Genomic DNA, 72,089 nt, shown 5'->3' on the forward strand with positions numbered 1-72,089 from the left:
TTTAATCAAACTGACATTAAATTATAAATGCTTCAGACAAATTATTCTGAAGATGTGAAAATTCAGGAAATAATATTTCAAAAATCTTTCCTTGGGAATCTCTTAAAGAAGAATTTCCAGACAACAAAATGACTGGAGAGACATTGACATAAAGACTATTGGTGAGCATTAAGTGTCTATTAGTCTATAGAACAAAATCTAAGTGAAGATTGTAAAGGTATGTGTGTAAGTATGGTGCATGATGGCTGTGTGTTCTGGCAGTATAATGCAACTATCAAAAACTGGGGGAAGAATAGAGTGAGTATATGAACAGCAAATTAAATTCACTGATTACCTAATAGATATTAACTGGGAATAAAACATTACTTCAAATGGGTTGCTAGGGAATGCTCATGGTAGAAACCAATAGACAACAGTAAAAAATCAGAGCTCTAAACGTATTAAGTAAAGAATAATGGTTAGAATAAAGGTAATGGTTAGAACACAAATAGAAACCTTTCTAAATACCAAAAGATATACCCATAAACATATTTGCTTATATTAATCATACAACATAGCAATGCAGGAATAAACAATTACACTTAAAAAATGTTTATGCTTGGAAGAGGAGGAAATGGGTAAAGGGAGTAGGGATAGTAGTTACAATTATTTGAATATACCTTGTTTTATAGATTTGACTTTGGAACTATGTATATATTTTATCCATTTATGAAACAAAAGTAGGGCTGGGCGCAGTGGCTCACACCTGTAATCCCAGCACTTTGGGAGGCTGAGGTGGGTGGATTACTTGAGACTAGGAGTTTGAGATGAGCCTAGCCAACATGGCAAAACCCCATCTCTACTTAAAAATACAAAAATTAGCCAGGTGTGGTGGCAGGTGCCTGTAGTCCTAGGTGCTTGGGAGGCTAAGGCAGGAGAATCACTTGAACCCAGGAGGCGGGAGGCTATGGTGTGCCGAGATCGCACCACTGCACTTCAGCCTGGGCTGCAGAGCAAGACAAACAAAACACCAAAATTAAATTTTAAAAATCAATTCCTAAAAAACAAAAGTGAAATTAAACAAACCTCACTGCCTATCAACATAGAGGCAAACCCACGTAGAGAAAGATTTTTTTTCTTTTCTTTTTTTAGTTTCATTGTTTTTTTTTTTTAATTAACTTTTAGGTTTGGGGGTATATGTGAAGGTTTGTTACATTGGTAAACATATGTCATAGGGGTTTGTTGTACATATTACTGCATCACCCGGGTATTAAGCCCAGTGCCCAAGTTATCTTTTCTGCTCCTCTCCCTCCCCCCACCTCCCCCATCAAGCAGACCCCAGTGTCTGTTGTTTCCTTCTTTGTGTTCGTAAGTTCTTATTTACTCCCACTTATAAGTGAGAACATGTGGTATTTGGTTTTCTGTTCCTGCATTAGTTTGCTAAGAGTTAATAGCCTCTAGCCTCATCCACATTCCTGCAAAAGACATAATCTTGTTCTTTTTTATGGTTGCATAGTATTCAATGGTGTGTATGTACCACATTTTCTTCTTCCAATTTGTCATTGATGGGCATTTAGGTTGATTCCATGTCTTTGCTATTGTGAATAGTGCTGTGATGGACATTCACGTACATGTGTCTTTATGGTAGGATGATTTCTATTCCTCTGGGTATATACCCAGTTAATGGGATTGCTGTGTTGAATGGTAGTTTTCCTTGTAGCTCTTTGAGGAATTACCATACTGCTTCCCACAATGGTCGAATTAATTTACATTCCCACCAACAGTGTGTAAGTGTTCCCTTTTCTCCACAACCTCACCAGCATCTGTTGTTTTTTTGACTTTTTAACAATATCCATTTTGACTGGTGTGAGATGGTATCTAATTGTGGTTTTGATTTGCATTTCTCTAATGATAAGTGATATTAAGCTTATGCCTGTGTATGTCTTCTTTTGAGAAGTGTCTGTTCATGTCCTTTGCCCACTTTTTAATGGAGTTGTTTTTCTCTTGTAAATTTAAGTTCCTTATGGATGCGGGATATTAGACCTTTGTCAGATGCATAGTTTGCAAATATTTTCTCCCATTCTGTAGGTTGTCTATTTACTCTTGATAATTTATTTTGCTGTGCAGAAACTTGTACGTTTAATTAGATCTCACTTGTCAATTTTTGCTTTTGCTGTGATTGCTTTTGGTGTCTTTATCATGAAATCTTTGCCCATTTCAATGTCCAGGATGTTATTGCCAAGTCGTCTTCCAGGGCTTTTATAGTTTTAGGTTTGACATTTAAGTCTTGAATCTATCTTGGTTGATTTTTGTGTGTGATATAAGGAAGGGGTCCAGCTTCAATCTTCTGTATATGGTTAGCCAGTTATCCTAGCACCATTTATTGAATAGGGAGTCTTTTCCCCATTGCTTATTTTTGTCAGCTTTGTCAAAGGTCAGATGGTTGTAGATGCGTGGCCTTATTTCTGGGCTCTCTGTTCTGTTTCATTGGTGTCTGTGCCTGTTTTTGTACCAGTATCATGCTGTTTTGGTTACTGTTGTCTTCTAGTATAGTTTGAAGTCAGGTAATGTGATGCCTCCAACTTCGTTCTTTTTGGTTAGGATTGCCTTGGCTATTTGGGCTCTTTTTTGATTGCATATGAATTTTAAAATAGTTTTTTCTATTAATAGTTCTGTAAAGAATGTTGTTGGTGGTTTGATAGGAACATCACTGAATCTGTAAATTGCTTTGGGCAATATAGCCATTTTAATGATTTTGATTCATCCTATCCATGAGCGTGGGATGTTTTTCCATTTGTTTGTGTCTTCTCTGGTTTCTTGGAGCAGTGTTTTGTAATTCTCATAGTAGAAATCTTTCATCTCCCTGGTTAGCTGTATTCCTAGGTATTTTACACTTTTTGTGGCAATTATGAATGGGATTGCCTTTCTGATTTGGCTCTCGGTTTGGCTGTTGTTGGTGTATAGAAATGCTAGCGAGTTTTGTACATTGATTTTGTATCCTGCAACTTTGCTGAAGTTGTTTATCAGCTAGAGGAGCTTTTGGGCCAAGACTATGGGGTTTTCTTTTCTCTTTTTTGAGACAGAGCCTTGCTCTGTTCCCCAGGCTACAGTGCAGTGGTGCAGTCTCAGCCCACTGCAATCCCCGCTTCTTGGGTTCAAGTGATTCTCCTGCCTCAGCCTCCCAAGTAGTTGGGATTACAGGTGCCCACCACCATGCCAGGCTAATTTTTTTGGCATTTTTAGTAGAGATAGGGTTTCCCCATGTTGGCCAGGCTGGTCTCAAACTTCTGACCTCAGGTGATCCACTCACCTCAGCCTCCCAAAGTGCTGGGATTACAGGTGTGAGCCACTGCACCCAGCCTGGGGTTTTCTCATATAGAATCATGTCATCTGCAAACAGAGATAGTTTGACTTACTGTCTTCCTATTTGGATGCCCTTTCTTTCTTCTCCCTGTTTGTTCTGGCTAGGACTTCCAATACTATGTTGAATAAAAGTGATGAGAGAGGGCATCCTTGTCTTGTGCAGGTTTTCAAGGGGAATGCTTCCAGCTTTTGCCCATTCAGTATAATGTTGGCTGTGGGTTTGTCATAGATGGTTTCTTATTATTTTGAGGTATGTTCCTTCGATACCTAGTTTATAATATAAAGGGGTTTTGAATTTTTAATATAAAGCGGTGTTGAATTTTATCGAAAGCTTTTTCTGTGTCTATTGAGATAATTGTTTTTTGTCTTTAGTTCTGTTTATCTCGTGAATCACATTTATTCACAATTCACATTTATTGATTTGTGTATGTTGAACGAAACTTACATCCTGGGGCCTACTTGATCATGGTGTGTTAGCTTTTAGATGTGCTGCTGGATTCAGTTTGCAAGTATTTTGTTGAGAATTTCAAAATTGATATTCAAGGATACTGGCCTGAAGTTTTCTTTTTTTGTAGTATCTCTGCCAGGTTTTGGTGTAAAGATGACACTGGCTTCATAGAATGAGTTGGGGAGGAGTCCCTCCTCCTCAATTTTTGGGGATAGTTTCTGTAGGAAAGGTACTAGCTCTTCTTTGTACACCTGGTATAATTCAGCTGTGAATCCATCAGGTCCTGGGCTTTGTTTTGGTTAGTAGGCTGTTACTGATTCAATTTCAGAGCTCTGTTGGTCTGTTTAGGGAATCAATCTCTTCCTGGCTCAGTCTTAGGAGGGTGTATGTGTTTAGGAATTTATCCATCTCTTCTGCGTAGAGTTGTTCATAGTAGTTTCTGATGGTTGTTTTATTTCTGTGGGCTCAGTAATAACATTCCCATCCTCATTTCTAATTGTGTTTATTTGGATTTTCTCTCTTTTCTTCTTTGTTAGTTTAGCTAGTGGCCTACCTATCTTATTAATTTTTTTAAAAAAACAACTCCTGGATTCATTGGCCTTTTGAATGGTTTTTCATGTCTCAATTTTGAGAAAGACTTTTCAAACTGACTCTAAACCACAGTACTTTGACTGTATATTCCCAGTGAGATAAACTCTAAGGATAAAAGGAAGTGTAAAATATTGTATTTTCAATGATTATATTATTGGCAGCAATATTGGTATTATTATTCTAAGTCTGCTTTGTATGTATGGAAGGATAAAACAAAATTTATATATGTGTGTGTGTGTGTGTGTGTGTGTATATATATATATACACTTTTTTTTTTTGAGACAGGGTCTCGCTCTGTTGCCCAGATTGGAGTGCAGTGGCACCATCTTTGCTCATTACAGCCTCTGCCTCCCAGGCTCAAGTGACCCACCTGAGCCTCCCAAGTACCTGGGACTACAGGCACACACTACCACACTGGGCTAATTTTTGTACTTTTTTATAGAGAGGGGATCTCACCATGTTGCTCAGGCTGGTCTTAAACTCCTGGGCTTAAGCAATCCTCCCGCCTCGGCCTACCAAATTGCTGGGATTACAGGCATGAGCCACTGTGCCTGGTCGCAAAATAATAATTTTGATGGTATTACTGAGAACAGGATTTTTGAAAAGGGAGAAAGGAGATTTAATGGAATCAATGAGGTAGTTATCAATGAGCTTAAGTAAAAAATCTAACATTTTAGGTATTAATTTGATATATTTTTTCATTTAAAAAATGTTCAGAATCCCAATTTCTGGAATGGTGAAGTAGGGCCCTTCAAGATTCTTCACCTCTACAAAAGCAGTGAGAACAATGGCAAAAACCGCCAAAAATAAATGTTTTCAGAATTCTGGAAATTGAAAGCGTGCAACAATTTGAGGGGTTTCATTCAAGAAATATGGCTGAACAGCAAGCTTTGTTTTATTTATTTTTTTTTTGAGACAGGGTCTCACTCTGTCCCCCAGGCTGGACAGAGTTGTGTTCACAGCTTACTGCAGCTTCAATCTCCCAGGCTCAAGTGGTCCTCCCACCTCAGCCTCCAGAGTAGCTGGGACTTACAGGCACGTGCCACCATGCCTAGTTAAGTTATTTTTAATTTTAATTTTATTTTTAGTAGAGATGAGGTCTTGCTATGTTGCTCAGGCTGGTCTTGAACTCCTGAGCTCGAGTGATTCTCCCACCTTAGCCTCCCAAATTGTTGGAATTACAGGCATGAACCACTGTGCCTGGCCCTAAGCTTTATGTTTTGATTTGCCATAATCTCACTCCTCTAACACCTACCCCACAGTTACCATGTAACAGCCTCACAACTATAATAGCTATGAAAACTAGCAGCTTGGTGGGCACTGGAGGAGGCAGAACATGTTTGGGGCTCTCAAAAAACTCATTCCTGGAGAATTGCCACTATTTGACCCGTCTGAAAACTCTCTGGACAGATTCACTCTCGGAGCATTCCTTATGTGACCTGACACAGAGCTCATGCTGTGTGAACAACCCTGCCCTCAGGAAATTTGTTAAAAAATGACCAACAACAATTGTTGAACAATGCAGCTGCCCAAGGCAGCATTATCGGTTGGAACTAAGAAGAGGTTGACTAAAAAAAGGAAAAACCAGGGAATGCGGCTTTGAAAACGGAATAGAGCTTTGAAAAACTTCAACATATTCCATGGAATCTAGAAGGCCACATGCTTGTGCAGGGCTGTGCATAAGCCCAGGAAAGAAAGAGAAGGCTCTGGGTGACCCTGAGGCTTTGCACGGGCAGGAATGAAGGCAAATGCAATGTTGCAAAATGTCCGCTGGAGCACTGAAGGTGTGCTTAAACACACAGAGTTCTCAGCAGAGGCTAAGGGGTTAATTGGCTCAGGCATGAATAAATCTCTGTCCAGTCATTAGTTGACCACTAAGTGAAACAAGCAGAGACTTCAGGGGCCACACATGTCAAAGAATACAGATTTTACAGAATTAGTCCAGAAAAGTCACTAAATAAGCACACAGCAGCAGCAGTAACAATAAACAGCAATAAAAGAAAAATGCTTGGGCTGGGCTTGTGGGCTTGGTGGCTCACGCCTGTAATTCCAGCACTTTGGGAGGCTGAGGCAGGCAGATCATGAGGTCAGGAGACTGAGACCATCCTGGCCAATATAGTGAAACCCCATCTCTACTAAAAATACAAAAAAAAAAAAAAATTAGCTGGGTGTGGTGGCACACTCCTGCAGTCCCAGATACTTGGGAGGCTGAGGCAGGAGAATCACTTGAACCCCGGAGGCGGAGGTTGCAGTGATCCCAGATCGCACCACTGTACTCCAGTCTAGTGACAGAATGAGACTCCGTCTCAAAAAAGAAAAAAAAAAAAAGGAAAAGGAAAAGAAAAATGGTTGATACGGGGAATCTGCTTTTCAGATTTGCCACATTACATTTTTTACAATGCCTATTTTTTCAACAAAAAGTTATAAGACATGCAAAGAAACAAGAAAGTTTTCTTAATTTGTCTACTGAAAAGACATAGAAACAATGATCAATCCAGTAGCAATAAGCATCCCTACTGCCAAGATTGTGGTCTCTAAATACTATTTCCTACATCAAGAAATAAAAACAGTCCGGGTGTGGTGGCTCACGCCTGTAATCCCAGCACTTTGGGAGGCTGAGGCAGGGCGGATCATGAGGTCAGGAGTTCGAGACCAGCCTGGCCAATATGGTGAAACCCTGTCTCTACTAAAAATACAAAAATTAGCCAGGCGTGGTGGTGTGTGCCTGTAGTCCCAGCTACTTACAAGGCTGAGGCAGGACAATCACTTGAACCTGGGAGGTGGAGATTGCAGTGAGCTGAGATTGTGCCAGTGCACTCCAGTCTGGGCTACAGAGTGAGACTCTGTCTCAAAACAGAAATAAAAACAAAGGGTTTTCTGGAGAAATAGTTGATTGCAGGTCTGAGGAAGGAAATATACAAAATGAGAGCAAAACTTCTTGTAATACCAGAAAAAAGAAAATTATCAAAACCAAGCAGTGTCATGTCAAAAGGACTCAGAAGCCAGTTGAATACACTCCAACTGACAAAAGATGGGATGATTTGAGTCAATAAGGGTAATAATTGCAATAGATCAAAAGTCGTCAAACATAGTTAAATTTATCTTAATTTGGGTGCATCCCAAAAGAAGACCAGGAGACAATGAATTGAATGCCAGTGGTTTACTTGAAAGGTGATCCCAAGAAACAACACAAGTTAGCGAGGAAACTGAGACAGGGAAGGAAGAACAGCAAAATGTGCATGTGACTTGAGAGCCCTCTCCTAGATGATGTAGCATGTCTCTAAAAATTGTCCTGCCAAGGGAAGGTGAAGCCACCCCTCATGGTTAAAGGTTGTCTTTTGAGGCATTGAATCTCTGTCATTTCTGGGCTGCCCACAGGTGGGCTCAGCAAGTTCCTATAGCTTTGGAGAAAGCTCTCAAAGAAGCAAAAGGAGGGTGATATGAGAAGCTGTCAGTATGCATTGTTACTATCCAGCACAAATGCAGGTGAAATCTGAGGTGAACCCAGGGGATATGGGGTTGGACATCAACAGCATCTGCTAAAAATCCTTGAGTTCATTATGATGATACTAAAACGAAGAAGGAAAGAAGAAGAAACACACCAGCTTATTGTTCTGAAAACCAGTAAATGCAAAGAGTCAGATATTTATTGTGTTTTTCCTGTATGATATGTACCTAGAGGAAATCACATCATTGGCGAAAGAATGATTCTTTTATGGATGTATCCCAGATAATAAATGATAGAGGAATAATGGAATTCAAATACCACCATTTTAAAATCCCAACAGAATTAATGATCTAGGCAAAGATCATAAATGTCTGCTACTATTACAAAAATAGCCAGACATCATGCACCTCTTTATGGAAGTACACAAATACTCCAACAAAAAAGCAGCACCAAAAATATTAAAACTGAATTTGACCAAGCCCCTAAATTTAACTACCACTTACAGAAAATATAAGCGGTCCAAGGAACATATTAAAAAACAGGGAGACAATCAACACACTCTACATTGCAGGAAGGTCTCCAGGACAAAAGAAACAGTTTACTCAGCAAAACAGATGCAATGAAAGGGGAAAAAATTTTCCCTCATCTTGTTAGGGGTGGCAAATATCTGAGTCTCACAGTACCAAATGTTGCCAGTGGAAGATATCTGAGTTACTGGCAGCAATTCTGTATGGGTCTGCAGCAACCCCAATTGTTGCCTCCTCAGAAGAAAGAATTAAACTGAGGGGTATAAGGCAGAAAAAGAGACCAAGGCAAGTTTCAGAGCAGGAGTGGAAGTTTATTTAAAAAGGCTTTAGAACAGGAAAGAGAGGAAGAAATGCAAGTGGGCACGTGAAGGTCAAGTGCAGTATTTAACCTTGAACCTTTATAGGCTGGCCCCTTTCCCATAATTCTTCCCTTAGGGTAGGCTTCCTGCATGCGCAGTGCCCTCCTTACCCTTGGGAGGTGAGCATGTGCAGTGTGTTTAGGAAGTTGTAGGCATGTCCATCTGAGACTTTCTTCCCTTGTCAGATGGAGTGTACCCAGAAGGTCATACTCTGCCATTTTGTCTCTTAAGGCACACGCCCAGGAAGTTGCGTCTCCCTGGCATCTGCATTCAATTAATATTTTAGTGCAACAGATGTGAACCATCAGGAAATGGCCTTTCTCTGGTCTGGCTGCCAATTTAGCACTTCTAGAGAGACAATGTGATAACTTCCGAATCATCACCCAAAATTCCTAGTGGGTGGGGAAGAGCCCTCTCCTGCCCCACTCTTGACCGTCTAACTACCTGCAACAATATTACTCTAAAAAGCAGAGAAAGCCAGAGAAACTAGTTCCTTTTAGTCTTCTTAAATTGAGACAAAATATTGTTTGTTTGAAAACTCACGATTTGTTCTTTTTGGCTAGAGTTGCTTTAAGCAAAGCTGTGAATTCCTACAAACAGAGGAACTGAAAGAAAATTTTCTCTACTGTGAGTCTCTCAGAGGGAAACTGTCAAGTAATCTCTCCATACATTTCTCTAGATACTCCACATATCCATATATATTCCATTTATCTCTACATAACTACAATTTTTCTATATATCCTTAAGTTAATCAATACAAGAAAATCTTTAAAAGTTAGATAGGGTCAGGATAAATGCTGAATTGGCACCTGGGCAGTTATGACTTAGAGTCTTCCAACACTTTCCAGCTAAAGGAGTTTCTCTTATGTCTATCAGGCTGCCTCCTTTCCCAGGCTGTGAGTATTGGATACTTCTAGTGCATGGCCTAAGCATGTTCCTCCCAGTTTCCCATGGTACTATGTACGTACACCAGAAAACCTTTGAGCAAAATTGAAATAGGAGGGTCAAGGAGGGGAGGCAGTCTCTGGTTCTTTTTGTGCCTTATAAGTGGTTTTGCTCTTACGAGTTGGCTGTAGACTTGTCCAGGTGCCCCCTACCTCCCTCTTTATGTTCTCTGCTCTCTTCTCTCCCACAGCCTCCGATGACCAAGGTGGCAAGCTCCATTGCTGGTGGGGGTAGCCATCTGCTCTTTATTTCCCCATCTGGAAAGCTCTGCCTACATGATTTCTAATGTTCAGCCCTTGCCTCAAAGCTGCAGGCAGTCAGCTGCCTGAGAAGCAGTGTGGATGAGGCTGATACAGATCTTCCTTCCCAGTTCCTTCTGCCTCCTCAGCGAACAGTCTAGGTCAGTGACTGAGGGAACTAAAAATAGCTGATCATGCTCTAGCTAGTCATTCTCTAGTGGCTGGGTCAGATGGGGCACTGGAAAAGGGAATCATGGAGCCTGATGTACAGCCCCAAGAACTGCAGCCTCCACCTCCTGGGTTCCAGTGATTCTCCTGCCTCAGCCTCCCAAGTAGCTGGGATTACAGGCACGTGCCACCATGCCGGGCTAATTTTTGTATTTTTAACAGAGATGGTGTTTCACCCTGTTGGCCAGGCTGGTCTCAAACTCCTGACCTCAGGTGATCGACTCGCCTTGTTCTCCCAATGTGCTAGGATTACAGGCATGAGCCACCGCACCCATGTCTGGCCCACTGCCGGTGTGTGATTTTGGCAGCAGAAAAGCAATAGAATAGACATTCACACACATGCTTACGTGCACTTGATACTGTGCACATGCTGCATACACAATGACCATGGAGAAAATACAGTGCTACCTGCAAGTCTAGAGGTTGACAAACATGGCTTGGAGGGACCTTCCTGGAGGAAGTGACTAGAAAACCAGATCTGGAGTGAAATGCTGAATGTGGACAGACACAAGGAGAGTAAAGAGGAAAGCACTCTTTTCCACGTAGCTGTTGCAACAGTCAGGATGATGAGAGTGGTGGGCTCTATGCAGTTGGACAGCCCTGCTGGAAATCTACTTTGTTCCTTACCAGCTGGGTGGCCTTAGGCATGCTCCTTTACATCTGCACTCATCCATTTTTTCATCTGTAGAGTGGGGATGATGCTTACCATAGGTAGTTGTTGAGGGGATTAAGGAGGCCATTCATATACAGACCTTGCATGCCCACCTAGCACAAGGTTGGCACGTATCAATTAACTTCTTCTCCTTCTAATCTTTCTTTATATAGGAAATAGCACAGAGTGCAAGTCAGTTTATTCACTGCATTCTGAAGCTCATCTGGTTGTAGCTGGAGCCCCTAAGTTTGGCTTAGGCACCAGCTTGACTTGGGGCTTCTTGAAGAACTATGATCTTGTGACTATATCAAGGTGGGTGATGCTATACTAGGTCAGTTTAGGTCAGGGTTTTTGGACTGCAGGTCATAACCGTTAGTGGTTCAAGAAATCAATTTTATGAGCTGAAACCAGCATTAAGAAAAAAATAGGTAGAACAGAACTGCACAGAAGAGATCCAGCAATATCAGACTACATGGCACAAAGAGTTTCACTAATACACGTGTGTGTATGTGTGTGTGTGTCCTGGGTTGCAATGTGAACCATGTTTCTTACTGAGGCTTGTGGTCAAAAAAGTAAAAACAAACAAAGTTGTTGTATAAAGGATGAAAGCTTTTGTTGAGGGAGTTCTAAATGCATGATATCCAGGCCTTCTAAATGGTAAATTCCTGAAGACAGTTTCATGCTGCTTGTAGCCGTTTTGAAGGCCTGTCGGGGAATTATCTATTTGGACCTTTTCTGGGTAAAGCAGATGGAAATGTTGGTCCAGAATTCCTCACAAGGTGCAAATGACTGAGAGCTGCTTGATTCATTGAGGAGTTCCCACTGATCACTTTTGGCTGTAAAAAGCACCAGTATTTGGCTCGATGTAATAAGGAGGTGGAGGTATGGAGTGGAAGCGGGTGGAGAATGACATGTAGCTTGACGGGGGGGGGTGGCGAAAGGTAGAAGTGAGACTTGTAGGTTTATGAAACTTCCTTTGCTCAACACATAACTGCTGAGTGTCTACCATGGGCCAGGCCTGTGCTCAGGCTCTAGCAATACACATTTAAATAGGTCAGGCGTTCTTCCTGCCTTCATAGTATTTAGTGGTAGAAACCAACAAGGGCCTGCCATAGAAATAGTTTTATCCAGTGAGTTAAAATTTTTGCTTATCAAGATTTTAGGCTGGGCGTGGTGGCTCATGCCTGTAATCCTAGCACATTGGGAGACCAAGGCGAGTCGATCACCTGAGGTCAGCAGTTTGAGACCAGCCTGGCCAACATGGTGAAACACCATCTCTGTTAAAAATACAAAAATTAGCCAGGCATGGTGGCACGTGCCTGTAATCCCAGCTACTCGGGAGGCTGAGGCAGGAGAATCACTGGAACCCATGAGGTGGAGGCTACAGTGAGCTGAGATGGCACCACTGCACTCCAGTCTGGGTGACAGAGCGAAAAAAAGATTTTAAGTGTCCCTGGGCATAATATGGGACTGCAGTATGCTTTTAAACTATTTGTGCTATATATCATTTTATTCTCTGCCTCTAGTTTAAAAACTAGTTGAGAAAGAATGAGGTATTTCTCTCTTCTACATACACACCTATGAATACACCCATACATACACAATCATGCATATAGAAACACATATTCTCACACAAAATGCTAAATTCAATTGCTTTTTGGTTCTGTGGCCCTGTTTTTTCAATGGGCCAGTGGTCCTCAACAGCAGAAAGCTCTCCTTGCCCACTCCAGGATTGAGAAAACCCCCTCATTCTCAGGAGTCGTGGACATCCCACTCTCTGACTTACAAGACCGGAATTTGTGATTTTGTTTATAGAAAATGCTTGTTGTGATTACTTGATAATAAAATACATGCACACTATAAAGTGTTTGGACAGGTTAATAAATTTCCAGAGCCTGGAAATGATATACAACTGTCTCCTTTTCCCACAGCTAAATCATTCTCCTTTTTGCTCCTGTAGGAAAAATACAGAGACCTTTCCTTCCCCAGGCAGGCTAGGGTGATGACAAGTTGTATAAACTTCACAGAACCATTGTTTGCCATCCGTTGTGCCTTGCTAAGCAGAAGGGAGAACACTACTAATGAAGTTTAGAATGGAGGTCATATGGTTTAGAAGGCACTTAGGGATGAAGTCTTGCATCCGTATTTGGGTAGTGGTTTACATAGAGCAGCGGTTCTCTACTGGAGATGATACGTGTTTAAAAATTCTCTGGTGGTTTATCTGAACTACACAGGCCCTTTCCACGGTCATATATCCTGGCATCTATCAAATGTTCAGGAGTATGTGTATGTGGTTCAGAAAAGCCCCACAGGTAATTCTGATCCTCTCCCTCCCTCCTCTACCTACTGATATAAAAGATAAAGCACCTAAACCCTGATAAAAGATACAGAGAATGGGTATGAAAAATATAAAAACTGGAACACTCCACAGCAGGTACTATTTCTCAGAATGCATCTTTCCCTGCACTGAACAGTCCTCTGACAGTTCTAAATATGGCATCCTGTGCAGCATTGTGATCTGAGGGCAGACAGAGCTCTTTGCCCGAGGCACATATTATCCCAAAAGCTTGGTAAATAAAGCCACAGCATTGTGCTGGAATGCTCTGTCCTTTTAGAGTGCCACACGTTGTTGGCACACTGTTCTGGAGCCCAGTGATACAATGTGTTGTTTCAGCCAGCCCCGGTCAGAAACCCTGAGCAAACAAGTCGTCTGACTGAAAGGAAAATGGCAGCAATTATTTCCAGTAAATTGCAAATTTAAAAATATTTCCAATGTTTTTGCATCTTGTTTTAGATGTGTCTCTTGTAAGTAGCAAATAGATTTTAAAATTTCTTTTAACTGATTTTTTTTTTTTTTTTGAGACAGAGTTTCGCTCTTGTCGCCCAGACTGGAGTGCAGTGGCATGATCTCAGCTCACCACAACCTCTGCCTCCCAGGTTCAAGCAATTTTCTTGCCTCAGCCTCCTGAGTAGCGAGGATTACAGGCATGCACCACCAGGTCTGGCTAATTTTGTATTTTTAGTAGAAATGGGGTTTCTCCATGTTGGTCAGGCTAGTCTCGAACTCCCGACCTCAGGTGATCCACCAGCCTCAGCCACCCAAAGTGCTGGGGTTACAGGTGTGAGCCACCGTGCCTGGCCTTAACTGATTTTATGTGTGTGTGGGGGATATGTGGATCATTCACATTAGGTATACAGAATTTATGTATCATTATCTTTATTGTTTTGGTATTTGTCCCACCTGTTGTTTTTTTGCCTGTCATTTTATTTTGAAATATTTTAACCATTCCACCACCTTTTCCTGTTAGTTTGAAAGTAACATACTTCATTTCTATGTCTACTAGCACAATAGAGTAAAATTAATCACTTTAACTTCCTCCTGACAATTGATATGTCTCAGAACACTTTTAATTCAATTTACCCTGCTTCTAATATATGCTATTCTTGTATATTTTAAATATTGTTTAACTTGAATCCATAAGACATTGGTTCACAATGTTTTAGTTTGCCCATACATACTTACTACTTTGACTGCTCTTTATTCTTTCATCCTTTAGAATTCCCTTTAGTGACAGCATGCTAGTGTTGAACTTTCAGGTTGTGGTGGTCTGAAAGTGTCTTTATTTCATCCTCTTTCTGAGTTTTAGGGGAACAGGGTTCTCTGTTGGCAGTTATTTCCTTTCGGGACATTGCGCTGTCTTCTGGCTCCCAGTGTTGCTGTTGAGAGTTGAGCAGTCAGTCTCCTTCCTTAGATTACAATCTTTTTTCCCTCTGGCTGCTTTTAGGATACTTTCTTTGTTACTTGTGATTTGCAGTTTCACCATAATGTGTCTGGATTTAAATCATTTTGCTTGGGATTCATTGAGCTTTAATCTTTAGATTGTTGCTTCTCATCAGTTCAGGTAAATCCTGAACCCTTCTCTCTTAAAATATAGCCTCCACTCCATGTTCTCTTTCCTCTTCTTCCATTGCTCTGATTAGACATATGTGAGGCCTTGTGTTTCATGCTGCTTAACTTTCATTCCATTTGCTTTGTGTTGCATTCTGAATTTCTTCTGACTTGCCTTCCAAGTCATTGGTGCCTTTATAGCTGTCTAATCTGATTGTTAATTTTAATTACTGAACTTTTTATTTTCACAAGTTCTATTAATCCCTGTAGCAAATTTGTAAGGCCTTTCAAAAATTTTCCTATTAGCTGCAGATGGATATTTAAGTGTACGCTTCATTTCTTTTTTTTTTTTGAAGCAGAGTGCACTCTGTTGCCCAGGCTGGAGTGTAGTGGGGCAATCTTGGCTCACCGCAACCTCTGCCTCACGGGTTCAAGTGATTCTCCTGCCTCAGCCTTTCCAGTAGCTGGGATTACAGGTATGCGTTACCACATCCAGCTAATTTTTGTATTTTTAGTAGAGATAGGGTCTCACCATGTTGGCCTCAAACTCCTGACTGCAAGTGAGCATCCCGCCTCAGCCTCCCAGAATGCTGGGATTACAGACGTGAGCCACGGCAGCTGGCCTCATTTTAAAAAAATAAGCATAATGATTTTATGTTTCATAATTTCAGTATCTGAACCCTTTGTGAATCACTTTTCTGCTGCTCTCATTCATGGTGTCTTGTTGCCTATGTGATTATTTTGTGAGCCGTTCATTTTCCTTAGAAAATTATTTTGAGAATTCTTTAAGGTGTAGGATGAAAGTATCCCTTCAGGGAGAATTTGCATTTACTTCTGTCAGGCATTTAGGGAACTCTGGACTCTGCCAGTCCTGTTTAAGTTTATAGTTTTAAGGTGTCTGTAATATGTAGGGGAGGTGAATTTGGACTGCAAGGGCCAGCTTGCAATGTCAGTTGCTTAGATTTTTCTTGATTTGCTCAAGTTAAGCAACTTTTCTTGCAGTTCCTTAGAGGTATGGGGATTGAGTACCACTGGATCATCCTCATCCTGTAGTGGAGGCTTTTGGGAGACCTGCTTTATGGCAGGAGGGTCTTTGATTTCTGTTCATCATGTCCTTTCAGGCCCTAAAAAGTGAAGCTCAAAGTCCCCAGGTTTGGTAAATACTCTAGGGCAAAAGCACCTTCAATGCTTTGTTACCTCTTGGGGTCCCATTTTCACTTGGATTTGACCTAGCCTGTTTATATTTCTGGAAACAGAATTTTCTAGTTATAAGAAAGAGAACCTCCTAGTTATAAAAATACAGAGAAAGTTTTTGTCAAAAGCTTGGCGTTGCTGGTTTGTACAGAAGATTCCTGGGTTTTATTCTTAATCTTCTTTCATCATATGGCCAGATTTCTTAATTTCACTTCCTAAGCTTGTTTCTCCACCTATAAAAAAGGGCATTTAAAATAGCCACTAATTTTGAAATCTGCATTAGTGAAGTCTGTAGAATCTTTGAGTGGAATTAAAATTATATTTATGTTGACTTGTTGCAAAAACAATTTAAGGTAATTAAAACCTTAACATTACTAAGAATACTACTAGAAGTTCAAACAGAGGAACATTTGCTAGAAACAGCCCTGAAATCTAATCTCTGCTCTGTAATTAGAGTTCTCAATGTGGCGCCTGTGAAATGAACCTCCTCAAATTTTAGGCAAACTTGTTGTTTATTCACAAGTGAGAATTTTTCTGAGAGGAGAGTCCATAGCTCTCATCAAATGCTCAGAAGTCTAAGACCCAAGAAAAGTTACGAACTACTGAACTACATACAAGGTAACCTTAGGCAAATAATTTAATTTCTTTATACCATAGCTTTCTAATCTGTTTTGATGAAACACCTATACTTCATGAATTTAAGAATTAAAAAAGACAGTAATATGTGAATATACTTTAAAAAAATTATCCACCTTTTCACAAAAGTACTTTAAAAATGTCGTTTCACTTTTTAAAAACACTAACATGTTCAGGGTACTAGTATTACAGAGAAGTTATCAAAACACCTTAGAAGTGTTTATTTTAATGACATTCATTTACTCAGCAGACATTTCAATGTCTACTATGTGCTGATGAAATATAGATGAATGTCCCATATAGGACACAGACCTTTGGATTGTAAATGCTAATTCTGAGATACATTCAACACCTACAGAGGCCAGAGGAAGGGCATGTGAGGTGGGGATGGCAGGTGAGTTGTTGAAGGCCTCTTGGAGGTGTTATCACTAAATTGAGTCCACCTTAAGGCACTGTCACCTAAAATAAGTACCACCTACAGGGAAGGCATTCCTGGCCAAGGACTTAGAATACACAAAGGCAGATAAATGGAGAAAATGGTGTACAGCATGTGTGCATGTGTGCGTCTAAGGTAGAGCAAATCAGTGATGCTGGACAGGAAATGAGGAGTGGACATGAGGCTATACACGCAGCACAGGCCAGATCGGGGAGGGTCAGGCTGGATTCCGAGCAGCATCCTGCAGGCTAAAGGAACACTGAGGTGCTTTCAGCAGGGGACTGACACTCTGATTTTGTTAGAATACTCTGGTAGCAGAGTGGAGGGAGGCTGGATTGGAGTTAGGAAAACTAATTAGATAATTTCTGTATTACAAGTTGAGTAATACAGAAATTACTTTCTGAAATGCTTGGGACCAGAAGTGTTTTAGATTTCAGATTTTGGAATATTTGCATTTACTTACTGGCTGAGCATCCCTAATTTGAAAATCTGAAATCCAAAATGCTTCTAAGGACATTTACTTTGAGTGTCATGTAGGCATACAAGACTTTATTCCATGTTTTGGAGCATTTCAGATTTTGGATCTGGGATGCTCAGCCTGTACTTCAGGAAGAAATTTGAGATCCTGAAATAAGAGTTGGAGAGAAGACACAGATTATAACGTTATTTAGTAGGTAAATCAATAGGATTATGTGGCCGATTAAATGTATAGGGTAATGGAGAGGGAAGTTTCATGTTGGGGGCTGGTTGAGCTGCCAAATGAGAGAATCAAAATAAATATAGTAAGTTCTGGGGGAATATGGTAAGCTTGGATTTGTTGCATCTGAGTGGAAATGTATCAGTGACAGGTAGAATGATTTAGAAGTCTGGGCTGGAGACATAAATGTATGGAGGCTGTAGTAGATAGCTCATAGCTGACACCACGTGAATGGCTGACATCAGCCAAGATGAACATGGAGATAAATGGGATGTGTCAACATTTAAAAATGTGTGAAAAACAGACCGAGAGAGAAGGGACAGTCCACAGGGATTAGAAGACCCCAAAACATCATAGAACAAAGTAGTAAAGAAATGAATTCTTAGTAGTGGCAAATGCAGGAGAGCCCTCAGATAATGTAATAACGAAATTTATTCATTTGGCGATTAGAAGGTCACTGCTTTGTCCAATAAGAGGTGAGAACCAGATGGAAGATAACTGAATGGGAGGTGAGGCAGTAAATGGAGAGAAGTCTGATGTAAATGGGAGAAGGGAGGCTAGAGCTGGTGTTATCAAGGGAGTTCTTTAAAAAAGATGTGAGAAAAAGGAACATGTTTGTTAGCTGAATAGGAAGGGCTGGAAAGTGAGAGGCTCAGAGATCTGGTAGAACAACTCTGGCGAGTCAGGAAGACCTAATCAGAATTAAACGTGTAGCCAATTCAAGAGAGTTTGTAAGCGAGATCGTTAATCCATCTCTATAAAAATTACAAAGTGCATTGCCTAGTTTATGTCAAAGAAATAACAGCTCAGTAGCCAATTACGGAATTTAAAAAATATATAAAGCAGGTCAGGATAACTGTGTTTCTAACTGAATTTTGCTGCTAACCATGAAAAATGGCGCTTCTCTGGGGTGAACATAAATGAATGAGTAATAAACCACGTACAAGTGGGATCTGGCCTCTTTGTAGAAAACCAAAGTACACACCTGCTTCCATCTTCTCCTTTCTTCTAGAAGGACCCCTATCATTCAAGGCCAATACCCCACCAAGTGCTTTGGATCTTACCTTTCTCCACCTTCTCTGGAACCCCAAATCATCACTGATGTCTTTTTGCTTTTATTTTCAACTCCTCCCTCTTTCCTGGACCTTTTTCAGATGTAAGGCTACAGCTAGAAGGACAAAGATACTATTGCCTCATTCTCTCCTCCCTTTTCGCAACCCACATTCAAAGAGGTATATAAGGGAGCTTCTTTCAGAAATAAGCCTCTTCTACTACCTGGAAAGGAACGTGTCTAAGGCACCAATTATTTCCAGGTGGCTAAATCCAGTAGCTGTTTTAAATTCTTCATCCTATTTGATCTCTCAGCAGCATTCAACACCTGGGCTGAAAAATGTTTCCTCTGGCTTTTGTGACTTCACTCCTTCTGGTTGGAACTTTCATCTCTTTAGCTATGCTTGTCATTTGGTCTGCTCATGTTCTGCCACTTAACCTTCAAGAGTTACTCATGGTTTAGCCCTAGATTCTCTTTATACTCTAGCAGAGATCAGCACACTTTTCCTGTGAAGGGCCTCACAGTAAACTATTTTAGTTTTTACAGCCATAATTTCTCTGTTGCAACTAATCAAGTGTTGTCACTGTGGCAAGAAAACAGCCAAAGGCAATAACTAAATAAATGGGTGTGGCTATGTTCCAATACAATTATTTACAAAAACAGATGGTGGGCTGGATTTGGCTCATGGCCTGGGGTTTGCCAACTCCTGCTCTATACTATCCCTAGAAGAGTATCCTTTACTGTGTGCTTCCAAAGATGTATACCTTCCAAGGTATGTATCAGTCATACCTTGAGGCCCTTCTGTCCACAAACCTGTATCATCAACTGCCTACTTAATACCTACATTTAGATATGTCAAAGGCGTCTCAAGCCTTAACACGGGAATCATGCTCTTTCCTCTCAAATCTGATGTCCCTCCAGTGTTCTTCCTTAGTAAAAGGCACTGTCATCTATACAGTTGCACAAAGCAGAAAAGGAGTCAACTCTGACTTGCCCTTCTCTCATCTTCTAATTCTTTGAACCGGAGGAATACTTAAAACAGGTAGGCCTGAAAATGGCATTACTTGAAGCACACAAATTTAACACTTCACTAATAGAGCTAAACTTTATTTCCATGTTTATTACATGTTTATAACTTGATGTTGAGTACATATTAGAATAGACAACATACAACTTGGGAGAAAAGCTGACATTCTCCACTGAATGGGTTAAAAAGGAATGTAAAACTACAAAATAGTTAAGTGTGAGTTCTAAATTATGGCAAACAGAACAATAAATACCTTGCCATTTTTCTAATTTTCCAAGATAGATTTCATTATAAAAATTGTTTGATAACAATTTAAGAAGGGAAAACAAGGGATACTCATAAAAAACATTTTACTTTAATTATAGGGTACAAATAAGAGTCTTAACACAGAAATCCTACCTCCTATTTAAGATATAAATACTTGATGATATAATCAATCAAGAGGGATTAATGTCAATTGAAAATCTAATGACTTAAATCCATAAATGCCATTTGCTTTTGTCTGGAAGAGTTAGACTGATTTAAGGGTGACACACAGCAGAGTTCTAGTGGACATTCGTGTTAACCGTTTGGTGCTCAGAATGGAGATGGCCAAATACCAAGTGCTTAGTGACAGAAAGTCAGAATTAATCAGTTCCAAGTGACTAAGAGCCAATAGAATTAATCTCCATCTCCTCTGATTTATGGTTGTGAACAAATAGATAGCTTTTTTCACTGCAAGTTTCTAAATTTAAACTCTATTCTGAAGCTGCTGAAATTCACAGAACACAGAGAATACTGTCTGTAGTATAATTTCAATGTTTAAACACAAAATTATGGGTGATTATCAAAACTATTATTGGTAATAGTTTCTTTTGATTCTTTACACGCCCCTTAGCACATTTTGTGAAGAAATGTGTGTTTTTCTTAATACTACTCTTCTTTACTCAAATACATTAAAAAATCATTTTAAAATTATTTTATATCATGGATTACAGAAGACTCTTACTAAAAGTGAATAATGCTTATTGTTCTCACTACATGTTTAAAGAACCATCTGAAAAACATATTCTTTCTAATACCACTTACAAAAAACATTTAATGAAGATAACTCACTTCTAATTAGGTTATTCTAGTGATCATTTTCTCATGTAACTATTTAAAACAGATGATTTATGGCTTTTCAATTTTTAAAATTTCACATTTAATGTCATGTTAAAAACTTTTCTAAATCAGTCTTCCAGTATCGGATTCTTAAGTGAGAAAAGAGAAGACAAAAGAGGAAAATTCCGTTATCAATTATTTAGCCTCCTCCCTTCCCTAGAAACCAACATTTCCTTTTAAATGCAAGGCACACTCCTCTTCTTAGAACAGAGATCAGGAAACTTTTTGTGTGATTTTGTGTAAAGGGCAGGTTAATAAACATTTTGGGCTTTGCGATTGTCATTTGGCTTCTATTGCAGCTGTTTACCTTAGGCTGGAGTAGTGGGAAAGCAGCCATAGACAATCTGCATTTATAAAAAGAAGTCCAAATTTGGCCTTTGGGCTATAGTTGGCCAACCGCTGCCTCAGAAGAACAGATCTACATATATAAAAGAATCATTCGAAAGAAACTGGTCTCTAGTCAGATGTGATGTCTGATTCAGAATCTAGTAGCTAATCACTCTAGAACATTTTGATGTCAAGCACTTTGAATTTAGCCAACTTAAGATTCTTCTATTGAAACACATGTCATGCTTTTCATTGGAGATAATTTACCTTCATTTAAGAATGTGCTTCAGTATTACCTATTGAGGGCATTCAGTTTAAAATTAATAAATGATGTCCATACAATTTAATATCCAATTTAATTTTTAAAAAACTTAATAAAAAATATAACAGAATTGAAACATTTAAGATAAGTACACTCACTACCCACTCCAGTAATTCATTTAAGTCATACCAACTATAGAATATGAAAAATAAATTCAGAAGTGTAATTACTTTAAAATACACTACTTCCACTTTTGTAAGTATTTTACATTTATGTATATATTCTATAGTGGAAGCAGAAATTCTCTCTAAAAACATTATCTCCTTAAAATCTTGAGGTGCATATTAGAGCCACAGGCAATCTGACATATAAAATTGCAGTACAGGCCTTTCAAATTTGGCATTTCACTGGTACAATACAACAACCAAGATATATAATAACTGTACAGTGCCTAGACATTCCAGTAAGAACCATTATTTTCTTTAATGTAGAATGATTAATACATATTCTACAAGGGGCAGTAAGGTTAGTAATTCTATAGGGTATGTCCCGACATAATTTTCAAATTGTACAATAACACAAACAACTTTGTTAAGGCCATGTTTTATTTGCTGATTAATGGACAAAAGGCAATGTAATTTATTTTCAAGTATTTTCTTGAAAGTCTGTGCTCATAAAAATCATGAAAAGTTGGAAAGACTGTTAAATCACTGAAACTTCAAATATATCTTACACAATCTTGTTTGTACAAAAATACAAGTTAAATATAAACATAAAGCAATCATGGTAATTTTATGCAAATCTGTTTTATGTGATCATCAGTTATATATAAAAGTTTCTCAGTTCTGTTATTTGTGAAAAGATCAATACCAGATTGAATGACTACCTATTGGCAAAGGGCCCTAAAAAGCTTACTTTAGCACTAATCTTTTACATGGTTAAATGCATTTCCTAATTTGAGATCACCTAAACACTGGAAAAGAAAAAAAATGAAAGGGCAGTATGTCCATAAACCAACAAATAATTTGGCTGTAATGTATCATAAAACACAAACCCCACACATCTGTACAATAAACATTATGTATTACATACACACAGGTGTGTGTCTGTGTGCATGCACACACACACACACCCAGTCATAAAGCCTAATGATGTGCTGCTTCCAGTTCAATATTCAGCTGTGCATTTTTTCTTATTTCATCAAATGAATAGCTTTTTGTCACCTTGCCATTCTTGAAGACAGTATGGAGAAGATCCTGCATAAATGGAAATTTCATGATTATATTACATTATTAAGCAAAATACCTGAATCCTGGTTTGATGAATTAGACTAACCAACCAGTCAAATACAGAGATGCCAATGGTGTTCAAATTGTGAGATGATTTGATGCATAAAAAATGCTAGTCGAACAAGGTACTATCTAAAATGGCCAATCACTGAGTTGCCTGGTATGTGGAAATATTTAACTTCTATGAAAAGGAATGACCTTAATACTATATTCTTAAACCAGTTTTCTTAAAGGAAAACCAAGAAACCTAGCTGACCAATCTTTTTTTTCCTCAGGCTGAAGGAAGATGCCTGGGTGCCTAGGGAGAACTGTAGCTGTCACTGACAATCATTGTGAGTGTGCAGCAAAAAAGCCTGGTAAACCCTGCCTTGTTCCTGGTCAACAAACTCAACAGTGATTAAACTTATCAAATGGAAGTTTAAGAAATTTGCTAGTGCTAAATTTGGGTCTAGAAAACCCACAAAAAGCCAAAAACCAATCCCAAAACAGAAACAAAGAAAAACAAGCATTGCATTCTTGACTAACGCACAGTGACTGGGTTAAAGATTCTGTTTATACTCCAAAAGTCAATGACAAAGGTAATCCACTTCATCCATACAAGAGTAGCAAAGACAGACTGAAGAAATTAAATTCCCTTTGGGTCTGGTAAAGCCACTCCTGTCTCACTAAGGAGTTACCTGCTTCTGGTTTCTCTCTGAAAAATCCACAGAAGTAATCTCAATTTTCCACCTAGTCTGAAGATTGAGGTGCATATGACATTATCTAATATTTTTGTCATTGTGTTGCTTCAAACCACAGTGCTTTAGCTGTAGCATTTTCTTTCATAAATTTAAATTTAAGGGAATACTAGTTCCTACTCTTAAATCAAATTGCCTAGATGATTATGAATTATTTTCTAGTTTATTCTAGTATCATTCACATACTCTTAAATCAGTGTCTTTTAAAAATCACACTTAGATTTTTACTTTTAGTTTGAAGTGACTTTAGCTCATCTAGGTTAAACTAAATCTGCCAAAATCTTAGTAGGTACAAGAGTTACACAAAGCTTACTCAAATAATTGCCTAACAGGCTATATAAAGGGATCTAATTCTAAAAGTTTGATTTACAAACATATTTTTTCATTAATGGTAACAAAGTTATTTCAATTCTGGCTCAAAACCTTAAAAAAAATAAAAGTAACATGTTATAAGCAGTAATTGTGATGTAGTATAAAGAATCAAAATAGGAAGTAATAGTGCACTCATTTTTAGTATAATTTTTTCTAATAATATGAATATTCATGAATAGTTCTGTCTAAAGTTTTTTTTTGATCAAGTGGCTTAAAAACCAAAAATTTTTTAACTTGAGTTCACAAATATAAATGTACTTTTGTATGCTAAAGACCATTAGATCATATGAACTACTTTAGTATTCTGTAAATTTTTCTAGTTTGGTTGGATTTGAATCAGAAAACTTGGTTAAGTCAAGGTTTCACCATTTATTATGTAATCCAAATCAAGCCACCTTGTTTTCACATTTTATATTAAAGTAACATAGTTTGCTTTTGGATAAAGTGTACACAAACTTGCTGTCAATCACTATACTTACGTAATATTTCTCCCTATGTATACACAGGCCCCGTGTTTATGACGTAGAAACTTGTTTTGTATCTTATTTTGGTAGGCCAGGTCAGCAACTGGACATTTTATAATAAAATATAATACTTTGTCTTCCACAAAAACAATAACATAAAAACCTCCTTTCTTATTAATTTGGTGAGCCAACCTACTATTGCTTAAAAAAACCAATCAGCATAGATACATACCTGACCATATTCCTCAAGGTCTCCTTTTCCTTCCTCCAGTGTAACAAAATTCCCTGCTGGCGTCCTATGTAAAGATAATCGGCCCTTTTTGGACCTTTTGTTGGGATCAGCAACTGGGTCCTTGAAGACGTTAATCTGAAATCCAAATTAAGAAAGTTAGACAAATAGAAGACTAATCATCAGAAATGTCTAAACACTCCCTTACAAAAAAGCATATACATAATTTACATTTAAGTTTTAAGCACTTAATAGGTATAACTGAACCAATCCACATCTGGCTTTCAGAAACATAACACTTTAGCCTGTTTTGAAGGATAGTCATTTGTAATAAAGAAAAAGTATGACATCTTGGATATCCTTTTTGCCACTGAAGAACACCTAACACTCCATTTGTAGGAAGTCTGTGAGCATTCTAACATGTGACCCTTAAGGTATCTCTTTATATTACAAACTGCCTTTAAACTGACAGTAAGCACAGCATGTACGTGCTGTTGAAGAAAAGCCCAACTATACCAACTACGCCAAAACCACACACACAATCTTTGGAGAGGGAACAAGAATATTACTAAGGTAAAGGCTTTCCTATTTCATAACGTATCCCTCTTTTGGTACTTTTTACTTTTGCCTTGTTATTGTCAGAAGCAAAAGTCTTAGAGAACCTGAAGACAGCAGAGTGTTTCTGCATCAGAAAGGTAGGCAGCAAAGAAACAGAAACAAGTGGCAGTGGAACAAGCAGCAACAAATGAGTCAATCCCAGAACTTTCCAAAGAAAGATCAAAGAGTAAAGCAGGGAATCAACTCAGGTGTTCTTAATTCTTAGCATCCTCCTGCCTCTGTCCCTTGCTCTATAGAATCTCCAGCTCTCAAGACATTACAAAGAAGCAAGGGGGGTTGTTGTTCACTTGCCTAGCTGTTCTATGGCTACTAGAACATGACTGTGGTATAACAATCCAAACCTCATATTCTACCTTCCTGTAACAGTTTGGTCAGTGATTATACACTTGCTTGTCTTTAATATATAATGGCTAGGTAAGCTGACATTCCTACTCAAATATTACTTTTTGATCTAAAGGTAAAAACGGCAGTGGGAAATGACTGACCTGTATTATCTCTCTTAAATAATCTTTTTCCTTATTGTTCTTCCTTTTTCCAAATCTCTGTCTCCTTAGGTCTGTTATTACCTAATATCTCCCTTCTTTCCTTGTTTCTGAGTTAAGGTCAGTAGTACCCAACAACATATTAACAGTCCACGGCCACATCAATCTTTGACAAATACACTCAATAACCACATTCTACCTAGATACATAAGGAAGGTACTAACACAGAAGTAATTAAAAGGTAACATACCCCAAGGCCATTAGTTACAACATAGCTACACTTGAAGGAACAATTCAAGAGATCTCTTGTTAACTTCTGTAGCAAACCTCCACCAGAACCGAAGGCAATATTTTCAATACTCCACATTTTTTGTTTCATGCCTTCTACAATCTAGAAGATTAAAACAAAACAAAACAAAACCTTAATTTGGAAGAGAATGGAGATTATTTTCAAGGGACAATATTGATGAAGCATCCAAGAGCTGTTTTATAACACAGTCAATAAATAATTATAGCCCACATTTTGTTTTTAAAGACCCACCCACCCCCAAAAGACGGATATGTGTGGAAGGAGAGGATTTCATGCATAGTTCCTGAATCTGCATTGCTGTCACTGTGGTTCTGGTAGGATTCGGGGAGTGAAGGAAACGAGAGAAAGTGAGAAAAAACTAGCTATAAATATCTAAGATTACTTGAGTCAACTTCTCTCATTCACCTCTTTAAGTTATTGTCCAGATCTCAGCAACACAAGCAATGGGAGCCAATTTACTAGACTCTAGGAATGACTGTAATCATCACCAATAAGTCACAATACACCGTATAATTACATGTCATATATAACGGAACATGTAAGAATCAAAGATATTGGTGGCAAAAGAGTATAAAATACTTCTCCTATAAACAGCTGGTATACTGGTAGAGTCATTTTATTCTGGCTGATACACCAGTGCCAGAAACAAAATTATGCACAGATGCTGTGGGTGTTAAGATTACTGTATCATTTTTGGGAGAATGATTAGTTATAAACCAGCTAGAGAGACCTGTATGAACAGTTCTAAAAGAGTTCTTTCAAGGGACATACAACTTTAAAGATGTGTTTATAACCAATGTCATTTGTATTTCTTTCACCAAAGTCAAGTTTATTTACCTAGCATCTGCCTTAATATATTCAATCACTTTGATGATAGAATGTGGCAAGTGAAGTTTGGTAACCATTTATTTCATGAGAATAGTCAAACAGAAAGCAATTGGAAAGGCTGACTCTGTTTTAAACAGAACTTTCAGAAGTTATTAGAAAATCATAAGTGTAACAGCCTTATGTGTATCAAAGTTACCACATTCTCACCAAATAGTCTCAAATTGACTTTTTTAATAGTCTCAAATTGACTTTTTTAATAGTCTCAAATTGACTTTTTTTCTTTGTTTTCAACACTGCAAAGGAAAAAACCCAACAAATCCCAAGCAACTTCATTTTTAAACAAATCTACATTTAGAAATGCAACTTTCTTTTTAAATGCCGACCATCTAATTTGAATCAAGATGAATCTAGAAGAATCAAGATGAAAACATATAAAACTTATTTAAAAGTGATTATTTTAGGATGCACGCAAATCCAGTCTCATGTCTTTATTGTACCTGAACCTAAAGGTACCCAAGGCCCCTGAGTTCAGGTTTTCCTTTAAATAATTGTGAACAAAGTGAATTTCAATACAGAAGAAATACAAAGAGTAGAACAGAAAAGGGGAAGAAAAGGGAAACAGGTAGATGGAGGGTAAGGTAAAATATAGAGAAAATAGTTTCTGACCTGTCACCTCATTTTAGATATGCTTCAGAGGCAAAAACAAAATGAGGAAATAACAAAGAACAGTATCATCTAATATATCACTGTATTTCAGGCCAAGTTTCTTTACCAAAAGTTTTAAAATTTAGACAATTTGGAGTTAAAGTGAATTTTGAGTCTGGGAAGAAAAACATTTAATACATGTGAGACTTCAAAGAAAGCTTCCTCTTGCCAACTCTGATCATGCAATACTATGTTAATATTTTAATAAATCACTCCAATAGAAGTTTCAATGATACCCAAGAAGATTGAATCCATAACTGAAACACAATAGAAAAAGAACATAGACACTCTGTATTTTGTCCAACACAAAAGATATTTTTATTTTCCTAAATAAGCAGTTTCATTTTGGTACACAGCGCAAAGTGAAAACTTAAGAGCAGGGTTACACTGTAAACCTCATGGGAATTCACAGGGGTGACAGGCTGAGTAGCAAAGTCCAAGAGTGAGGCTGACGTCAAGGAAGAAAACAATTGTTGCAAATAAAGCAGATTTTTCAGTTTATCAAAATTACAGCATCTAATTTAGTATACAAAGCAAAACTGAATTCTTTTTCCTGCTTCTAAGAACATATTTTTCATACCAATGAATGTAAAGAAATTACAAGTACAGATGGTCACAAACATACAATGGTTCAACTTAACAACGGTGCAAAAGTGATTCGCATTCAGTGGAACATCAATAAATTACTTGAGATATTCAACACTTTACTATAGAATAGGTTTTGTGTTAGATGACTGCTCAACTGTAGGCTACTAAGTGTTCTGAGCACCTGTAGGGTAAGGGAGGCTAAACTACGAGGTCTAGTAGGTTAAGTATAATAAATGCATTTTCCACTTAACGTTTTCAACTTAAAAATGGGTTTATTGAGACACAACCCCATGCTAAGTTGAGAGGAACATCTGTATTATCCTTTAGGTACACCAACAGGCCCAGTTTTTTAAAGGTATTTTTCTGGCCAGGCGCAATGGCTCACGCCTGTAATCCCAGCACTTTGGGAGGCCGAGGCAGGCAGATCACCTGAGGTCAGCAGTTCGAGACCAGCCTGGCTAACATGGTGAAACCCTATTTCTACTAAAAATACAAAAAATTAGCCGGGTGTGGTGGCACACACCCGTAATCCCAGCTACCCGAGAAGCGGAGGTTGCAGTGAGCTGAGATTGTGCCACTGCACTCCAGCTTGGGCAACAAGAGCAAAACTCCATCTCAAAAAAAAAAAAAGAGAAAAAGATATTTTTCCTTCCAGAGTACATCTGCATTAACACAAAACGATTTAATCCTCTAATTGTTCTGTTTAAGTTTCACTAATGCCAAAGAGTATTTATCTCAATATTCTTGTTTATGTAGTTTATTCATGTACAGTTTTGGGCTGATTCTCAACTATACAGATGCACATACAGGCTGGGAATGGTGGCTCACACCTGTAATCTCAGCAATTTAGGAGGCCTGAGTCAAGGAGTTTGAGGCCAAACAGTTGAGACTGTTTCCCAGACTGGGAAACAGTGAGACCCCCATCTCTACAAAACATTAAAAAAAACAAAAGAGTCAGGTGTGGTGCACACACTTGCAGTCCCAGCTCCTCAGGAGGCTGAGGTGGAAGGACCACCTGACCCTCGGAGGTTGAGGTTGCAGTGAGCTGTGACTGCACCACTGCACTAAGCCTGGGTGACAGACTGAGACCCTGTCAAAAAAAAAAAATCGCACATACATTCCTAAAGTTTATATAAACAAGGAAAGAAAAGAAGGAAAAGAAAGCCGAAGAGCTTTGATTTTTGAAAGGAAAGTTTTGAGTACCTGACTGAACACCCAACCTGAACTCCGTTCAACTTGCCTGAACAATCCAACAGCTGACTGCTGGAACAAGGAAAGGTAGGCACAGCAACAGGCAGGCTAATGGGATTTCTGAAACAGATACAGTACCCTGCCATGTTCTTTCACCTGCAAGGGGGAGGGGTGTGTGTGTGTGTCTGTGTATACACGTAAGTGCTAAAGTGCCTGAAAGGCACCTGGGAACAGTACTTAACTGACACCAAGGTAAGAGACTGTCAGTTCAGCTGAACTAAGGGGAAAACGGCAATTAGGTGTGCCAGCTGAGATTGCTATGTGTAAGGTCCTCCCCCTTCTCCCTGCAGACTTTTCTTCTATTTCTCTTTTCCTTTCCACATGAAAGCCCCTATGTCCCAACACCAAATGTCTTAGCTGAAGGAATTCCCACTTCTCTTAAGCAAGGCAGTTTGGAAGAGGTTATTACATCTCTGTTATTACAAGAGATCTATTCCGGACACCTCATATTGGAACTCTAAATACACCATCACAGCAGAAATACTGTTTGATTTGGAAGTGAGAAGTATTATGTACAACAATCTTTGGAAAACTACTATAATTTGGGTACTGACCTTACTCTATCTCCACCAAACTCTTTCGAACAGAAAAAAACTTGTGTTTCATAGCTGTAGATACCATCTGAGATTGGTATACATCAAAATGCCAGTGGTTTCTGAATGCAAATGGCCTACATTATGTTAGTGATATTCTACAGAGTATTTTAGGTGTTATGATGAAATTATGGCCCTTAAGAACCTTATTTAGTAAACGAGGCAAAAATTTTAAGACAATACAAGCATACTTTGAAAATACTGTGGGCTTGCTTCCAGACCACTGCAATAAAGCAAGTCACGGGAATTTTTTGGTTTCCCATTGCATATAAAAGTTATGTTTATACTACATTGTAGTCTATTAAGTGTGCAATAGCATTATGTCTTAAAAATACATACCTTAATTAAAAATACTTCATTGCTAAATAATGCTAATGGTCACTTAAGCCTTCAGTGAGTCATCTTTTTGTTGGTGGAGGGTCTTGCCCTGTTGTTGATGGCTGCTGACTGATCAGGGTTGCTGAAGGTTTTGGGGTGACTGTGGCAATGCCTTAAAATGACAACAATGAAGTTTGTCACATCAATTGACTCTTCCTATCATGAAAGATTTATCTGTAGCATGCGATGCTGTTTGGTATGATAGCGTTCACCCCCACAAGGACTTCTTTCAAAATTGGGAGTGCATCCTCTCAAACCCTGCTTTGGTTTTATCAACTGATTTTACTGATATTCGAAGTCCTTTGTTGTCATTTCAACGATGTTCACAGCATCTTTGCCAGCAGTAGATTTCATCTCAAGAAACCACTTTCTGTATCTACCCATATGAAGCAAATCCTCATCTGTTCAAGTTTAATCATGAGACTGCAGCAATTCAGTCAGATCTTCAGGCTCCACCACTTCTAGTTATCTAGCTATTTCTACCACATTTGTAGTTACTTCCTCCACTGAAGTCTTGAAGTCAAATCAAGACTCAGTTATCTGTGAAGGTTGGAATCAATTTCTTCCAAACTCCTGTTAATGCTGACATTTTAACATCCTCCCATGAAGCATGATGTTCTTAAATGGCATCTAGAATGGTGAACCCTTTCAGCTACAGACTTAAGAATATATTTCTTCTTTTTTTTGAGACGGAGTTTCACTCTGTTGCCCAGGCTGGAGTGCAGTGGCGTGATCTTGGCGCACTGCAGCCTCTGCCTCCCTTCAAGCAATTCTCCTGCCTCAGCCTCCTGAGTAGCTGGGACTACAGGCATGCATTGCCCCACCCAGCTAATTTTTGTATTTTTAGTAGAGACGGGGTTTCACCACGTTGGCCAGGATGGTCTTGACCTCCTGATTGCGTGATCTGCCTGTCTCGGTCTCCCAAAGCGCTGGGATTACAGGCGTGAGCCACCACACCCAGCCAAGAATATATTTCCTAAATAATAGCATCTGAAATTACTTTTTGATCGATAGGCTGTCAAATGGACGTTGTGTTAGCAGGCATGAAAAACAACATTAACCTCTTTGTACATCTCCATCAGATCTCAGATGCCATCTGCAATAATATTTCGAAACAATCTTTTTTTTTTTTTTTCCTGAGCAGTCGGTCCCAACAGTGGGCTTAAAATACTCAGTACACTATGATGTAAACAGACACGCTGTCATCCAGGCTTTGTTGTTCCATTTATAAAGCACAGGCAGAGTAGATTCAGCAAATTCTAAGGGTCCTAGGATTTTCAGAATGATAAATGAGCACTGGCTTCCACTTAAAAGTGACCAGCTGCATTATCCACTAATGAGAGTTAGCATGTCCTTTCAAAGCAGCTGTTGTCTTCTCTCTAGTTATGAAAGTCCTAGACGGCACCTTCTTCCAATGGAAGGCTGTTTCCTCTACACTGACAATCTGTTTAGTCACCTGCATCAATGATCTTAGCTAGATCTTCTGGGTAACTTGCAGCAGCTTCTACATCAGCACTTGCTGCTTCATTCTGCACTCATGGAGATGGCTTCTTTCCCTAAACCACAGGAACCAACCTCTGCTAGCTTCCAATTTTTCTTCTGCAGCTTCATCACCTCTCTTAGGCTTCACAGAATTGAAACGAGGGCCTTGCTCTGGATTAGGCTTTAGCCTAAGGAAATGTTGTGGTTGCTTTGATCTTCTATTCAGACCATTCAAACTTTCTCGCTAGCAGCAATAAAGCTGTTTCACTTTCTTATTCATATGCTTAGTGGAGTAGCACTTTTATTTTTCTTCAAGAACTTTTCCTTTCCATTCACAACTTGGCCTACTGTTTGCCTTAAGAGGCCTATTTTAGCTTTCAGCATGCCTTCCTCACTAAACTTAATCATGTCTAGGTTTTGATTTAAAATGAGAGGGATGTGACTTTTCCATTCACTTGAATACTCAGAGGCCACTGTGGGGTTATTAATTGACCTAATTTAAATACTGTTGTGTCTCAGGGCATAGGGAAACTTGAAGTGAGCAGAGAAAGGGAATGGGTAACTGGTGAAGGAGTCACAACACACACAGTATTTATCAATTAAGTTCACTGTCTTATCTGGGTGTGCTCTGTGGTGCCCTAAAACAATCACAGTAGTAACATCGAAGATCACTAATCACAGATCACCATAACAGATATAATGACAAAGTCTGAAATACTGTGAGAATTTACCAGTATGTGTCACACAGACATGAAGTGAATACATATTGGAAAAATAGCACCAACAGACTTGCTCAACACAGGGTGGCCACAACCTTCAATTTGTAAAAAAAATGCAATGTTTGCAAAGCACAATAAAATGAGGTACGCCTGCATAACACTTACACTATTTGGCTACATCTAATACTGATGACAGTCAATGCTTAATTTAGAAGAGGTGGCAGCTATTCTATAATTTCTGAAAAAGCACCCATTAATATTATGAGTTTTACAGATTTGTGAAGCTCCAGCCTATGAAAACTCAGACCTATGCCAGCAGAGTCAAGGCTTTGTTTTATATTCCAAGGAATATTTCTTGACTGACATTTTCTTGTTTCACAATGATACTTCTTTAGATTCATCATTCAGGGTGGCCAATGACAACTGGAAGAGTAAGTATGGCTTGGCTGGCACCTCTGTATTTTAAACTACTATTATTTCTAAACTTTAAGCAACGCACAGAGATTTATACCAACATAAACACTTACAAAGACTTAAAATTGTATTTATATTGTGTTCTTTATCAAACATAAACTTAATTATAAGAAATGCCTTATTGAAACTTTTAATATAAAACACATACCTCTTGTAAGGTATTAATATCTACTCCATCCCCTTGAATAACTCTAAGATAAGGTGGCAGCAACTTGTAACCCTTTGAGTTCTCAGTAACAGGAAACTTCTTACCTAAAATCTCCAAAACCTATATGGAAAAATACACATGCAACACAAATAACTAAAGCTGAAAACAAGTATAAGAGCTTTTCAAAGTTAAATGATTTTGCTTTGATAATCGAGAATATAAAAATTAACTACTTTAAAAATTTTATAACACTATGTATATGCCTTCTAAAATTTGGTCCAATGTACTTTAAAGGGTTGAAGTACATTAAAAACAAGCATGTTATTTCCTATGAAGTGAATTCACATCATAAAGTGGCTCAAAACAAGTTTTTCCCCTTAGACCTTTCAAATTATATGGATTCAAGGAAAAAAAAATCCTTAATATTAAATAAGTATATTTTAAAGAAGTATATAAAGCATTATTTAACAAACTCATGATTATACTTTTAATTTGGACTTATTCTGCTTGTGCCCAATGACTTTGGTTTTTGTCTGATATAACTCCAACATGAATCCAGTTCAATCACAAAGTTCAGAGAAACTGTGATAGGCAGACACAGCATCTAGAACCCATAGTCCCTAAGTTCTCCTTTGCTCTTAAAGCCAAATTGCACAATACACAAATCATCTTACTCATTCACTAACTACTAAAAGTTTTGTACACCAATTTAAAATTTCTCAGAAAGCTTGGTCATATAAACAAAAGAAATACTGACATTCTCTTCCCACAACAATCATTTCTTTTTCCTAAATAAACTGATTAAAGATTCTAACAAAGAGAAAATTCCCCATTGATGAAATCAGTTTCTCATAACTAGCTGTGTATTTTTTATTATGTAACAGTAAAAACATGAAACCTATCAAATTTGCTAAAACCAAATATTGCAGGCTAAGACAAGACTTTCGGATTGGCCTATCATTTAATAGAATAAGAAAAGACCTCCTTAATTCTGTGTTTCCCTTTCTTAAAGGGTTAAGTATCATCTGCTCATTAACTGACAAACGGTGTGGTCAAGTAGCAAGGCTGCAGCCAAAAGACCTACACTGGATATCTGACTCCTTATCTTTCATGTTGTGTGACCTTGAGCAAGTTACTTACTTTACTTTAACCTTTTTAAGCCTCTGTTTTTTTCTTCTATAACAGAGACAGTAATATTTATCACTGTGTTTTTTTTTGTAGAGATTAAATGGCGTATCTTATGTAAATCACCTAAAATATTTTTCTAGTAGTAGGCATCAAATAAGCCTGCTATTATTACTTTTTGAAGAAGATAAACCAAGTCATTGAACATTAACAACAAAAAGTAACACTGCTACATTATGAATCAACAGTATTTCTAAAGAACCTCCACTTGAAGAGTATTTTTGAATTATTTTTATTCCACATCACCCTGTTCCTATTTCTTCTGTGCTAACAACTTCAAAGGTCTAGCAGTGACTTATGCTGAAAAAGAAACAAACTGCAAATAAGTTTGGTGCCCAAATCATAGGATTAATTAAAATGGCAATGCTGTTAATTAATTTTGCAGGTAAGCAGAAAAGAAAATATCTATTCAACTGTCTAACTGACAGTAAAATAATCCATAAGTCTTGGTATCCTTCTGTGCTATTACTGTGTGACCTCAGGCAAATCTATTATTCTCTCTGGGCTGCAACTCTAAAATAAAGGGGACTGGTCCACACAGCTCTGAAATTGTGTGTATGTAAATGAAAAGTAGTATTGATGCAGCTGGCCTACAGAGGGATTCTAATAATAAAGTTACATATGAAAATTTACCTTTAACACAGTGTCAAGAGGGTTTCCAGAATCAGGTCTGATTATTAGTGGTGCCTGTGTACTTCTCGATACTATTAAATGTCTTAGATCTTCACCCCATATTTTCTCACACGCATTATAAATGTCATAGCTATCGCTGACCACAGATACAGGCACTGATGAAAACTGTGTTACAATATGTTCAAAAGCATCTTTTTCATGGTCTTTCCCCCAAGCTGTTATGGTACTAGAAAAAAAAATGAAAACACAGATTTACTTAGGCAGACACATGATCTATCCCTGAATCACCTTTAATCATATCTCATGTTTACTATACCAAACCATCAACATCACAGATAAGGTGAGTGACTTAGTTTAATGAATATACATCGTAAGGCAAATGAAGTAGCTGGGTCAACCATACCTTACCCAATTAGTTTTTAACACTTTAAGTAGCCTTACTCCTCTTCAACGGTTAAGTTTCTAACCTCGTATTTTCAACCAATTATCTGTGTGTGTGGTGTGTGTGTGTGTGTGTGTGTGTGTGTGTGTTTTTCTGGTATTCCTGAATCTACTCATTTAAAATCAGTCTAACTAAAAAGCACTTGCTGAGTGCCCTTTATACTGTATGTCAAGATGTTAGAATGAATACATACTTCTGTTATTTTGTTAGGCAATAAGAGCACCTGGCTCCCTTCTGTGAATTTTTGAAACTATATACCAATAATAGTACAGACATACATTTTGTTTTTTTACCTTTCAAAATCTTATACTTAGAGGCAATTATTTATACTATACCATACATACATATAGTCAACTACCTGTTATATTTTCAAGTGGCTAGTAATAGGAAGTCATATATTTTGTTTGCAGATTATCTACTACGAATTAATATATGCCCAGGGAATAAGAATTCAAATACTTAGTTTAAGCAAAACATAATTAAGATGGAAAATAAAGTATGAGAGTTTCTACTGGATAAGAATGGTTATAGTGATTTTTGCAATGTCCTTAATATCAGTTCTTACGGGATAGATTTGTATTCAATATGTAATTATAGATTGGGTATCGCTTATTTGAAATGCTTGGGACCAGAAGTATTCTGAATTTCAAATTTTTTCAGATTTTGGAATATGTGCATTATACTTATCAGTTAAGCATCCCCAGTTCTGAAATCTGAAATGCTCCAATGAGCATTTCCTTTGAGCAAAAAGTTTCAGATTTTGGAGCATTTTGGATTTGGGATGCTCAACCTGTGTAAATATTTGTTAATATATAATGTAAATAATTTTAAAAGATCTCAAACAACTTAATTTTGAAAATTACCATTTAATTATGCCAAGCAATTGGTCATTCTCCCTAATTTTCTAGTCTGCCTCTAATCTGTCAGTAAATAATAAAAAGATAGCACATTCATTTATTATAAAGCCCAAGTAGGTATAAGTTTAACTCATAACTGTTTGAAGAGTCAGACTTTATGTCTGAAATAATCACTTTATACAATGTGTGTGTGTTTTTTTTTAAAGGACTAGAGTTATAACCTTTTCCCATACTGTCGATGGTATACCTGGGGTAGTGCAGCATGCACATTTCAAGATTGTAAATTTAGACTACTACCCAGAATCCAAAATTGAGAGAGAACCTGTTTATATAAAACTCATTAGTGAACACTCTTCTTAACAGCTACAGAGGCTGCCAGTAGCTATGATGTCAATTCTCTACTTTATGCATCTGTAGGCTAAATGGAAAATTAAGATATGACTGAAGAGAAGCTCCTCTTCATATTCAGGTCTGCAACTCTTCTCTTTAAAAAGGAGAGAATTAAGATCAATGAATACCAATACTGAAGAACTTTACAACGTATGAATTAACTCCTACAGTTAAGGGGTCACTACTTATAACGTTGTATCAATAAGTCACCTAACGATCTACTTGTATCATGTCTAGCAAACTTCACTGTCCCCATCTTACTTGCTTTCTCCATGACACCTGAATTTTCCTGATGCTTTCTTTCTCTTGACTTCAATGACATCTCCCATGTTTCACCTTTTTTCCCCTATTTCTATGGTTCCCTTTTCAGTCTTCCCAGATGCTGTGCTCTCCTTCTTTAATCTAACCTGTCAAATGGCAATATTTCTCATAGTTCTGACTTAGGCACTTGTCTTCTGTAACACCTTGTGTTAAACACTCAAAAGCTTAAAAAAAAAAAAAAGAGTCCCTGCATGAGGGTTTCCAGTATCTGTATCTTAGCCTCTGTTTTTCTTCCAGGCTCTGGATCTACTTTGTTAGATAGAAAGTTGAATATCTTCATCTCAGCATCCCACAGATACTTGCTCTGGCACTCTCTGTCTAGTCCAATCATAACCTCTATTCTTCTAGTACAGTATGTGATATATGAAGATCATAAATAATCAATGAATTCTACCAATGCCATAAATCTTAATTTCAAGCACCAAATTAAATTTGAGACCTTTCCAAAGTTTGAGAAAAAAAGCTTCTGTAATTAAATATTTTTAGGTGCAGATTCATCTATTAAGATACACACAATAATGGTAAACCTCTAAATTTATAGAGTTCTCTTATTTTAAAGTTATTTTAGATAGTAGCTCATTTATCATCAATGACCTTGTCATATTGGAGATGTAAAACTTTAGCTCCTCCTTTTGTTTGGCTGGATGGAAGAAATGAAGAACAGAGAGATAAGTGACTTGCCCAAGGCCACCCACTATGTCAGCAGGAAGGTCACCCAGGTTTCCCAACTTTCAGTCCAATCCTATTTTTGCTATACTATGCTGTTGTTTAAAAGACATTCTATTAAGAACATGTGAGGCATCTGAATATATAAGGAGTCAAATTTTACAAATGCAATCAATATGAGACCATAAAAATAAAATGGATTTTAATCCCTTGCCCACATACAGTATCCTTTTCATTTTAACAAGTCCTAAAGAAGATATTATCCTTGTTCTCCGTATCATGATGTTACTACTTTGAAATAACCATCAATGAAGAGTCTAATATGTGCATACTATGTTAGATTTTTAAAAGATGTATGTACATCTAAGGCCAAACTAAAATTAACTCTTAAAACTTTGTTAAAGACGCTCTTATTTTCCCAGTTTCCTAGTCTTGAAAGTCTTATGTAAAAGTGTTCAACAAGGCCTTACTAATACAATGCTCATAAACGTCAGCTGAATCTATTTTCTACTGAGTCCCAACTCAAATTACCAACTTTGAGCAATTTTATCTCCCAAGCCATTGCTCATGTTTACCTATTTCTTTCCATTTATTTAGCACCTTGGTCTGGACTTCATTACCTTAAGACTGCTGGAATAGCTTCCTATAAAGACTACCTTCTGATTTTTCCTTTTTTCAATCCATAGGATAGATATCCTGCTGTAAAAAAGTCCCCTAAGATATTTATCTCATAACATCACGTCTTTGCTCAAAAATGTCAGTGCCTGCTTCCATTTGAAAATGCCTAATTTAGAATAGCTAGCATGATGTGCACATAGTTAACATTCAATGTCAAAATATGAGCGCCCTTACTAACCTGAACCTGTCTTCTCAGTGTCCCCTATGCTCCCTACAAAATCTGTGTTTCAGCCCTTATTCTCTAAACATTCTCCCACCTCTTTCATTCTTGCGCTTTCATCACAATGCTTGATACAAGATAAGCACGCAATAAATATTTACTCAGAGAATGAATAAGTGCCCAATGTTGGCTATTAAATTTTACCAATCCTTCAAGAAGTGAAGATTTTGTATATTTCTATAAAAGCTTTCTTGATCCTGCTAGTGAAATATGATCCTTCCTTTCCTACTGGAATATGATTCTTCTTCTCCTTCCCTTGCAACACTACAGCATTTTAATTGTACCTCCTTACGAGGAGTTAACCAACAGAGCAGACTATTACTAGTGTATTATTTTCATCCTGAGGATAGGGTCAGTTTTTAAAAAATATCCTTCTAACCCTTGTTGCACCCAGTAGACTGCCTTGCATATGAACGCCAGTCAACTAATATGCCTCAAATAGTAGCAACAATAAAGCTTAGCTTGATTCTAAACTCACTGCTGGTTTTAGCACTCTGCAATTTTAAGTATTAGCAGAACTTAAACACTCCCTAATGATTATAGTAAATAATTTTGTTATAAAAGCCAGTGATAAGGTTTGACAAACATTTAAAAAACCTGATTTACTTTTAATAAAGTTAGCTCTAGGACCAGAGCAGCTGCAGTTTAGATTGTAATTTCTTTCTTGGGTAACTGGAGATAGTTTACTGAGAGCAGACAAGGAAGCGTAGAAAGAATCTGAACACCCTTTCTTTCCTCAATAGGTCCTGCTTTCTCATCTACAACTGAAGGTACAGTACAGATGACAATTTCTAGGGCAAATATAGATAAGGTCATGTAGGAGGACAGGGAAAAGGCAAAAAGTGGCTGGTACTTACAGTGAGTGCTTCTAAATTTAATGAATAAAATCTACCTACATATGACAATACAGTAATTGAAAAAAATTCCTTAAAAGAAAACTTCTATGGCAATATAAGTATTGGAAAAAAGCTCTTAAACTGTTTCTTCTAGGATGGATAAAATTTCTCTGCCTCTCTAAGACTAATGTTTATACTTTTGTATAAATACTGAATTTGTGTTGCTCAAGTTCATGAAGCTGTATTGCAGGTACCTGGCTCTGCAGTTAGGTAAAATGTCACTGAGTTACAAATACAAGAGTGAAAAAATTGGTAGTTTTAAAAAATGAACAGAATTTTTTACCTGTGTTCTGCTGCTGGAACAGAATAGCCTGGAACAGGATCTTTCGTTCCATAATATTTTTTAATTAGAGCAAGTCCTGCTACTGTATCTGTTCCTTTGAAGTTAACCAAATGAGCAGATGCTCCTATGCCAGCAGTCTGGAAAATCAATCATAAACCAAAATCCAAAAAAGAAAAAAACCCACATTAATAATACCAGGATGCAGTCAACCACATTTAAGGAATATAGCATAGCTCCCATGAGAATTGTCTTTCTCTTAGGAAAGTATTTATTATCAGACATAACAGTTCCTAATGACAAAGATTCAGTTTTTCCTAAATATTTTAAAAAATCAACTATTATCTCCTCAAAGAGACCTATTTAACAGTGTCCCACCCCCACTTTTCATCACTCTCTCTTCCCTTACCCTGCCTTGAGCTTCTTTATGGCATTATTTCACATCTGATATATTATGTCTGTTTCTGGCTATCCATCTGTCCATCCATCTAATATATAAAGGACAGGGACATCTGTTGAAGGACATATCCCATGTACCCTGAACACAGTAGTAGGTACTGAATATGTATCTGTTGGTTGAATCTTTGGAATTTTAGAACCAAGATCAATCTCAATAACATCCCCAAAAGTTTACAGTGGTACTCTAACCAACAATCCACATTATATTAAATGAGGTTGGTTTCAGTTACTTACCTCTTGGGAAGAGACTCCTCTGTAGCCAAAATCATGTAACTTGTATTCCAGACCATCTAAGTTACCAGAAGTTTCTAACAAATATTTGGCCAATATTTTCTTCTGCTCTCTAGAATTTGTGGCCACTGTGATTGGATACCAGGACTGAACAAGAATAGTCTGTAGTAACAAAATTAACCACAAATATTAAGACATAAAGTACTGCATTCTTTCTGAGGAAAATCCTAGCTTTTTTTTTTTTTGGAGGTATGTCCTGAACTTCCATACTATTAACTAGACACAGAACTGCGCAGCAGGATGCCTGCTGTGTGCATTCCAGATATAGTACATAGCTCAGCTCTCAAATCAGCAACAAAGAAGATAAGCACACCAGGCCCACATAACAGAGAACTTCACATTATCAAGTTTCTATCCAAAGCTTCAAAGAAGCAAATAATATTCTGAAAGACTATGTGATAAAAGGATCAATTTTTAGAAAGTTTCATGATCTGTCATGGATCAATAGTTTATAAAGTACGCTGAAACTTGGATGTTGAGGCAATGTCAAATTGCCCCAAGTTTCTAAATGCTTACTCTTCATTTCTGTACTTAATGTGGACTTGGATCAAATAGGGCATGAACCAGCATTGGTCCGTGGACTGCATTTTGACTAGTATTGGTTTAAAGAAGTTGTTCATTTACTCCTTGAGGTAGTCTCAGATCTAATTTTCCCTTGGATTAATATGACAACTAATACTTGAAGCACTTTAGCTTACTACTAGAGAATTCTATTTACTGAGTTATGCTTTATGTACTTAGCTTTTATCAAATATATAAGTATTTGATAAAATACTCACGTAAGTTACAGGAAACACTTCCGCATATGTTGTATAATCAAGGTCACTGTCTACTTTGTAATTCAGTGACTATTAAGTTCCCAATGAGAAAATGAAAGAATTGCTGGGTTCCTACTTTCTGATAAGAACAGTTCCTTGATTTCCCCTTTTTTCTTGGTTGTCAGGAAGCTCCACAGAAAAGTCTGTCTAATCACAGCAACCGTAATAATTATCATGGCTTAGAAATTCACTTCTTCATTCTAAGATCATAATTTTCTATTTTCATTTTATAAACCAGATAGTATGTTATTTGAAGCAGCTTCAAATCTGTTTGAAAAAAAGCTGCTAAGGTGATGCAATGTCTGTGCTGAACCAAAAAGATATTAACTAAATTTTACAAAGCAAGCTTTTACTGAATACCAGCTAAGTGATATATAAATAAAACAAATAAAAAGATTAACCTTGAACTTGCCAATCTAGTCATCTTTTTATAAAACTACTTTGTAGCATTAGACTCCTGTGACTGATTAAATATGGCCTTTGCAGCTCTTCTCATCAAGAGATGGAATCTCCTTTCTTATCCCTTGATTCTGTGCTGTCCTTATGATTCGCTTTTGACGAACAGAATGTGGAGAAAGTCATGTGTGACTCCCAAGCCCCAGTTTCAAGAGGTTTTGCAGCTTCTACTCTCATTCTCTTAGAACCCCAAGACTACCATGCTCTGAAGAAGCCTCTTCTGGAGTGAGACCTGGTAGTCCCAGCTATCTGACCTGAGGCCCCAGACATGGGAATGAGGCCATTAAAGGCTGTCCAGCCCTGGCTGAACCCTCAGCTAAATGCAGATGCCTAAGTCTAAGCAAGACCAGCAGACGACCATCCAGTCAACCACAGAATCAGGAGAAATAATAGTTGTTTTAAGCCATTAAGTTTTGGGGTAGTTTGTTACACAATAGAAAATCAGTACAATTCTTAAACTCTATAACCAATCACCTCCAACATCTGACCATTCTGCTTCTGAAATTACTCTTTCAATTCCACTGCCAATGCCCATGATTATCCTACCTCTATTCTTTAGTCTAATTATTCTTCATATTGCCAGTGGTTACCATTCTAAAACAAGTTTTTTTCTTTTTTTCCAGGTTGCATCTTTCCTTAAAAGCCATTAACGGTCATCTACTGTCCATGGGGCGGGGGTGGAGCTGATTCACACAGATTTTGAGAATCTTGCCTTGCTTACCATCTAAAGGTTTATCTTATACATTTTTCACTTTTATGCTGCAGTCCCCATAGGACTATCTGTCATTCTAAGAACACTCTGCCATTTCTTCAGCTCTTCCTTCTCCTTATTAAAAGCTTATTTATTTTCCATTTCATGATTCCTTTAGACAGAATTACCTATTTCCTGCTACCAACTCAGCACTAATTCTTAATGATATTAGTGGTTAGTTCAGAATGAATTGCCACCTCTCACTCAAAGGCCCTTTTAAGTAAAACATCTTACTCTAACTTCCGTGCCCAGCATTTTTTGGGTACATTGCTGGTACTTAATCAATATGTTATTTCAGTCCTAAATATTAATTTAGTTTTAGTATACGGTATAGACTATTTAAAAGCTTTATTTAACCGTACCTTTTTTTGAGTGTATTATTAGTTAATGGCCCATAAAAAGTCTATTAATTTCCTGTCAACTTAGCAAAATGTGTTTCAAACACCCTCTTGGACCTCTTATATTTCGATGTTTTCCAATTTTTATAAGTGAGCCTCAAATGTACTATTTTACAATATAATAGCAAATTACTTTAACCGATAAACTAATTAGTCAGTTCTAAGAACTAAGTAAATGCCACCAGATAGTAAGGTGTTATTTCTATAGTAACTTTCGAGGGTATTTCCTCTCATGGATTAAATCTATTATTAAACTGTTCAGAAACTAAGTAGAGTATTATTATCAAAACTCTGACCATGTGAAAACATATGACTACTTAGGTATACATACAAGAAAAACAAAAAAAAGGCTCGCAGTATAAACCCAAAGCCCAAAATGTACCCTTCCTGAGAAATTAAACAATATGAATAGCAGATCTTGTTTATAATTAGATGAGAAACTGAAAAGTAACAGATGGTAGATCCTAGGACCTAAACTGATGAGAGAAAAATGAAGAAAGTAGTTACTAGAAGTTGGAATAAAGTTCCTTTAGTCTAACTTGAACATTTATCATTCATTGAATGTTGTAAGTTACTAGAAATGTGCTGTTTTTCTAAGTTTGCTCTAAGATAATACACATTTAAAATGGCAATGAATTAGATGAAAGCCAACTAGGTTTTAAAAACAATCACTCTCAATAATTTGATTTAAACAAAATCTCAGAACATTCTATTCTACTAGAAGAAACCTTAAAGATTATTTAGTCTGTCATTTTATAGAAAGCCTGGAAAGGTTAAGTAAATTATAGGAGATTATATAGCTTTATTAGTAACAAATTCTAAACTGTAATCTCAGTTCAATGGTCTTTATTCAATTAATGTTAAATAAGAATTAAAAAAACAATTTACCTCAATCCAATTTGTAAGCCAGTAACACTCTGGATCTGTGTTTTCCACCGTGAAGAGAACATTTCCTCTGGGAATGACAAAGCCCTCAGGAACAGCTTTTATTTCTATTGGAAGATGCCCATCATATTTCTGGCAGGATAAAATGATAAATTTATTTATTCAACAGATGATACTCAATTCCCTGCTGTTTTACTAAACGTTCTTTACGTTTTATAGAAGCTAAATTTACTGTCATAGAAATTGCAATTGTAGATGTTACTGTAATCTAGTCAGAATATCCTCATAGAAATTGCAATTGTAGATGTTACTGTAATCTAGTCAGAATAATCTTATCCTTCTAAATTAAAACTAGTTAAAATTATTAACATAGGTACTGATATTAATTTTTAAGTTTAATGCTGCCACGTGCTTCTGCTAAGAACATTTATCACTACAAGTGGCAGAAAATTCCAAACTCATCAAAACCAAACTGTTGCTTCTTCCCTGCTTTTTGAGAAAATGAGAAAGGATGAGTTTATTCCAACATATTCTAAAAGTATTCCAAGAACACTACCTTTATTCTAAATTCGTCATTTTCACAAAATAAAGGCTGCAGATTGAAAGATAAAGGATTGCTATTAAAGAACAAAAGAAAACAAAACGAGAGAGAAGGAGAGCTAGGGAAATCCCTGCAGAAGAACTGAAATAGGTTCCCTCTATTCTGGTCGTGGACCTGAAACTATGAGACAGGCCAAACACACAATCTTGGCAATTAACACTCGAGTCTGACTTAACTGACTTCCTCTTAATGCAATAATTGCCTCCAAAATTAGGCTGAAGGTTATTTGTTATGTGACACTGTACCTCCCTTTTAAAGCTAAGAGCTGTGCCTAACTTTTCACTAGGAAGGCAAGCTGTTTCAGAAATCCTGATTATTAAATACAAGAAAAATCTGTTTAATACAAGCACTGGAGGCACAGTGTATAGCAAAAAGAACATTGCCCTACAGGTTCTAGTTTGGACTCAAAAGCAGCGGGGAGACCTTGGACAAGTCACTTGCCATCTCTCGGTCTCAGATTCTGTTTGTAAAATGGGGTTAGACCAGATGATCTCTAGAGAACCTTTAGTTCCCCAAGATTTTCTGATCATATAATCAAACGACTTATTGCCCTGGCCACTGGACAGTATAGTAATAAGCATAGTACCTAACTTATTACTGTATTTATCCTTACAACAAACCTCACAGAAGAGAAATGGAGCAAGTACAGGTGATAGCTCACAGATTCTATTGACCTTATTTAAGATACAGGAAAAGTGCAGCACAGAGTACTTACCTGACTTTTTCAAGACCCATAAGTACCAAATAGTATAGCTCAGTATTGTCATATAGGCATGAAAGTTAAAGTATTTCTAATTATTCTGTGTTTGACAGTCTTTTCAATGTAAGAAACTTTCGTTTGTGAGACTTAAAGTAACACTCAACATCAAGATGTGCCAACAGATTCCATTCCCAACTGATCATTGTAATAAAAGGAAACCACCACGGGATATTTAACTCTTATAATTGTATTACCATGTCTTTGAGTGCCTTAATATTTAGGCAATGAATTCAAACATACTAGATATAAATACAATACAATCAAGACTAAAAATCAACTTTGTGGATCAGCACCAAGCCATTCTCACTATTCAGTGAGAAACTTCCCAGAATTATGTGTAGTGATGGATATATAACGGCTATGAAATAGCCATTATATTCAGATCACAAACAAAAAAGAACTGTAATGATACTCTAATCTCTTATTCAAATTCTAGCCAGGGATGGTGGCTCACACCTGTAATCCCAGCACTTTGGGAGGCCAAGGTGGGCAGATCACTTGAAGTCAGGAGTTTGAGACCAGCCTGGCCAACACAGTAAAACCCCATCTCTACTAAAAATACAAAAATTAGCCAGGTGTGGTGGTGCGTGCCTGTAGTCCCAGCTACTCAGGAGGCTAAGGGAGGAGAATAGCTTGAACCTAGGAAGCAGAGGTTGCAGTGAGCCAAGATTGTGCCACTGCACTCCAGCCTGGGTGACAGAGTGACACTTTGTCTCAAAAAAAAACAAAACAAAAACAAATTCCTTTGCAAGAAGTTTTGAACTAAAAGAAAAACCGAAACAGATCAAAACATGAAACCATCTTTTACCTCAAGAATGTAGTTCCATCCCTTTTCATTAAAGACATCATCTTGGAAATGTTCTTTGTAGACATCTTTGGCTTCCTGGATTTTCTCTTTGGTTACTACTTTACCTAAAAGAATATACATGTCCTGTTTACATTTCTAAAGGTGCATTCTGTGAGTTGCTGAACTGTCATAGAATTAATATCTTTGGCTATTTCACCCATTCTATGGATTAAAAATATAACTAAGAGGTTAAATGACTCACCCAGAGTCAACAGCAGAGTCAGAAAAGGAATTTGTACTTTTAATAACTCAAAGTATAAATGTTTATTTATTGTAAAAGCAGATGTGTAATAGAAAAAATTACTTGCACAGCTTTTAAAAATGATATTAATTTTTTTCTCTCGATTAATTTTGGTACTTTTCAACTTTGAGATGACTCAAAAGCTTCTTACATCCAAATGAAACTTCTCACTTCGTTCGTAAAGAATGTGGCATCTTTAGGGTTGGTAAGTCAGTAATTTCCACAATTACTAAATGTCTGCCCCCCAAACAACACACTTTTAATTAACTTTTCTTATCCGTAAATGAGGATAAAAGTCGAGTACCCACTTATATGATGTTTGTGAGGACAAAATGAGTTAAGACATATGAACCACTTACAATAATGCTGGCCTAGAATAGGTAATCAATACATTTTAGTTATAATTAATAATGAGTAATATTTTACAGAGTTCTTAAGTTGTATGACTAAATTAAAGTGTGCTATCAGTTGCTGGTAACTTAATACAAGATAACTAGTAAACTCATTTAAAGTATCTTGGGGCCAGGCGTGGTGGCTCATGTCTGTAATCCCAGCATTTTGGGAGGCCAAGGCGGGCGGATCGCTTGAGAGCTCAAAAGTTTGAGACCAGCCTGGTCAACATGGTGAAACCCTGTCACTATAAAAAAGTAGCCAGGCATGGTGGTGCGAGCCTGTGGTCCCAGTTACTTGAGAGGCTGAGCAGGAAGGATCGCTGGAGCCTGGGAGGCAGAGGTTGCAGTGAGCCAAGATTGCATCACTGCACTCCAGCCTGGGTGACTGAGTGAGACCCTGTCTAAAAACAAAACAAAACAAAAAAACTTTGGTATTAACTTTGGTATTCTTGCCACTAATAATTACTTCTGATATCTAGCTAGGTTTTCAGTAGTATAAGACTATCTGAACTGCCTAATCTTAAAAGAGTCAAGATTACAGAAAAGAGTTATTGGCCTAAAATTCAACTTACTGTTTTCAATTCTGAAATTGTTTAATTCAAAAGGTTAGAGATAAACTTTTCCAACATGTATAATGTGTTTGGGAACTGTTTTCCCCCTAGAAACACCATTGCAAAAATGGATTAGAAATGGCCTTTCAAATAAGAAAGCACAGAAATTGGGGGATTTTTGTTTTAATATGCATTTGCAACTAAGTCCAGAGACACAGGTAGTTTTTAAAAATAGGTCTTCAAGGTAAAACTGGCTAATATAAAAATATTCTGATTGCTACCATAATTCAAAAGGAGTTTCCAGTTCATTAACAACTCCTTTACTTTGAATTAATGACTAAAGTATAACAAACAAGATTAGCCTCCAAAAATTAATGACTTTTCTAAACTTATTTCAAAACTTTTAGTTCGGCCAGGAGTGGTGGCTCACGCCTGTAATCACAGCACTTTGGGAGGCCGAGGCAGGTGGATCACCTGAGGTCGAGAGTTCAAGACCAGCCTGACCAACATGGAGAAACCCCGTCTTCACCAAAAATACAAAATTAGCTGGGTGTGGTGGTGCATGCCTGTAATCCCATCTACTCAGGAGGCGGAGAATTGCCTGAAACCAGGAGGCAGAGGTTGCGCTGAGTTGAGATCATGCCATTGCACTCCAGCCTGGCCAACAAGAGCGAAACTTGGTTTCCAAAAAAAAAAAAAAAATCTTTTATTTCAGAAAACTTTTCTCATACTTAGAACATCAAACACACACCAAATTATATGATTTAATGCATCCAAATTAACAGATTTGTTAAAAATTCTAAAAGAACTCCTAAAGGAGTTAAGAGTAATAAGCAGTGTTTAAAATATACTAGGAAAAGTAATACCTTTTAAGTACTTATTAAGAATGTACTGCAACCCATAAAATACTGTTTCCTCATATTTCACCTTCCTTAATTTGGAGTTTTCTGTCTTCTTTTCACGGCATTCAAAGTAGGAATAAACTTTGCTTGTGTTGGGTGGATATTGTTTATAGTGAGTAACCTATGTAAAGAAATACACTTCTGTTAGAAAACACCGATGAGTAGACTATAAATCACAACAGAAAAGGCTTGAAGTTATTTCAAAACCAGAGAAACTATATTTCTTGTTTGCTATTAACCAGTTTCTTTTCCTGGCTATACCAAATAAAAAATAAGTATCTAAGATATTTTCAGCGTTCAGTATCTTAAAACCACAGGAGAGCATTAAATTTTACATACAAGCACACTAAATCTACTACAAGGCCTCTAGGTTGGAAAAGTATTTCATTTGGTTTTGGGGAACAGTCCTTCATCCAGGCGAAGAGAGAGAGAAGCAGCTGCCTAATGGGCACCCACAACAGAAAGGAATGAACTGAAAGACAGCAGAATTTGGTACTGCTAATATCTCAATGTGGTATGTTCCAAAAGTCAATGACTTAACATGACTACTTTACTTGTACAATGAGGTACTGAGGATGATCACTTTTAGTCTTCATAGTGACACTATGAAAACCTGGATGACAGCAATGGCGGTGGCAGCAAAGTAAAAAAAAATCCTGTTTTGTAATCTCCCTTTGTCAAATCACCCACCTAACTGGAACTAACTGGAAAATAAATTCTTATACAATGAAACATCAAATCCTTATGAGTTTAAAATACGAAGAGGTCTTCCTTAGCACAAATTTCTTTTCCATGAACTTGGGTAAGAGCCACCATGTAAAAAATTTATCTGCTTTTAAGAAAGAAAAAGTAAAAAGTGAGTGTTCATTATACTTTTAATATGGTTAAAACATGGAAATAAATAAATTCAAACATTTTACCAATAAAAAATAAAGTGGAAGAATAATGTGTATTTGCCCAATTTCAAGAGTAGGAATAATAGTGCCTTAAGGTTTAAGATACAGGGTGAATCAAGATACAGGGTGAATCATGGCAATGGTGGAATAAATCTTTGCAGACCATTTTTCATGAGTGATCACTTTGAACATAAATCATTTTTCCTGTTTAGCTTTGATCTCAAGTTCAGGAAAGCCAATGCTGTCTTTGGGTACACAGTCTCAATCTCAGTAAAACTTGGCTCTATCCTCAAGAATCTTCATAGCTTAGTACAAGAATCCTAAGATGAATATATTTCCATTGATGATTCTGAATGAATGTGCTGTTTCCTTGCCAATGGTAGCATACTTGCAACTCTATAAAAATAGCCCCTAATGCAGCACACAGACAACCTTGGAGGTAAATCTTTATAGTAACAAGTGATCTGAGAGTTTAAGTCAAGCAGGAGACTTGGAGCTGTTTTCCTTAAGTACAACAGACAGTGATATACTAAAAGGTACAGGGAAGTCTCATCAAAAGCTAGAAGTATATGTCAGGGCTTATTAAGGTTAGAATCCAGGGACTGATCCCACTTTAATAAAATTTAAGAAGTAGCTAAGCAAGACAGCTAATACAGAATCTGCAGCAATGAAATTTATGTCAATTCACTAAAATGCAAAAACAAATATATTTATGAATGAGTCTGTAGTAATAAATATGACCACTACCTCAACTACTTATGAAACTGAAGAAAAAGACACCTCTACCTAAAAACACACCCAAGATGTATGTAAAAATGAAAACGTCCAGTTTACAATGTAAATAACTCCAACTTCTTTAGTGGGACTAAGTAGTGAGACAGAAGAAAAGCACACACGATGAAGTAAAACTTGAAAAATGGTGTGGATCTTATAGCACAAGTTTGTAAGTCTGATTCATAGTTTTATTTCTCCACAGTTTGACCCTTACTGTTCAGGTACTTAATGATGCATTCTTTATCAGATTTAAAATTACTAGAAGGCAAGTTATTTTCTTTTTCTGAGAAGATGAAGAGTCAAAAGCAAAATGGAAATGTCTCTAAGCTATTTAACTCTGTATCTTGGTCTAAAAGTATACTGAAAATATTCTTTGTACAAATACAGCTCCAGTTCTGGACAATAATTAAATATTTATAATTTTAAAGCTTCAGCTATGTTCTCTAATTATAGTACTTTAAAAACCTACCTTTACTTAGAATGCCTTCTCTGAAAACAAATACCATTTAAAATACAAAAATGTCTGAACTGCTTAATTAGAAACAAAGTATGAACTCTAAAAATCTTTGGAGAACCTTAAGAGTATCGTTTTAGAATATAGCTAACCCATCTAAGTTACCTAGGCAAACTCGCAGATAATTAGCCAAGAAACACCATTTATTAACTATCTACTAACACCCAACAAGTTTACAGAAGAATACAGAGCATGTTTAGGTCTACTTATAGGGGTATATGTACATGTTGTTTAATGGGAAAACGTTTTTAAAGCAGAATTTTTTAAGAAAATATTTCTAACAATATAGTCAAAAGGATTTATAATGATTCTAGTTTTGCTAGCTTACTGTCCTCTTCATTTTACTTTCTACTAAACAGGCCATTTTGAACCTTCACCAGAAAATCAGATGATATAGCATAAATTCAAATCAACTGTTATTTTATAAATACTTCATTCACAAATACATACTCTGTACCTACTTCAGACACTGAGGATGAGAAAGTAAATAGAATGACATGGTCTCTATTTTCAAAGGACTAATAAGGGCTGAAGAAGGAAGAAAAAATACATTAAGTAATTTCAGATCAAGATAGATGCTATGAAAATGTAAGAGAATGATGGGCTAGAGGGGGCCAGGAAGACTTCTTTGAGAAGGTGACATGTGAGCAAGACCTAAATGACAAGGAGACAGGAAATGCTTTGGCATAAGGGACAGAACAGAAGGCAGGCCAATGTGGTAGGTACTTAAAAGTATGGGGGCGTGGTGGGGACAGTAAGAACACGATAAGGTCAGAGGTAGGCAGAAATGAGATCATGTAAGGCTTACAGACTACCCCAAGGAGCCTGGATTTTATACCAAGTGCAATGGGAAGCCATTATGTTTTAAGCTGGGGTGAATATGACATGATTCACCTTTTAAAAGGATTAGCCTAGTGGTGGATAAGAACGGATTATAGGGTGACCAAAGAGTGCAGGAGTTAGGGGCTATTAGGTTAGATGGGAGAATTTGCCCAGTGTTTTTGGAGGTAAAGGGGAACTAGGCTGATAAATTGGATGTGGAAGATAATGAGGGAGAAGAATTAATACCTCCCACATTTTTGGTTGAGCAACTGCATTAATAAGAGTGCCATTTATAGAGATGGGGAACGCTATCAAATGGTAGGGAAATGAAGTGCTCAATTTTAAATGTTAAGTAACACTAACAAAAAGTTTCATAGTATTCTAAAGTTAACACAGAAAGCTCTTAAATCATGTTAACTTTTTTAGCACTGACTTGACTTCTATTACTAAAGAAAATGGTTCTACAATAAATACAAAATTATTCCGTAGATGTAAACAAAACAAAATACCTAATAAGATCCCAGCAAACCTTCCCAGTGAAAATGCTTCCTAAACTGGCATGGCCCTCCTGCTGTTAAAAGAACACCATCTGAATATCAATACATATGTGGTAAAGAACTGGCCGGGCACGGTGGCTCCTGCCTGTAATCCCAGCACTTTGGGAGGCCAAGACGGGTGGATCACGAGGTCGGGAGATGGAGACCATCCTGGCTAACATGGTGAAACCCCGTCTCTACTAAAAATACAAAAAACTAGCCGGGCGTGGTGGCACGCGCCTGTAGTCCCAGCTACTCAGGAGGCTGAGGCAAGAGAATCGCTTGAACCTGGGAGGTGGAGGTTGCTGTGAGCTGAGATCGTGCCACTGCACTCCAGCCTGGGCAACAGAGCAACACTCCGTCTCAAAAAAACAAACAAACATAAGCACAAACAGAAAAACGTAGTTCTTTTAACATAACTCTTCAGTTGTGTGATTAATTTACTTCATGAAAGGATAAACTTCTAAAAATTATTACATACTAGATAACAGTAACTGGTATTATTTTAATGCCTAGAACAAAAACGGTCTAGCCCTAAGTCAAATGATGGACAGCTTTTTCCATTAAGGAGTGCTGGCCAATCAACTGTATCAAAAAATTATATTCCCAAGGCTAAATATCCTTGTTCCAAGTATGACAGTTTTTTTAAAAAAAGTATGAGATATGACACATATATTTCAGTTGAACAGAATTCTTTTGGGAAAAGAAAGCCTAGTTTTCTCTAGATGCTTCTCTAGATGTCCCATAGGGCTGATTTGATGTCTTAGGGTTGATTTGAAGATCTTTCCTCCCACAATGGGATCACATGACCAAATGCAAGTACTACTATCTCACTTTTTCAGTTATACTTTTTAACTGCTAAAAAATCACAAGTCAACATTTAAAAAATAAGCTGTATATGTAAGATCACATGGGATAACATACCCAAGGTCACAGGGCAAGTTATGTTAGCTATATAATATCTAAGGGCAATCAGAAGAGGATACACTCTGCCCAACACTGGCTAAGACTTTCTGCTGCTTCAAAGCTAATGTGCTAGAAACAGCAAAAACCATAACTGATTCTTCTTTTCAGTATTATTTAAGATTTCCTAAACCCTGGAAATCTGTCTGTTGCCCCCCAAAATAATTCACTGCTATTTGGCTTTGAAGCAATAGTCACTCATAAATATGACTTAAGGATTTTGGGTTATTTGGGGAAGGAGAGAAATTGCAAAATCACCTATAATCATATTGCCTCTTCCCTTAAAACCTCTTGCATGGAGTTTCTAATGACTTGTATCTCTTTTGCCACACCTTTAAACCAGATTTCATTAACTCACAACAAGAACACCAGCTCAATTATTAATGACCTAAATTAATCTCCCTATCAAGTATATTCATGATTTATATATTTTATTTATGGTGCTCAAGTTTTTCCTATATAACAAAACATAATGGAAAAATTGAAATATATGTACAATGTCACATATATCTTTATGAATGCACAGGCATTCTCTGGGGTACAAGCTGCAACAGTACCCCACTCATGAGGCTCAGGTTGCCTCAGGAGCCACCGTGACAATACCGAAGCATCCGCTCAGAAGCAGTGAAAGACAAGCAACAAAAATTTGTTACTTGGCCATTAGAGGAAGCAAAATTTTCTTTTTTTTTAAAAAAAAAAGCTGCCTTGAATTCCTAATCACCATATATAAATTTCACAGCTCTTTGAAACTTCTATAAAATCAACTTCTGTCCATCCTGGATTTCAAAATACTACTTATCTTTGTCTTCTTTTATAATACCCAATAGGTCACCAACATTTATTAAATAAATGGTTAAAACTATGCTGAATTCTAGATAACCAGCTTACAGATGACCCTTTGAGAAGCAACCTACACCGGACAGCACATTTCATAACTAATGGATAATGCGGTTTAAACTGTGTCCTTACTTCTAACAAGAACCACGATGAAAATAGAGGAACCACATTCGTCTGTGTCCTTAATTCCTTACTATATACAATAAAGTATGAGGTTACAGAAGTGAATGTATATACTTCAAATGCTCCTTTGGTCTAAATAGTTCTGGACTCTCTTGACAGGATACAAGACAAAACAAAACTCCCATTGTCATGTGCTTGCTACCATACCATCTACTTGCAAAGTAACTTTCGTAGTGCTTAGGCAATCAATTATTCTTTCTTCAATTTTAGAAAGAAGCAATCAACAATATTTTGCTCTCTTCATCAACACATCTGAAACTACTAGAGTTCCCAACTTTGGCCAATAGATTGTAAGCACTGATAAGGATATGTAACATTCTCGTGTAATTTCTAAATAAGTTTCATTACTTCTAACCTCAAGATTATCATTTTTGTCCTTTTTCCTAAGATAAAAAGACAAAAATATAAAATAGGTTATAAGGACCCCTAAAAACATAAGGGAAATGAAACCTAAGACTTAAATGTGACTGTGGAATACACAGTCTATTTTAGCATACCGCGGTAAGCCACTGGTATAAAACATATCGACTTGATTGAATCCTCTAGAGGTGACTTTTGGGGAAAAAATGAAAAATCTAAGACGAAAATATTCTGAAGTTTCATATTATAAAGGATATAAAACATACCAGTCTGACTTGAAAGTTGACAGAAGTAAAATTTATTAAATAGGTGCAAATTCTAATAGTGCAATTAAGTATGGCTCACTAGATTAGAAACCTTTAAGGTAATTCACTATTCTAACTAAAAGCACCCCAGAAAACTTATGTTAAAGTAATTTTACATTCCTTATGTATAATGGTTAGAGGAACTGCAAACTAAAAGAAGTTGCATTCTTCTGTTTTTAAAATTTAGACTATTCAACCTCCCTTTACATTTGGCTAACATGTAAAAAAAAAAAATCTGACAGTTATTTTAGATTTAGTTAAGAAAAAATTCTACAAAACTATGAATGAGGCTATTCTAAAATCACTATTTAAAATTTTGAAAACACTATGATTGAACCAAGAGAACACAAGAGGAGGTTTTAGGACCAAGTAAAGGACCATACTTGAGGTATTATCACGTATACTTGACAATATTGTCAAGATTCATACTTGATAGTGTTCGGATTTTGCAATACTTTAAACTTGCATCTAAAAGACAACTTGTTGATGGATCTTGGCTCGATTTCAAGAACCTATCTAAATATCCTAAACAGCATTTTAAGCTGATTGGAAAAAAACAGACAAAACTTAAGTAAAATGGAATTCTCTAAAATACTTTCTCGGAATATCGGAGGAGGGCTAAAAACAAAAGAAAAAAAAGAATCAAAACAAAAACATGAGAGTACTATGTTTTACCACTGTATTCCAAACCACTATGCTGCTCAAGTAAAATTTACTTTACCTCTTCCCTTCACTATTGCGTGCTTCATATCAACTGAATGTGGCAGCTACCCACGCAAGTGTTCAATGGGCATGTGAACGCAACGTTGTGCCATTTCCCTCTCCACATGTTCTCTAGGGTTAAAGCTACAGTTCCTTTAAATCCTCGTGTTTCATTTTCCTTTTCACAGAAATCCTGTAATGACCCTAAAGCAGTTAAGAGCAGAGCGGCCTCTACACCCAGGAATAAGGAGCACGAGCAATCACTAGGTGCCAAGGAGTTTGAAACGGAGCCCGGCGCAGTGGGACAGGGGAATCCACTACGGCTACCGGGGCCAGGCGAGTGTCCTCCGCGCCGGAGCCGCAGAGGACCGCGGCTGCTCCGGCGCCCGCGCCAGGACTTCTCCCACCTCGCCCCCGGGGAGACTTACCTGCCCAGCCAGGGGCGAGCGCGCCGGGCTGGCCCGGCGGGGAAAGCCCCGCTCACTCTCCACTGCGGGCCCCCGGGGCCGTTACCTAACTGGTCCCAGCTCCAGGCCAAGGGGCCGCGCTTCAGGGAAGGGCATGCGCTCGCCGGCGACGCCCAAGCCCCGAGCCCCGAGCACCGGAGCCCGGGTGTCCGCTGGGGCCCGCCTCAGCCCCCCGCCTCAGCCCCCCGCCGCGCCGCCGCCGCCGCGCGCCCCCAGGCCCCGCCTCCACTGCCCAGCCCTCCATCCTCCTCCAGCCACCTCCTGCCCACTGCGGCGCCTCCTCACCTGCCCCAGCCGCCGCCGCCCGCGCCTCCCCCGGGCCTCCCCGCGCCGCGACCCTAGCCCTAGCCCCAGCCCCAGCCGCCCCCGCCCCCCTGCCGCGCGCTCGTCCCCAGCGCGCCCCGCTCCTCCTCATCTGCCCCCGCCCCGAGCTTTACCTTGTAGGAGTCGGTGGCCAGGAGGATGTTGAACTCGGCTTCTGCCGCAGGATTCATCTCGGGCCGGAGGACAGGGGCCGCGCGCCGCGAGCTCCCTGGCGCGGCTGCGAGGAAGGAGAAAAATGAGCTTCACCGCGCTCCGTTGCTTAAGTCACTGCTCGGTCGGCGGAGGAGGAGGGGGAGAGGGGGAAACGGAGAGAGGGGAGGGGTCAGAGGAGGGCGGGCCCCGGAGCAGTGACGCAGCGCGGGTGACGGCTGCGGCGGCTCGCGTGCTCGCAGTCTGGGAGCTCTGGTGGACTCCCCACCTCGGTTACCCCGCCTTCACCCCGTCACCCTCGGAGGGCCGAGAAAGGGGGGGGCGCGGCAGCGCGTGCGCAGTGCGCCGGAGGCGGGGCGGGGAGGAGGACGTGATGCACGCGCTCTTCCTCCCAGACGCCAGCTCCGGGAAGCTGGAGGCAGCGGGGCAGCCCCGGCGCGTGACCCGGGCGCTTACCTAAGTTCGAGTTCCCGGCACGGACGCGGGAGGGCGGGGCCTGGAGGGGGCGTTCCCAGCTTCGCCCGTGCCACGAGGAGCCGGTTCGCCCGCCCCGCCTGGGACCTTCTGTCCTACCCAGTCCTGGCTGGTTTTCTGGGTCCTCCTGAAGTCACGCCACCCGGCTAGGGGGCGAGGAGCCTCCTACTGCCCATCTTCCCGTCCACCACGCGCAGTTACTCACCTTTGTCTCCGGCCTGGATTAAGGATCCAGCCTTTCGCCTCCATCCCTCTTGTCCCTCCTGATCCTCCTGACCCTGTCTTTAAGATCCCAGGAGCTGCGGTGAGGAGTGAGGCTGAGGGGCCCCTTTCATCTGACGCAGCGACTCCGCTTTCCTCCGGCGGCTCTGTCTATGGCTGAGCTCTTTGATCCTTTGAGGGATGGTTTGACTTTTCCCGAGCAAAGAGCCTGCGTTGAAAAGCGGGGGTGGAATTCAGTCCTCACAGATAATGAGGGGACAAGACCTAATTGAACCGAGTATTGCCGGGAAGGAAAAGGCAACGGGCCAAGCCTTTGACAGGGTGCGAAACTGACTTTTATCATCGTTATAGTCTTTAAATCCTGGGAAACGAGTTGGCAACCCCAAAATAAAGAAGTGTAATGACGTCTGATGACTTCACCCAAATACAGACCGTTCCAAGAAAGACTTGCGCAGTTCTCATGCGTGGTTGCGTTTTTGCATAAAACTAAGATTCCCTTTGTCCGCATGTTTAATAGCTTAAAAATAAATTGAGGTTTTTATCGGATAAAAGTAGCCAGGAAAAAGTGATAAAGTGAAAAGGATTACAGGATATTTATAGACTTCTCTTTCAAGTTATTAGAAGTCTCATTCTATATGGGGGCAGTGATGGTGGTGGTGGTAGTGGAACTTGTGAATTGAGATTCATCTCGAAACTGGAGGCATGGCTGAGACTTCTAATAAAGACAACCTCAGTTAACACTATGTCTTGAAGTCAGTACATATTTTTGACAATCACCTCATCTACACGTAGATACAATACAGGGCAAAGATCATGGAAGTGGAAGGTATCACCAGGCACTCACCAATGTAGTAAATACTAATAATACACTTACAATTATTTTCAGCAACGAGGTTTGAAACAAGAGGGCTTATGTATTTATTGGTTGATCTTCCCTGTGTTTTACCGGGGAAAATTATTTGTAAACGCATTTAAACAAATTATTATTTTTATTTTGAGACGGAGTCTCGCTCTGTCGCCCAGGCTGGAGTGCAGTGGCTGGATCTCGGCTCACTGCAAGCTCCGCCTCCCGGGTTCACGCCATCCTCCTGCCTCAGTCTCCCAAGCAGTTGGGACTACAGGCGCCCGCCACCACGCCCGGCTAATTTTTTGTATTTTTAGTAGAGATGGGGTTTCACCGTGTTAGCCAGGATGGTCTCGATCTCCTGACCTCGTGATCCTCCCGCCTCGGCCTCCCAAAGTGCTGGGATTACAGACGTGAGCCACCGCGCCCGGCCTAAACAAATTATTTTTTAATATTTGATTTTGGGAGTTTTTTTATATTACTTCAAGGAGTGCAATTCAAAGAAGGAAAAAGATCATTTTTGTCCTTAATTTGGTGTTTTTTCCTTCATTTAAAATTTATATAACCTACTTTACTTATAGTACAAATTCTTATTTGTTTAGCTTCCTGGAATTCATGTATCTATAAATGACCGTTGTTCTATGCTGCTTTATGCAGAAAAGAAAGTAGGATTCTGATTATAATGTGGGCTTTGTTTATGGTAGTATTTTTTTAAGATGCAAAATTTGATCTTGCAATCTTTGAGTTGAATTTGCAGTTTTAAAATAAAAAGGTCTTATATCTGTGCAAAGAAAAAATATTATTGTATTGACATTGCTTGTTAAATTAAGGAGTGAGGCCTGCACAAGTATTAGTAATGTGAATCCTCACAGTAGTCTCCAGAGGAAAAAAATGACAATGAAGTCATGTTACCAATAGGACAATCACAATTTGCCTGAGATAGAAATAGGCACATTCTCTATGTAACTACATGCTTAAGCTGGAGCAATTCAGAATTAATCGGGGTTTAGAACTATGAAATTATCACCGAAAACAGAGCCAAGATTTCATTTTAAAATGGCCTCCCCTGAAAGACAGTTTAACAGCTAGCATTAAGGTTGGACGTGGTGGCTCACACCTGTAATCCCAGCACTTTGGGAGGCTGAGGCAGGCTGATCACTTGAGCCCAGGATTTTGAGACCAGCTTGGGCAACATGGTGAAAACCCATCTCTACAAAAAATACAAAAATTAGCTGGACGTGGTGGCATGTGCCTGTAGTCCCAGCTTCTCTGAAAGGAGACTGACGTGGGAGGATTGCCTGAGCCCGGGGAGGTTGTAGCATGTAGAGGACCTGAGAAACTGTTTTTCATAGGTCACAACAACATGACAAATAATAACACATAGACTCAAATGGGCCCCCTCACTTGATTCAAAGCCCTGGATTATTATACCATCCTACCAAATAGCGATCAGGCACTGCCAACTGGGCATGCAGCTCCTTGTCTCCCTCCCTCAGAGTGCTATGAAAGACCTAGGGCTCATATATTTGTTCAGGCAAAGTGAGTGTATCTGTGCCACTCCTGTTGCCACACACCCTTGCAGACAGCCTCGGGTGCACCTTTATATTTCAAAGTTGCCTCAGATACTCCAATCTGACCTGACTTGACCTCAGTAAAAAACACTGGTGAAGTAGGTATGGAACTCACCTACCTGCAACCCCTGACAATGGTCTTATCCATCTCCCTTTATAATCTCCTCTAGACTCGCCAATTAGCAACAGTTGTCACAAAGACAAATGTAAAAAAGAGAGCTTTTAAAAATTAAACTTGGACTTTTTTTCTTATTCAAACTTCCAAGGCCCTTTGGGAACCTCCCAGAGTTTTAATTTCCTAGGGAAAGGCCTCATCCACAGAAAGACATGGTCTTCATAGATTCAATGATTTATCAGTGTTACACTCTGTAATGACTCAGTCGGCTAAGCCTGTACAATCACACAAAGAGAGGCACAGGAAACTATGGAGTCCTTGTCTAAATGTACAAAAATGATAGAGCAACTGTCATCCACACACAGTAAGAATGAGTGCACATATATAGACTATCCACAGACATTCCATTGCAAAATGTAATTATGCCCTTTCTATGGTGTCTTTGTGGTCTGACTGCTGCACTCTCCTAACCGGCAATGCTGAGTCGATCATCTATCTGACTTGAAACTGTCTTCAAATCTCACACAGGATGTCTATCACAATCTATGTTTGCTGCATGGCAAGTCTCGATTTTCCCGTCTCTATTAGTTGTGTTTTTGTTTTCCATTATATTCAAGCATACATTTTTCTAATTCCAACCAAATTCAATGGGAAATAAAGATAAACAAAAATAAAAGGTTTAAATTCACCTTTAAAAGTAAGGTAAATGTGCACATTATGATGCTACATGTGGGGATTCCGATGTCATCATTACTTACAAATTTTGCTAATGGGCCAAATTTAAGATTCGCTAGCCCAAATCAATGACTGAGAGAATAAGACCGTTTGAAGTATATAGGAATGTCAAGAGCTTTGAAATCAGTGTTTTCCTAAGTGAGGTCTGCTTATCATTGATGTACATGAAATAACTATCAATGGTACTAAGACACATGTTTTTGTCTTTAATAATTATGTACTTATCTTAAATGAGTTTTGTTTTGTTTGTTTTTTGAGATGGAGTCTCGCTCTATCACTCAGGCTGGAGTGCTGTGGTCCGATCTCGGCTCACTGCAACCTCTACTTCTCAGGTTCAAGTGATTCTCGTGCCTCAGTCTCTTGAGTAGCTGGGACTACAGGCATGTACCACTATGCTTGGCTAACTTTTATATTTTTAGTAGAGAAGGGGTTTCACCATGCTGGCCAGGCTGGTCTTGAACTCTTGACCTCAAGTGATCCGCCCACCTTGGCCTCCCAAAATGCTAGGATTACAGGCATGAGCCACTGCCTTTGGCCTCTAATGAGTATTTAAAAATGTAACTAGCACATAAAACCTGATTTTTTGTGGGAGGGGTATTATTACTTAGGATGAAGCTGAAGGAGGTGGGCACTCAGACTGGTGAACTTTACTATTTCTTTTTCTTACCTTTCCCTAACCTATATGCTGTTTTCACATCCTCCATATAAGACTGGTTTTCTTGAGGAAGCTGAACATGAAAGGCTATATGTCTGATTCCATTTATTTGAAATTCTGGAAAGGGCAAAGGTATAATGAAAGAGAGCATATCAGTGGTTGTCAGAGACTGGGATTATGAGAAGCAGAATGACTGCAAGCAGGTCTGAGGAAACTTTTTGGGGTGATGAGAATGATATATGTGGTTATACGACTGTATACATTTGTCAAAATTCACTGAATTCTAAGCTTAAAGTTGGTGAATAGCATATAAATTAGATCTTAATAAAACTGAACTAAAAAAGACTGATTTTCTTGTAATCGTTTTAAATATTTTCCCCTCTTCTCCCATTTTGTTTCCTCTGTTTCCATTCTTACTTCGTGTTGTTACCATGTTGCTTTACATGATAGGGGATGAGCACCATTTTTGCCCTCCTCCAAGGAAGGACAGTTCTTGAAGTTGCTGAATGTTTTCAGATGCCAAAAGGAGTCTGAAAAATCCTGCTACTGAGTAGGAAGCAGAAAAGGGAACAATCTCAATGTGACTCAATTCAGGAGGAATGTATGAACACCTAGTATACAGACAGTACCATACAAAGAAGCACTGGAGGACTTTAAAAAGAAATGTTATCTTTTCCTCAGCTCTTTTTTCCAAGCAAGTGTGAAATGACTGGGGTCTGGACTGGGGAGGGGGAGACACAACAGTATAGGTAGGTAATTCATTATTCCCAGGAAACTCAGCATTCGAGTCAATTAATATAAAGCTGCACATGGACATAACCCTTGACTACAGGGACAGTGTCTCAGGAACAATGAAGACCTGAATAATCATAAACCAGTCCCCACCCAGCTTCCACACCCTGGACTCTTCTAGATCAAGAACTGCCCCACCTGTGAAACCTTGAACTGCAGCAATGCATTTCTTGATCAGTTCGTCCTGCCTTTCTAGGTCACTCACTCCCCTCCCAATACACCTAACCTTAGCTCCCAAGACCTTTGTCTCTTGCTCAGCATTTGCCCACATGACTTTCCTTCCTTTCTTATTACCTAGCCCAACCGTATTCCTTCGTATTGTCAACATCATCTCTGGATCCTGTGTCTCCTAGCCCTCCGGTCCCCCAGATCCTTACCTTTTTTGCTCTTAGACTATCCAGGAGACTGAGCACTGACAGGGAACGTAGCCATGAGGTTGCCAACCATAGTGACACATGTAATGCTGACAGGCAATCCATTTATTTCCCCCATTCAGCTTTCCTTCTCTTTTTGTTTAGTGGTGATTTGAAATATTTACCTCTCTCCTCAAACTCCTTACCTTCAAACAACTTTCTCTTGGCAGATGATGTAGTCCCCTATGCCAGTAAGAAAAACCAAGGCCATCAGGTGGAAATTCTCTAAACTGTAATATCTACAAGACCAAAGGTCTGTCTTATTTAGAGGTCTATGAGAAAAGTGTAGCACCAGGTGCAAAGTAGGGGCTTACTCAATATTTATTGAGTGAATGAAGGAGCAACTTTTTCACCGGCAAAAGCAGGATGGCCCAGTAGTAGATTATATTGTTTGCCCAAAGTCAAAGCCCCTGTCTACTGGGTTGTTCTCCATATTCACAGCCCCTCTGTATGTCCCTGTTCTTGTGAACTCAGACATGATCGTGGGAGTTGCTTCGGCCATGAAATGTGTACCGAGATGGTGTGTTTCCCTTCCCAGCAGCAGCTTTAAGAGCTTGTGCATGGTTTGGCATTCTCTCTTTTCCTTCTGCCACCAAGACTGCAGTATTCCAGATATGAGCCAATCCTCTCACTTAAATCCTGAAATGTGGACAACATGGAATCAAGTCAGAGCCAACTGGTTCTGGACATGGGTATGAAGGAGAAATAAATCTTTTCTGTTGTAAGCCACAGAGATTGTGGGATTGTTGCCACAGTATGACCTGGTTAACCTTGACAGGTACAGGGCTCCACACACACTGTTTTCTTTCTTCTCCTGGCTCAGGAAGTGAAATGTTCCTCCTTTTGCCCCAGGTTAATCTCCCCAACCCCCACCAGTCTCACTGGGTCCCTTCCCTCAGTTGTCACTTCTCTCTTCTGAACTTTCAAGCACTCCCTTTCTGTTGACTTCTCCTTAGCACATAGACATATTTGAATATCTCCCATCTTAACAAAACCAAATGAATAATCAAACTCTTCTTAGACACCACTTCGTTTTCCAGTTATCCCAACTTCTCTCTATTTTTCCAAAAAAGAGGTTTCCACCTCCCATCTGTACTTTCTTTTCTTACCTATTCTGGTCTATGTGGCTGTGGCACTGACACTTTGGCCATACAAGTGAGACAGCCAGGCGAGAGGGGGTCCCTGGAGAAACTCCAACCAGCCTGCCCACTGACGGGGAGACTTGGGAAGTTCGCACCCTTTGCAGTGGGGAGAAGCCTGGCCCCTCCTCTTCTTGAGTAGAACCGGGGATTCAAACAGCCAGGTGGGAAGCACTCTAGCCGGGATTCTGGTCTTGTGAGAGTCCCTGTTTCCCCCTTTTCTTCCTTTTCACCCAATAAAACCCTGTCTTACTCACCGTTCAAATTGTCTGAGAGCCTGAATTTTCATGGCCATGGGACAAAGAATGCCATCTTTAGCTGAACTAAGGAAAAGTCCTGCAACACAAGCTGGCAGACCCAATGGTTGTATTTTGCAGATATTGGCTAGTAACACCAGGAAAAAATAATAATTTGTTGTCTTTGCCTCTTCTAACCATTATTCCTCGTTTTTTTCTTCTGAAACCAGGGCAAGAGAGCATTTCCTCCAAAGGAAAGCTGAACCTACTATTACTTCACAGTAGTACAGCATGGACCTTGGCTGTAGGTTCCAGAAGAAATCACTGTTTCCTACCTCAAAATTTACACACACAACGTGGAGTCCTAGGCCTAGGCTATGCACCTCTTTCTTTCCTGATAGTGAGTTTCCTATTCATCTATAACATCTGTTAATCAGAGGCTAAGGAACACTGTGTATCACATATTTGTCTGGGGTGTTAATCATATTATACTGTCCTGGGGCCACGTATCAGTCCCAAAACACTTTTCTCTATTATTCATAGAATGTCGGGGGGCTCCTCATGCAAAGAAGAATGGCTGTGGCCTTCTCTGAAATTCAGAATTTTGGAGTTAGACACATGGACTGGATTCTGCACAGATATATTACACTGTAAGTTGCATGTAAGGAAATTGATCTGCTCTTCAAATTTATTTAAACTCAGTAAGAATGAACATGGCACTATCCTAAAAACTGACAGCATGTCTGTGCATACTGTTTAATTAAAATAACCCAACATAATTAAAGCCCCTGGCTCTTGCCAAGGTTTTTAAATGTTCTGTTCTGCTGAACTGCACCTATGATGCTATAGACACATAGTCATCATTCTAGATTTTCTTTTGTTTCCCCCGATCATACCAACTTTGTGGAATAACCAACAATTTGTGAAACAAACACAATGGTTTAGGACGTAAAGTCCTCTCTTTCCCTTCCAAATTATCCCAGCCCCTCTGATACTGTTTGGATTTGTGTCTCTGCCCAAATTTCATGTTGAATTGTAATCCCCAGTGTTGGAGGAGGGGCCTGGTGGGAGGTGACTGGATCATGGGGGCGGATTTTCCCCTTGCTGTTCTCGTGATAGTGAGTGAATTCTCAAAGATCTGGTTGTTTAAAAGCTTGCAGCACCTCCCCTCTTCTCTCTCCCTCCTGCTCCAGCCACATAAGACCTGCCTACCTCCCCTTTGATTTCTGCCATGATGCTAAGACTCCTGAGGCCTCCGCAGCCGTGCTTCCTGTACAACCTGCAGAACCATGAGCCAATTAAACCTTTTATTTATAAATCATCAGTCTCAGGTAGTTCTTTATAGCAGTGTGAGAATGGACTAATACACCTTCCCTTCTCACTGTCTCTAAGACAGGAGTTCCCAGTCCCTGAGCTGTGGATTGGCACCTGTCAGTGGTCTGTTAGGGACCCTGTGGTGGGTGCACAGCACGAGGCGAGCAGTGGGCAAGCAAGCACTACTGCCTGAGCTCCGCCTCCTCTCAGATCAACTGCATTAGATTCACATAGGAGCATGACCCCTATTGTGAACTGTGCATGCAAGGGGTCTAGGATGCATGCTTCTTATGAGAATCGAATGCCTGATGATCTGAGGTAGAACAGTTTCATCCTGAAACCATCCAACCCTCCACCCCCACCCCATCCTGCCCACTGTGGAAAAATTGCCTTCCACAAAACCAGTCCTTCATGCCAAAAAGGTTGGGGGCTGCTTCTCTGAGACTCATTTCAATGCATTGATCGCTTTTGGATTTCGGGGTCATTCTCATTGCTCTTTATTCTGATGCAGGGTGGCCTCTTCTAGCCTGACTGCCATCCTTCTGCAGCCACATTTCCCACAGCTGTGCTCATCTGGTAGTTTCATGCTTTGTAAATTGTACTGCTGAATAAGGCTCTTAGTCCATCAGTGATTGTCACTCTTAAACACATTTCAAAAGTATTCTGGCTTTCATGGTTCTCTCACCTCAGATACCCTTAGGACAACTTTCCAAGAGTTTACCTAGAGGATGTTTGAATGGTACCATCCTGCTTTAATAAAAAGGTCCCTCCTCACTTTTCTGTTAGGATGCTTTTGGTTGTAACACAATAGCACATTAAAGGTGGCTTAAGGAATAGAGAGTTAATTTCCTCCACAACAGGAAGTCTTGAGGTAGGCTTTCCTAGGGTTGGGTCAGTAACTCAAAAATATCAGGATTCTTGGCTCTTTCCTATTCTTGTGCTTCTGTTATCCTCAGTGTATTGAAGATTTGTCCGTGTGTGGTCACAAGATGCTTACCATAGCTCTAAGCATCATGGCCTCACATAAAAACACAGAAGCAAGAAGGGAAACTGGTGTTTTGTTTTGTGTACATCTCTCTCTCTTTTTATTAGATGTGAAAACCTTTCCCAGAAGCCTCTAGCATATTTCCCTTGGGCCCTACTGGCCAATATTGGATATGCACCCATGCTGTATCTGCAAGGGAGTCTGAACAGGGAGAAAGCTGGCATACTTAGTTTCTACAATGGGAGGAAAGCTCTGCCAGCAAGGAAGAAGGGAGTTAGGAATGGCCATCGTGTGAGCAACATCAATGATCACCACATCACTGCCAACTAGGATCCCAGGTGCCTTGGGTGTCTCCTGCCTCAGAGTGAATTCTATGTCTAAATAAAGGAAGCTGCCCCTACACTTGGCCTCCCACGTCTCCTTTGTTAGGAAGTAATAATCTCACCTTTCCAGACAGTTCCACCATTCCCAAAGACCTCTTAATAATTTCTTCCCACAGCCCAAGGCAGTCTTAGTGCAAATAGAACTCCTAGTGACTTTCCTGGTACTCCAGAATCAACCCGAGCAGGATATGTAGATTAATATCCTACTTCTTCATTCTTCTGTCCTCCCATCCCCCCCACCCAATTTTTGCTAATTTAAAGCAACAGAAAGCCATGTTTACTCCTTATGCAGGCTCAGAAAAATTGTGTATGGGCTAGCAAAAATATTTGTACTTTTTTCAGGATGATCATTAATATCTCTGAGGAGTAATGACAAAGACAACTTACTCTCATATACACTTATTGACCTAATCTTGTTTCTTTATAACCTTACATCATGTGTGCATTATATCATTATACAGAATCTAACACCGTATCAGCTCTCATGTTGTCAATAACTGTTGTTAGGTACAATCTAAATCCTTTTTAACATATCATGCCTAGATTTTAAAAACTTAATGTTGGTGAAACCCTGTCTCTACTAAAAATACCAAAAAAATTAGCTGGGCGTGGTGGTGTGTGCCTGTAGTTCCAGCTACTTGGGAGGCTGAGGCAGGAGAATCACTTGAACCTGGGAGGCAGAGGTTGCAGTGAGCTGAGATTTCACCACTGCACTCCAGCCTGGCGACAGAGCGAGACTCTGTCTCAAAAAACAAACAAAGAAACAAAAAAACTTAATGTGAGCTCTTTTTGTCATTACTACCATCTGAAAGCATTTATTAGGCATCTAATTCCATGTGGTACTATCCTGGCTGGCATATTAAACAAAGCAATGCAACAAATTTTGCCTAGGAGTTTAATATCAAATGTACACAGAGTAATTAATAGACTTAAAAATTCACAATTATCAAATGACAAAGAGGCAAAGCAAGCTCAGGCTGGTCTCAAAGTGGTGGCACATCTCAGAAAGGCCTTTATGCAATTTCATTAATATCTCTTGAGTACTTACTATGCTCAAGACCCTGTTGGGCCTATAGGGATTGATGTGATAAAAATCTCTGCCTTCTAGGGGCAAATAATCTTATAGGGAAACATATATTACCCAATAATAAGTTTTCCTCCTTCTAAAGGATAGTTTTCTGTCCCCTCAGGTATACTTTAGCCTTGCTGTGCTGAAATCTTACCATGAACCATTGCTCACTTTGTCACTTCCAGCAGCCTATGATGCATAGGCTGTATTTTCCTTTGAGGTCATGATACCATGTTTGCAGGGGCCTTCTGGCAGGGAAAGATGGGACAGGCTTTGATTCTTTTAAGGCCATGTCCTTCCTTAGATCGCATTCCCCCTCATAAATTATGGATTAAGATGCAGTTATACTTAGTTGGCTGTCATAAAACCCAAAAACACAGTGGCTTCAATAACATTTAATTTACTTTGAGAATAAGCAGTGCAAGAATGGCATAATGGTTCAGGAATCTATGCTCTGTATTCTTGCCACGCCATTCTGAACTCCAGGCCTTCATGCTGTGGTCTAAGTTGGCTGCTCCAAACTTTGCATGAATATGGCTGCTGTGTGCAGCACAGAATATAGCAGGTAAGGGAGAAAGCATGGAAATGAGTCAAGTCATCACTGTAGCCTATGTGAGAGAGGATGGTGGCTTAGACTAAGATGGTAGATGTGGAAAGAGAAAGAAATGGGCAGATCTGAGATATTTGGAAGTAGCATCAACTGGATTTGTTGAGACATAAGATGTGTGTGGGACTGTGAGGGGAGATTCATGAGGGTTGTGCAGAGGGAAGAATGCAATCAATGATGACTTTTAGGTTCTGGCTTTAACTACTGGGTGATTCCATTAAATGAGTTGTGGGAAAGGAGAGATTGAGGGGATCAAATCAAGCGTTCGGTGTAGGCATTTTAAGCTTGAGATTCCTATCAGACAATTATGAGAATACCTCCTTACCTACTGAGTTTTTGACTGTTATCTGGATTTCTCCTTCTTATGTCCTAATGCCTAAATGGGTGCTCAATCCCAAAGGCTTCCATAATTAGGAATAAATCTGTGCCCCTATCCATTCTTCAGTTTTGTTGCTGGAATTTCCTGGCTGTATGTTTGCAGCCAGGAAACATACCAGAGTTTCAGTATGTTTCAGACCAGAGTTTGTAGCTCTCAATTTCCCCAGCTCCATTCTGCATGGTGCTGGGTTCCCATTTCCCTCTCTCTTCCTGACCCTGTGTTTCTGCAGTCATAGGATGCCTTGGGACCAACTCAACACAAGTCAAGCTTTTGGGAATAGAATAATGATTTTTTCAAATGAAAGAAGATCTTGGAAATTTTTGTCTTGTATAATTTTCTTTTCTTTTTTTTTTTTTTTTTTGGTGTTGTCCATTCATTCGGTATAGGCAAATTAAATAAACACATTTTTAGAAAATGGCCAAACAGTAAATAAATGTTAATAAGTTGGGTATTTATTATTGATAATTTCCTATTTTGATAATAAATATCTATTGCAAATGAAGGCAGAAGCAAAAGGGAAGCTACTGTGTTCTTTATATAAAAAATCACAAGCATTCTTATACACCAATAACAGACAAACAGAGAGCCAAATCATGAGTGAACTCCCATTCACAATTGCTTCAAAGAGAATAAAATGCCTAGGAATCCACCTTACAAGGGACGTGAAGGACCTCTTCAAGGAGAACTACAAACCACTGCTCAACTAAATAAAAGAGGACACAAGCAAATGGAAGAACATTCGATGCTCATGGGTAGGAAGAATCAATATCGTGAAAATGGCCATACTGCCCAAGGTAATTTACAGATTCAATGCCATCCCCATCAAGCTACCAATGACTTTCTTCACAGAATTGGAAAAAACTACTTTAAAGTTCATATGGAACCAAAAAGGAGCCTGCATTGCCAAGTCAATCCTAAGCCAAAAGAACAAAGCCGGAGGCATCACACTACCTGACTTCAAACTATACTACAAGGCTACAGTAACCAAAACAGCATGGTACTGGTACCAAAACAGAGATATAGATCAATGGAACAGAACAGAGCCCTCAGAAATAACGCCACATATCTACAACTATCTGATCTTTGACAAAGCTGAGAAAAACAAGCAATGGGGAAAGGATTCCCTATTTAATAAATGGTGCTGGGAAAACTGGCTAGCCATATGTAGAAAGCTGAAACTGGATCCCTTCCTTACACCTTATACAAAAATTAATTCAAGATGGATTAAAGACTTAAACGTTCGACCTAAAACCATAAAAACCCTAGAAGAAAACCTAGGCATTACCATTCAGGACATAGGCATGGGCAAGGACTTCATGTCTAAAACACCAAAAGCAATGGCAACAAAAGCCAAAATAGACAAATGGGATCTAATTAAACTAAAGAGCTTCTGCACAGCAAAAGAAACTACCATCAGAGTGAACAGGCAACCCACAAAATGGGAGAAAATTTTCGCAACCTACTCATCTGACAAAGGGCTAATATCCAGAATCTATAATGAACTCAAACAAATTTACAAGAAAAAAACAAACAACCCCATCAAAAAGTGGGCGAAGGACATGAACAGACACTTCTCAAAAGAAGACATTTATGCAGCCAAAAAACACATGAAAAAATGCTCACCATCACTGGCCATCAGAGAAATGCAAATCAAAACCACAATGAGATATCATCTCACACCAGTTAGAATGGCAATCATTAAAAAGTCAGGAAACAACAAGTGCTGGAGAGGATGTGGAGAAATAGGAACACTTTTACACTGTTGGTGGGACTGTAAACTAGTTCAACCATTGTGGAAGTCAGTGTGGCGATTCCTCAGGGATCTAGAACTAGAAATACCATTTGACCCAGCCATCCAATTACTGGGTATATACCCAAAGGACTATAAATCATGCTGCTATAAAGACACACGCACATGTATGTTTATTGCAGCACTAGTCACAACAGCAAAGACTTGGAACCAACCCAAATGTCCAACAATGATAGACTGGATTAAGAAAATGTGGCACATATACACCATGGAATACTATGCAGCCATAAAAATTGATGAGTTCATGTCCTTTGTAGGGACATGGATGAAATTGGAAATCATTCTCAGTAAACTATCGCAAGAACAAAAAACCAAACACTGCATATTCTCACTCGTAGGTGGGAATTGAACAATGAGAACATATGGACACAGGAAGGGGAACATTACACTCTCTCTGGGGACTGTTGTGGGATGGGGGGAGGGGGGAGAGATAGCACTGGGATATATACCTAATGCTAGATGACAAGTTAGTGGGTGCAGCGCACCAGCATGGCACATGTATACATATGTAACTAACCTGCACATTTTGCACATGTACCCTAAAACTTAAAGTATAATAAATATATATAATATATATAATATATATATTATATATATATACACATAAAGGACATCTTCGCGGCCTTAGAGCGTGCAGATGTAGTTCTACCAGGTTGCTCAAAGCTCATCAAGACTGAGAAATGCTAACTAAACTGGCAAGCAACTGATGGGTCTTTTTGAGGGAAAATTTAAGAAATTGTAATGTGGGCCAGGCACAGTGGCTCATGCCTGTAATCCCAGCACTTTGGGAGGCTGAGGCGAGTGGATCATGAGATCAGGAGATCGAGACCATCCTGGCCAACATGGTGAAACCCCATCTCTACTAAAATACAAAAAATTAGCCAGGCATGGTGGTGCATGCCTGTAATCCAGCTACTCGGGAGGCTGAGGCAGGGGAATCACTTGAACCTGGGAGTCAGAGATTGCAGTGAGCTGAGATCACGCCATTGCACTCCAGCTGGGTGACAAGAGTGAAACTCCATCTCCCAAAAAAAAAAAAAAAAAAAACCAAAGAAATTGTAATGTAAAATAAACCTGACTTGACAATGAGATCCTGTTACCTGTACTGAAGGTATCCTCTGAAAACCAGTTTACATATCAATAATCTGCTTGATAGGTGCAGAATAAGATGTAATATAGAGTGTTAAATGTCCTCAAAATATGTGTTCATTAACCCTTGTAAGTCTGGGAAACTAGCTTTCTTTAGTCCAGGGATATTTCTGTCAAGGTTAGCACTGTTGAGCAGTGGTTTGTAGTTTTCTTTGAAGAGGTCCTTCACATCCCTTGTAAGTTGTATTCCTAGGTATTTTATTCTCTTTGTAGCAATTTTGAATAGGAGTTCAGTATGATTTGCCTCTCTGTTTGTCTACTATTGGTGTATAGGAATGCCTGTGATTTTGCACATTGATTCTGTATCCTGAGACTTTGCTGAAGTTGCTTATCAGCTTAAGGAGATTTTGGGCTGAGACCATGGGGTTTTCTAAATATAAAATCAAGTCATCTGCAAACAGAGACAATTTGACTTCCTCTCTTCCTATTTGAATACATTTTATTTCTTTCTCTTGCCTGATTGCCCTGGCCAGAACTTCCAACACTATGTTGAATAGGAGTGGTGAGAAAGGGCATCCTTGCCTTGTGCTGGTTTTCAAAGGGAATGCTTCCAGTTTTTGCCCATTCAGTATGATATTGGCTTTGGGTTTGTCCTAAATAGCTCTTATTATTTTGAGATACAGTCCATCGATACCCAGTTTATTGAGAGTTTTTAGCATGAAGAGCTGTTGAATTTTGTTGAATGCCTTTTCTGCATCTATTGAGATAATCATGTGGTTTTTGTCATTGGTGTTGTTTATGTGATGGATTACATTTATTGATTTGTGTATGTTGAACCAGCCTTGCATCCCAGGGATGAAGCCGACTTGATTGTGATGGATAAGCTTTTTGATGTGCTGCTGGATTCGGTTTGCCAGTATTTTATTGAGGATTTTTGCATCTATGTTCCAGGGATATTGGCCTGGAACATTGGGATATTAATGTCTTCCACTATTATTGTCGGTGACTCTAAGTCTCTTTGTAGGTGTTTAAGAACTTGCATTACTGGCTGGGCATGGTGGCTCACACCTGTAATCCCAGCACGTTGGGAGGTCAAGGCAGGAGGATCACCTGAGGTTGGGAGTTTGAGACCAGCCTGACCAACATGGAGAAACCCCATCTCTAGTAAAAATACAAAATTAGCCGGGTGTGGTGGCACGAATGCCTGTAATCACAGCTACATGGGAGGCAGAGGAAGGAGAATTGCTTGAAACAGGAGGTGGAGGTTGCGGTCAACTGAGATCAAGCCAATGCACTCCAGCCTGGGCAACAAGAGCAAAACTCTGTATCAAAAAAAAAAAAAGAAAAAAAGGAAAAAAAGAACTTGCATTATGAATCTGGGTGCTCCTGTATTGGG

The 72,089-nt window shown here is 38.9% G+C and overlaps 1 protein-coding gene across 1 annotated transcript; it reads right to left on the reverse strand.

Annotated features, from left to right (window-relative positions):
• Window positions 1-19,773: 19,773 nt before the first annotated feature.
• Window positions 19,774-55,977, reverse strand: NAMPT (nicotinamide phosphoribosyltransferase). The gene is made up of 11 exons (XM_004046013.5): window positions 55,825-55,977; window positions 47,993-48,149; window positions 45,904-46,007; window positions 43,738-43,866; window positions 40,370-40,528; window positions 39,680-39,816; window positions 34,927-35,152; window positions 33,109-33,228; window positions 25,883-26,023; window positions 24,536-24,670; window positions 19,774-22,697 (listed from the first exon to the last, which is right to left on the reverse strand). Exons 1-11 carry the CDS (start codon window positions 55,879-55,881, stop codon window positions 22,587-22,589), a joined length of 1,476 nt encoding a protein of 491 aa, XP_004046061.1. The 5' UTR covers window positions 55,882-55,977; the 3' UTR covers window positions 19,774-22,586.
• Between the last annotated feature and the right edge of the window lie 16,112 nt (window positions 55,978-72,089).

This window comes from Gorilla gorilla, chromosome 6, assembly GCF_029281585.2.
Source record: "Gorilla gorilla gorilla isolate KB3781 chromosome 6, NHGRI_mGorGor1-v2.1_pri, whole genome shotgun sequence".
Classification (NCBI taxonomy): Eukaryota; Metazoa; Chordata; class Mammalia; order Primates; family Hominidae; genus Gorilla; species Gorilla gorilla.

What these genes read in the sequence shown, in the direction of transcription:
- NAMPT (XM_004046013.5), bottom strand. Translation starts at nt 55,881, where the DNA reads ATGAATCCTGCGGCAGAAGCCGAGTTCAACATCCTCCTGGCCACCGAC. An exon ending in TTGTAACTAATGGCCTTGGG is followed by an intron (nt 24,671 to 25,882) that starts GTATGTTACCTT and finishes TTTGGATTTCAG; the next exon opens with ATTAACGTCTTCAAGGACCC. An exon ending in ACCTTGAGGAATATGGTCAG is followed by an intron (nt 22,698 to 24,535) that starts GTATGTATCTAT and finishes CCATTTATGCAG; the next exon opens with GATCTTCTCCATACTGTCTT.